Source organism: Amphiura filiformis, chromosome 15 (assembly GCF_039555335.1).
Source record: "Amphiura filiformis chromosome 15, Afil_fr2py, whole genome shotgun sequence".
Classification (NCBI taxonomy): Eukaryota; Metazoa; Echinodermata; class Ophiuroidea; order Amphilepidida; family Amphiuridae; genus Amphiura; species Amphiura filiformis.
The window spans coordinates 58280677-58352765 of NC_092642.1; the positions used below are offsets into that span (position 1 = coordinate 58280677).

The 72089-nt window shown below is 36.8% G+C and overlaps 4 protein-coding genes across 6 annotated transcripts in view; 1 reads left to right on the forward strand and 3 right to left on the reverse strand.

The window, feature by feature from the left end:
• Positions 1-669: 669 nt before the first annotated feature.
• LOC140171885 (uncharacterized) lies at positions 670-26223 on the reverse strand. 3 transcript variants are annotated; one of them, XM_072195228.1, is made up of 19 exons: positions 25977-26223; positions 22818-22882; positions 22005-22022; positions 20542-20679; positions 19758-20069; positions 19233-19538; positions 17988-18137; positions 17018-17170; positions 15678-15781; positions 7527-7749; positions 6983-7109; positions 6579-6728; positions 5522-5729; positions 5151-5199; positions 4322-4461; positions 3035-3136; positions 2122-2250; positions 1573-1650; positions 670-965 (listed from the first exon to the last, which is right to left on the reverse strand). In XM_072195228.1, the coding sequence occupies exons 2-19, from the start codon at positions 22870-22872 to the stop codon at positions 915-917; spliced, it is 2493 nt and encodes an 830-aa protein (XP_072051329.1). In that variant the 5' UTR covers positions 22873-22882; positions 25977-26223; the 3' UTR covers positions 670-914. The 3 variants fall into 3 exon arrangements, with proteins under 3 accessions (XP_072051329.1, XP_072051328.1, XP_072051330.1); XM_072195227.1 differs by having other exon boundaries at positions 4322-4464; positions 25977-26222; XM_072195229.1 differs by lacking the exon at positions 3035-3136 and having other exon boundaries at positions 4322-4464; positions 25977-26222.
• Positions 26224-29948: 3725 nt separating this feature from the next.
• Positions 29949-38966, forward strand: LOC140171887 (myeloid-derived growth factor-like). Its single transcript, XM_072195230.1, has 5 exons — positions 29949-30172; positions 32131-32181; positions 33048-33186; positions 34028-34088; positions 35036-38966. The coding sequence occupies exons 3-5, from the start codon at positions 33076-33078 to the stop codon at positions 35140-35142; spliced, it is 279 nt and encodes a 92-aa protein (XP_072051331.1). The 5' UTR covers positions 29949-30172; positions 32131-32181; positions 33048-33075; the 3' UTR covers positions 35143-38966.
• Positions 38967-56239: 17273 nt separating this feature from the next.
• On the reverse strand, positions 56240-60991 carry LOC140171888 (uncharacterized). Its single transcript, XM_072195231.1, has 2 exons — positions 60714-60991; positions 56240-59183 (listed from the first exon to the last, which is right to left on the reverse strand). Exons 1-2 carry the CDS (start codon positions 60915-60917, stop codon positions 57480-57482), a joined length of 1908 nt encoding a protein of 635 aa, XP_072051332.1. The 5' UTR covers positions 60918-60991; the 3' UTR covers positions 56240-57479.
• Positions 60992-71424: 10433 nt separating this feature from the next.
• The window catches only part of LOC140171889 (uncharacterized), a 5103-nt gene continuing 4438 nt past the window's right edge, over positions 71425-72089 (reverse strand). Inside the window, exon 3 of the mRNA XM_072195232.1 lies at positions 71425-72089. This exon is cut by the window's right edge and continues 1089 nt beyond it. Coding sequence (XP_072051333.1) covers positions 71475-72089 — 615 coding nt within the window. The 3' untranslated portion in view covers positions 71425-71474.

The following is a 72089-nucleotide window of genomic DNA, read 5'->3' on the forward strand; positions in this document are numbered from 1 at the left end:
GCTACACCTTAGCAAACCCCCTAGTGGATACACCATATCAGAGCTACTTCGCTGTTACTCCATCCATTGTCTGTCTAGAAGCCAACTCCGGTTTCATTAGTTGATATTAAGGGTCGACGCGGTATTGTTGGTCGAAGCAGCCAAAAAAACAAATTTTCATAATCTAAATCAATATATTATTGAAGAATAACACTTTGAAGATTTGTAAAAGTTCATTCTATAATTCATATACTTTGAAAACTTGCTTGATTTATTGTTGTTAACGAGTTATGCACGTTTTACAAAAGTGTTGTTGTTTTAGCCCTTTTTACAACATAACTCAAGAACAACAGGCCCTACAAAAGTATATCTGTGATATTTGAATTCTTTCTACACACTCGCTATGAAATGATCAATGCCAAAACTCACTACCATTCGCAAGATGCTGTGATCTAGCAAATCGCAATAGTTTAAAATAGTTGCTAACCTTAATGAATACAATTATATACAATGGTAGGAAATGGTAAAGGTATACACTTATCGTGATAATTGTTTGTTTGCGTTCTGTATTTGACATGACTTCTGCACAATAAGTAGGGCTATAGAAACAAATTAGTGACCAATATAAAGTTGACATTAATTCTGGTTAATTATAGTTATTAGTTCGTAAATACAAGCATCAAAGCATCTTGCTCATATAGTTGGATTTCCATTCCGCTTTTCCGTGTCATGTTTCTTGCTTACTGGAATGAGCGTCAAGCCTGTGGGAATGGGGACATGTTCCCCCATTTTTTGCAAAATGACAAATGTCTTGTTGTTTTCAGCCACTTTTTGACAATACAGGCCAAATGACTCCCCACACTTTTCAAGACAGATTGACACCAATGTTCATTGCAGATAGTTTACCATCCCGCTATCCGCATCACGTGCGTTTCTCATTGCAGTTGGTTTTCCATGCCACTTTCTGTGTCGGAAGTCTGTTCCTCCTGAAATAATATGGTGACAAAAAGAAAATAAGGTGAGAATATTTTTCGAACAAATAGAAGATGTGAGAAAATCTGAGAAAATCACAATTGTCACCACATGATCACTGAATGAAACCATGACCAAAACTAAAATGCGTCGCCCTATTATCACTGAATAAAACTGACCACAATTGAAAGGTGTCGACGGTCCCAGGCCATAATCACTGCAACTGCTCGATATTTATTTACGTAGTCCGTGCATTCTACTCCCAGGAGCTATACTTTTCTTATTTTAGTGGAAAAGGTTTTCCTTTTTTCGAATATAAAATCACTCCACGAAAACCACTATAAACCATCAAACAAGACTCATGTACAGAATACAGGTTTGAGATATGGATCTCCACTCTTTCAAGGAGTTGAACGAAGGACAACCCGTTTTGGAGTGGAAAACGCTCTCAAATGAAAGAAAGTACATTTTCTTTAGGCAATATTCACTCTTTTGAGAATATTATACAGACTACTTCTTTCAATCCCTTTAGAGTGAACATTTTCCACTCAAAAAGGGGTTGTCTTCTCCATTTTACTCTTTTTTTCCACTCCTTCCACTCAGTATACATATAATAATTACCATTTCGGTTTGTAGTGTCTCATCATCTGTTATTCTTGGTATATTGACGTACGACCCTCCTCCATCTTGATCAGACTCCTGGAACACAATAATGTATCATGAGATAAGAGGCTAGAGGTACTTATGAACTCCAGAAATATTTTCCTTTAAATAAACATAAAGCATCTTTGAAACATAAAATTGCAGAGAAGCAGAGAAATAAGTATACTTTAACAACTGACATCAGTTCATTCGGCGTCCCGCGCGCATTTGTTTTTATCAATATCGTTTCAGCCATTTCCTTTTGTTACGTTTTCAAGTTGTTTTTTAGGATTTCCCGTTTTTTTTTAACTTTCCACTTCACAACAAGGTATAGCCGAGAAGTACAACGCAATATTGAAATTCCCACATAGCGGGTAGCCTCAAAGAAAAACCAAACAAATAAACATTTTTAGTTTAGTTTTGGCAGGTAGCATCTTTATTCTTCATCATGAAGAAACAACACAACATATTTATTTTTCAAAATAAACATTTTATCTAGAAGTCACTGAAGTAACCTGTTTTGCTTACTTCGTCGGCCATATAGGCTGGCAAATCATCCACATTGTTATCACTGTAGTACACCTGGGTTTGAGTATTGTCCACGTGATCCACATCGGTGTCTTCTATTGGTTGGTTCTCTACATCATAAGTTGTGACCTGCAATAAAACATTTTAAATACAATTTGCATGAGCTTCCTTATGATAAATAATTATTGTTTCCATAAAACCGGGAACATAGCAAACTGTCAAGATAAGACAAAAATGTAAATTTTCATGACCATATTTGGAATCAGCATGAAAAATGCATTAAAATGAGTACAATCAAGCCTAGTATTGGTTCAGTGGTTCTTGAGATAGCTCTTGATATTTTGAGAAAATATCTCAAAACTTGGGACTTCTTATGTTGAAGCCTATGGCTAGCATGCAGAGCAATGTGGGGATAATGCATATGTATGCATACACAGTGCCGTACCGACTGAAATGTCCAAGAGGGTAAAATTGCAAATTCGTCCCGCAAACCCGCTCCACAAATTACAATTATCCGGGCAAGTGCGTGCGAAACGCGCTAACGTGTGGAATATGAATGAATGCTTGAAAACTCACTATATTAAATATGTTTGGCTGAAATATGCGAAAAGGAAGAACCACACCCAAATAATGGCGAATCATGTTCCGCTATTTCGTGCTGGGGACAACTTCCCTGTCCCGGTCGCTACATTGAAAAAAGAAATTTCTTCTGATAAGTTAAAAGTTGGGCACTGAGACACCGTCAATCAAAAATGCAATATTCGTTGACAAATATTGTAGCCATCCTAGTACAATAATTATGGCATTGCGCGTTTAGATATTCGTATCATTTTAAAATTATTGTCATCAGAAGCAAAACAAAATTGAACAAAATAATGAGATATTACTCCAACTTGTGCTCTCTAAAACTTACCAATTCGGGTGCTTGATTCTCATTTAGTATATTATGATTTCCATTGGGTGTAACTTGAGTGTTCACATAGATTGCATCAAATTCTGCTTCCGCTTCCTCTTCCTATAAAAGATGACAAGTAGCAGTAAGCGGCGTAGCCAGGATTAAAGTGTGAGGGGGGGGGGGGCAAATTTCCGTCCCCATTTGTCAATTTATGTTTAATTTTTAGTTATTTTAATGACAGTTTACTCTTGTCGTCCCCATTTTATCCCTTAAATTTCGGGTAGGGGGTAATTTGCCTCCCCTGCTCCCCCTGGCTACGGCCCTGATAACAGTTCAGTTGAGTTTCACTAGTAAAAAATTTTAAAAGGGAGTGTCAAAAAGCGACCTTCGCCGAAAAACTAGTGGTGGTCAATATGGGAAGTTATAATAGGGGTACTACCGTAAAAACTCGATAATAAGCAGACATGTATGTGCTTACTATCGAGCGCTTTTAAAACATGAAGTGCCCTATCCACAAAAGTGTAAGTAAACCATCGATACACATATACGAAAGTGCAAGTAAACCTGCAAATTTGTGTTTCAACCCCATTAGCTCAGTAAGTGTCGGACTTTGGTACAATTTCATGTTTTCAAAGGCGCTCGATAGTAAGCACATATGCTAACTATCGAGTTTTACAGTATTTGGCGAGCTCAGGGAAAGGGGTTAACTACAGGTACAGGTTGGAACATTAAAGCCATATTATAACATTTTCAAACAAAATAGATTAGCATTTCTTTGACATAAAATGTTAGCTTTTACTGTCAGATATATCCCCTTTTATTTTTGAGCCGAACAACTATACGGCAAAGCAAAGAAAATTGGAATTTACTACCAGCGCACATGTCGTCAATACGTACCACTCCTTCGGTCATGTTGTGGTACGACCCTTTGTTGTGTATATCATCGTCTCGCACGCCGTGTACGTATGTGTGTTATGAACATCGTGTATGCGTTCGACTAATAATTCCATCGTAATAATAAAGCGCCGGTTCCGGCGTTTTATTCAAAATCTCGGATTTTGACAAAACTACAGCACCTAGAGTCTTGATTTTTGCAGGGTATATTGGTTTAATAAAGTACAATTTAATCGTGTAAAAAAAAGAATTTTAAAAATTCAGTGAGGGCGTCTTCCATAGCAAATGTTATAATATGGCTTTAAGTGCTCCATCCATCCCGACCAGATCCAGTGGTGTGTGAGGAAGATTCACTGGTCAGTGTCGTATACCAAACACTCACGTGAATGCTCGCTTGAAGGAGACACTTACTTTTCCGGTAATAATTTTATCCGATGTGGGCGTTCTATTCCCCAAGTTAAAACACACAAGGATCAAAGCACCCATAGTACCCATAAGTAGCACCACCGCGATTGTAGCTGCTATCGTACCTTGAAGAACCGGACCTCTGTCTGCTAAAACATGACAAAATATATATGAAAAACATTTTGTTAATAAATTCAGTACTGTGTTGGAGGAGGTGGGAACATTAAACAATCCTGGCAGATGTAAGCGCAGCTCCAGACATTTTTAAGTGGCTATGAAGTATGGGTTATATTAGAACTTGAAGGCATCACGAGTCACATGCAGTGACCAATTTTAGAGCACTGTGTTTAAAGGCTGCGCATTAATTATGAGCCCCCCGGGTAATTTCGTGCCAAAAATCGCTTGCCCCTCTCAAAAAAAAAAAAAAAATCTTTTCCTCCCTCCTTTGCACATGGCAAATTTTCTCAATTTGCAAACTTTAAATGGTCTAGATATAATAATACGAGCGTAGTGAGCAGGAAATTTGCATATTTGAATATTTCTAGAAGCTTCTATAGTATTTTCCTAAGCCTTTTAGAGTGTGTTATGTAAAAGGTGCCCAGTAAATGTGTGCCAAAAATTACTTGCCCCCTCCTCCGCTTGCCAAAAAAATCATTTTACCCTTGTGCAGGGCTCATAATTATTGCACAGCCTCTTTTAAAATTTAACGTAAAATCCCTCTGAAAATAAACGCATGCACCCGTGGTGTCAAAAATAAATGGATTGATGTGGAAGATGGAAAGTTTTTTTTCAGTAATATCTTTGAAAGTCTATATACCAGTAGGCCTATACTTACTATCTTTTGTTCTGACTGGTTCCATGTATGAACTTGATGCATATTCAACCTAAGAACCAAGAAAACAACAAAATAAAATGTTCATTATTATACCACTTGAAATATTTAGTAAGATTGCTTTTAATCAATACATAGATTTCTCCTAACCATTTAAAATAGTAAAGAAACTATTTTTAAATATAGATATGAAAAGTTTTCTTGTTTCTATATTGTTAAAAGACTACAATATAATCATGACTATAAAGAACTATTACAATTTTCTTTAATTTAAAATGCTGGGATATTTTAACAATTTTAAATACAGAAATGTAGATATTAACTGAAATACTCAAGTGAATCTTAATTACGTTTGTGTCAATATATAGGCTTACCATATTATCGTCCACTAGTGCATAAACTCTGACGAATGCAGAGTATAACACTCCGCTTCGTAAAGGCCCGTTCTCTGCGTTTCGTTTTCTGGCTACTTCCGTTTCTCGGCGTCTTCGTCTGGTGCCATTTGTTAGTGGTGAGTCACTGCATTCTGTCAATGATCCGTCGCCAATTACAACAGTAGAAGTATTTGCTGTCATCTCTTCACTGAAGGAAAACAATTAAGGTACATAGTAAAACGACTTTTGGAACGGCTCCATTTCGAGCCTTTTGTGCTGCTACATGTGCAAGTAAGAAAGGAGCAATACAACTAAATTCGATCAAAGCGAAGCTTTTCATAGCAACAGTTCTCGAGTAGACCAGCAGTCTGCCATGAGCAGTTTTTTTTTTACCAGGGGCACTCCCAAAAAATTATGTGCCCGTCCGGTATCCGGGGTCCGGTAACATTGACCCCATTTTCAACTCCCTTCTCAGTCACCAAATAACTCCACACACAAACAGACACCATTTTGAAGAATTTTGAACAAATTTCTGATAATTTTTTATAGTGTCACGGAAAGACCCTCTTTTTGTTTTTAAATTCTCCCTCTCACGAACCCACTCCTTTATGGGCCTTTGCACTCATGACCAGTCACCGAAAGACCCCTAGTTTCGAAATGGTGTCCACACATTCCTCACTTCCAAAGACCCCTAGTTTCGAAATGGTGTCCACACATTCCTCACTTACAAAGTGGTGTTCCCCACCCCATATTTTCAATAGGACCATACCATACAATACTACAGTTGTGTGAAGGAGTCGGAGCATATATAGGCCCTACCCGAATACGTTGAAACCTCGCTTCGATAGTTGATACCCGCATTACCTTCAATATTTCCAATTCTAAAATCTTTAGCACATTACGGGGCCGGTCACCTAAAAAATGCACAACACAGGCCTACTTTATCGACATGTGACATATTTACGAAATTAATGTAATTGATTTGAACGTTATACTTTCTCTAGAGATCCATTTTACTCTACAAATACAATAACTGACATATATGAAGGCCATTTACCTCGAGAATGTTAAAGCTACATATGGATGTCCTGGTTGAGCTCCAGACGTCGCATAATCAGTGATGTTCTCTGGTGGGAAATCTTCGTTAGGTTTGGTACCAGAAAGATCCTGTAACTTATCCAGAGGAATTACTACCACTTCATAGCACCTGAAGCCAATTGCGTGATCAAAAAAGGTTTAGCCTTAATATTTTAATAAAGTAATAAGCTAATTCATGTATAAGTATAATATTGAAAATGTGCCTTATAAGTGTGACGAAGTAGGCCTACTTGCTAACCAGCCCCAAATTGCTTTCCCCACTTGTGCGTTTGTAAATATCTCCCCCCTCCTTTTAATTAATGCATACCCCTAACTTGCAAGTTGCAACTCCGTTTTTAAAAACAAAGACATAATTTTGCTTACGTTATTGGTCCGCTTCTACTCGATACTTTATTGAGGGTCATTGGTATGGTTGTCTTGGTGACACGGCTGGCAGATTGAGAACTCTGTGCTGCCTTTTCAGGCGCGGTAATAACGTCCTCTTCGGGAGCTTTGAAATAGGTGGTTAAAACATTTAGTAAGTAAAAGTATAGGTAAAGTAAAAAAAAAGTATAAACAACTGAGGGAAACCAAAGTAGTGAAGATGGAAGAAGCAGACAAAGACAGCTTTAGCCCGGAGTTTTAGACGGGTAAAGGGTGGGGGAGGGGAAAGGACAGATATAAATCAGATAGAACCGAGAGATATATCCAGAAAGGCAGACTAAAGTGAACGCCTATCAACATAATTGTTTTCATGTAACAATGAAACTTGAAAATAGACCTTTTACCATACTTTCGAAATGAGGAGCCATCATCAGGGACACGTCTTTTGAGAACAAATTTTTAATGGTTGAAGAGTGTTTCATATGGTAACTAAGAACATATAGAGTTTTCTATATAGGTAAAGAAAGAAATGATAATTACAAACCTCCCGGTTGTGTTGTGCAATACACACTGTCACATATACATTGTTCACCCTCGCCATTGTCAGTAGTGGCTGTAAGCTTAAAGTCATATCTGGAGTAGGACTTCAATGTTTCCTTAGTAAAGCGATATTCAAATGTAAACGCATCCACTTCAATCGATCCTTCTCCATCTATAGCCCCATAGACATCATCGGTTTCGGTTAAGCCGCGGACAGTATAGTATACCTAAAAAGCATCAATTTTGAAAACAATTCTATTTATCATGACTCGTGATGAGCACTACCCAACAATAAACCAAATGTGATGTTGCTAAAATACTGTCTAACAATGCCTATAATTATAGTAATAGACTCTATTTCATGCCCCATTGTGTCCAAAGTTCCATAAACCGATAAATAATAGGGGTGACACAATAATTACACTTAAAAGTGTACTCCCGGCCGCGTAATTTCTTTCAGCAACCATAAGGGGCTGCTATACGATTACACATAGTAGGCCTACATGTAAGTATATGAGGCTAGATATAGCACGAGTTTATTACACAGCCGTGCCGCGGCTGTGTCTTGTATCGTACGAAAACTTTCTGTCGACCTTTACATTTGCTCTAGCACTCACATGCTTGCACCGATTTTGACCCAACTTGGTCACAACCATCATTGACCATGCCCCTACATGTCACATGAAATTCGTGGGGTCAAAGGTCACGTAGGGGTCACAGGGGTCAAAAACATGATTTCAATTCAAAATGCTACTTCTCCCACAAATTTCGCAGGACAGTAACGCCACTTGCACACATGCATTGTTATTACCAAGTGTCTATAATTCATACACAGATTTGAGGTCAAAGGTCATTAAGGGGACATTTCCGGTATAAAACCAAATTCCTTCAAAAAATTTTATAAGCTAAGAAAAACATAGGAGAGTGATGGTATGTTCACACGTGAATTGTGTTTACCCAATGTATATGTGGTATTTTTTTTATTTGGGGTCAAAATTATTAAGGGGTCACTTCCGGTATAAAACAAAATACCTTCAAAAAATTTTATCAGCCAAGAAAAACATAGCACATAGCACATAGCACACTGACGGTATATTCACACATGAATTGATGTTACCTATTGTACACGTGGTATTTTTTTCGGGTGGGTCAAAGGTCATTAAGGGGTCACTTTCGATGTCTGACCGAATACCTTCAAAATGCTTCTTTTCTCAAATTACGCGGCGCAGTGATATTGTGCCCGGTGCATATTGGCTATAGCCAGTGTCTATGTCTGACCGAATACCTTCAAAATACTTCTTCAAAGGTTCTTTCGATAGTATCGATCAATACCTATGTATAATTGGCCTTTCGTTTTGTTGCTAGCTTTTTTCATTAAAGTACTCGTTTATGTTGCATCAGGTAAATAATTCGTATAAATTGTAACAATTTTAGCTCAATGTCTTCTTTTTAAAAGAACTATTTTACGGGTTACACAATTGGACTCGGAAGGTTACGGTGATTAACTCCTTTCCCGGGACTCCTTATCACCGCCTCTTCACTGTGCTCTTCACAGCTAAAATATATAAATCATGCATGTGAACGTTGATTCACTTTCCCACGCCTGAATGACATGACATCAATTAAGGATATGACCATTGGATGAACCCTTACACTACATAATGCACACGTTGCACAAAGCACAACCGCTAGCAGTTATGTTTACAATGTTTTCAATTGTGCGGATTTTCGGCAACACACAAGGCATTTTATGTACCATGTTTATAGTTTTGTATGATGAAAAGCGTGTCATTTATAGGATATAATACGTGCCCTCGGGGATGTGTACTTGAATCCCTCAAGATGATTTTGCTACACAGTTTAAACCTAATGGGTAATTGGGAAGGGGTGATCAGATTGTTTAAACTCATCTTTCCATTTTTTTGCGTAAAACATCTTCATGCCAATAACTAACGAGGGTCATCCTCAAGTGTTTACCATGTAAAAGGTCATTCTGGGGCGATTTACACCGTGGATATTGCAGTTTTGTCCACGGCAAATTCACCGTGACCTTTTCAGCCATAAACACGCTTAGTGAAGATTAAACCGAAATATGCAGTACAATCTAATGAACAGGGGAACATTTTGTAGGGGTCAGATCAAAGGTCATGCAGAGGTCAAATTTTAGAAATGCATTATCTGGACATCTGTAAGGGGTACGGGACTCAAACTTGGTGACAACAAGCCTCATGACCAAGGGACCATTTTGGAACATTTTGCAAGGGTCAGATACCTCCACAACACCAACACGCCCCAGCTAGGTTTGTGGTCTGTGACCACCATTTGCCACTATTTTCAACTCAAAATGCTACTTCTCCCACAAATTTCGTAGGACAGTAAACGCCACTTGCACACATGCATTGTTATTACCCAGTGTCTATAAATCATACACATATTTGAGGTCAAATGTCATTAAGGGGTCACTTCCGGTATAAAACTAAATTCCTTCAAAAAAATGTATTAGCTAAGAAAAACATAGGAGAGTGACGGTATGTGCACACATGAATTATGTTAACCTAATGTATATGTGGTATTTTTTGTTTGAATTCAAAGGTTATTAAGGGGTCACTTCCGGTATACAACGAAATACTTCTCCCACAAATTATGTAGGACGGTGATGCAACTTGCGCACATGCATTGCTATTACACAGTGTCTATGAATCATACACAGATTTGAGGTCAAAGGTCATTAAGGGGTCACTTCCGGTATTAACTTCACAACAATTTATTAGCTAAGAAAAACATAGCACAGTGACAGTATATTCACACATGAATTGATGTTACCCAGTTTACACGTAGTATTTTTTTTATTTTGGGTCAAAGGTCATTAAGGGGTCACTTCCGGTCCAAGACAAAAACATTCAAAATGTCCCTTCTGTCGCAAATAATATGGCAGAGTGATACTATGTGCACACGTACATTGACATAAGCCAATGCATATGGGGTTTCCGTAGATTTTGGGGTTAAAGGTCATTAAGGGGTCAGAACACGGCTGTGTTCGTGGTCTTAGACCACAGCTAAGTCTAGTTATTATTATTTCATCTTTCTTACTTAATAAAATAAAAAGAAATTGCTGGAATTAAATTCTACAACGGTTTACCTGGGGTTCGAACCCACAATATATGGATCCATAGTCTAACGCCTACACGACTTTGCTATGAGTCGTTGTGCCAGAAAGGTGTTTGTTTATCATACTTGATACGGAATAAAGTGCATACACACAAGTATAAGTACTTATAAATACGTTTATAACCCTAACCCCTAACCCTAACCTATAACCCCTAAACCTAATCCCTAACCATAATCTTAACACTAAGACCCTAACCCTGACAATAATGAACCTTGCCTCGGACTTTGCGGTTAGTGATATATTGCGGCCCATTATGATTATTGTTGCAGAAAGAAACTAGAGCGGTTCTCGGCTTTCGCGGTTCTCGGCATTCGCGGTTCTCGGTAGTGTGGGTTGGTCCGTATGTGACGTTTCTGTTCAGAACCTTGTGTGACCCCCCCCCAGAAAAAAATCATCCGCCACCACTGGTTATAACAAGGGCCTTGTAAATGCAACTGGTGAGACAGAGCCTCCCATGACGTTTGTATTTTCAGTCTGATTTCAGTTCCCTAACAGGTACAAAGTTTACGCATTATCATTAGGCCTACCAAGTATTGTATGTCCTATAATCTCTTATGTATGACATGGATCTTTACCATGATTGTGCAAGCCAAAAAATATTTTTCAATACCCCAAACATGCGTTAAAAAAGACCATGTTTTACACATGCAACCTCAAGTTTAGACATATAATTTAATTTGGCCTAAACCCTCATGCACGGGAAAAATCATGCCGCCACCATTGGTTATGACAAGGGCCTTTTAGGGTGCACACCAGTAAATAACCCCCACTGACTTTCTGTACAGACAGGGGCCGGGAAAAGAACTCAGTTCTTCAAAACTTCCCCTTTCTGCAAGCAGAAGGTCAGATGACGACATCCATTGTAAAAATTAAAATATATATATTTCAGGATTTTTTTTCCAGAAATATTGTAAAAAGTTCAACCTATAACCCATACAGCTAACGCCACCTCACAAACAGCTTGGTGTTTCTGAAATGTAACACATTTTGAAAGTCGTCATAAAAAGTCGGATCGTGCTAAATTTACACAGACAATCTAATTTACAGGCCTAAATGAGGATTAAATATGAATCAGGTCCTAATAGTTGCCTTTTAAGCCTTTTCTAATGTATTACATTAAGTCATATTGCACATTTCCTCGTTTCAAATACTGTTTTTTTTTTTTTCCAGGGTGTAGCTAGACTTCTCCGTACTCCACTTGCCAATTGTGCTTCTGGCTATTGCATTTAAGCTTAAAACTCTGATTATTATTTGTGCACAATTGATAGATTTTCACATCTAATCTTTTCAGTCACCGTACTCCCTCTGTTTGTTAGCTTCCCAAGTGGACTACTGACTTTGGATTGCGGATAACATTTTTAACACGGGATTCTATGGAGAGTTAGGCCAATTTCTGGCCTAACTAAAATTGGTCATGATGTAATGCATCTTTAAATGAATCTGGCTTGTGATTGGTCCCCAGATATCGTTATTGATTGAACAAATTCATCAGGATCGGTAGAGTAAACTAGTAAACCAGAGTTCGTAGTATCTGATCCAAGAAAATGCACTTACTGTGTACGTTTCAACAACCACTGTTGTCTTTGTCAACACTTGATGAGGAGTGACTGCAATGTACTGACAACCAACGCTAGAGGGATATGTAAAATCAGGCGGTTTTTGGCGATTTTAGCCATTAAGCCCCCCCACCGCATAAATCTGAAAGCCCCTCTGAGCCCCCCCTCCTGGAGACGCCATTGCAAAATCAATGGAGAGAAACTATACTACCTTGTTTCTTAATAAAATGTAACGGGGTACATCAGGCAACTATGAGAGCCAAAAAGGCCTCAAATTGAGCAAAGAAAGACATTAATTTTCACGTGCATTTCAACCAAGACGCTTCATTAGTGGTGTTCGCCCTTAATGTCATATTATCATGACCGTTTTATTTTGTTTTATGTTAAGGGCTGGGGTATGAACGTTTGGACAGTATTTATTGTGGGACATTAGAGCACATCAGACATATCGAATTGCATTCTGAATACTAAGAATGTCCTGATATCAAATAATTTTGATTTTTTGAAATTCGCAATGTAATACACATTTTATGACAAATCATTAAAAATAATAATTATCATCAGACACATGTCACATTTTTATGTATGATTTTGCATTATTTAATTTCAAATTATATAATTTTTTAAACGTACTAACGTAGTTCTTTATTTTTGTTTCTGTGAATATCATCCGAAAAGTAGGCCTCCTGCACATTATGATTTTGCCTTGCTTTATTTAACTCTTTACTGGGGTGCATGCTCTCTGCTGGTTTTTTTCATGTTCCTCTTATCATTATTGACAAGATAGCACCTGCTGTACGCTGTTTATTTATTTCGCCCTAAATTATTTCTTTACTTGTGTTTTAGATTTTGAAGTTTATATCATGATAGCATACGTTATGTTTTTATACCAACCGCGTTTTCTTTTTGAAAACAGTTCTCGTTTCAAATCCTGGTCCGCAATGTCAACATTCAGTTCGTTCATAAAATATGGCTATTTATTTATGTCGCGTGTTAAGTAGTTCTTTATTTTTTGCTCGAAGTGTATAAATATCATCAGACACATGTCACATTTTTATGTATGATTGTTCATTATCTAATCTTAAAATATATAATTCTTTAAACTTATTTCTTTTTTTCTGTTTCAGTGAATATCATCCGAAAAGTAGGCCTCTGCACATTATGATTTTCCTTGTTTTATTTAAACTCTTTATTGAGGTACATGCTCCTCTTATCGTTATTGACAAGTCAGCACATGCTGTACGCTGTTTATTTATTTCGCCCTCATTTTCTTTACTTTTGTGTTTAGATCTTTAGTTCTTTATTTTTGTTTCTGTGAATATCATCCGAAAAGTAGGCCTTCTGCACATTATGATTTTTCCTTGCTTTATTTAACTCTTTACTGGGGTGCATGCTGTCTGCTGGTTTTTTTCATGTTCCTCTTATCATTATTGACAAGATAGCACCTGCTGTACGCTGTTTATTTATTTCGCCCTAAATTATTTCTTTACTTGTGTTTTTAGATTTTGAAGTTTATAATCATGATAGCACACGCTATGTTTTTATACCAACCGCGTTTTCTTTTTGAAAACAGTTCTTGTTTCAAATCCTGGTCCGCAATGTCAATGATTCAGTTCGTTCATAAAATATGGCTATTTATTTATGTCACGTGTTAAGTAGTTCTTTATTTTTTGCTCGAAGTGTATAAATATCATCAGACACATGTCACATTTTTATGTATGATTGTTCATTATCTAATCTTAAAATATATAATTCTTTAAACTTATTTCTTTTTTCTGTTTCAGTGAATATCATCCGAAAAGTAGGCCTCTGCACATTATGATTTTCCTTGTTTTATTTAAACTCTTTATTGAGGTACATGCTCCTCTTATCGTTATTGACAAGTCAGCACATGCTGTACGCTGTTTATTTATTTCGGCCTCATTTTCTTTACTTTTGTTTTTAGATCTTTAGTTCTTTATTTTTGTTTCTGTGAATATCATCCGAAAAGTAGGCCTTCTGCACATTATGATTTTTCCTTGCTTTATTTAACTCTTTACTGGGGTGCATGCTCTCTGCTGGTTTTTTTCATGTTCTTCTTATCATTATTGACAAGATAGCACCTGCTGTACGCTGTTTATTTATTTCGCCCTAAATTATTTCTTTACTTGTGTTTTAGATTTTGAAGTTTATATCATGATAGCACACGCTATGTTTTTATACCAACCGCATTGTCTGTTTCAGTTTTTATAACTGTATATATTGCAGGGTTGCCAAACCCGCGATGTAATAGGCCTATAGGTCAATAGGATGAGTTTTGAAGATTTTCCTCGCGACAATTTCCTGTCCTATAGACACCAATTGATGGTTAAGAAAAATATTGCATGACTTCTCAACACTGGCTTACGCGACTTCTGGTAGTTTTTTATCTCATAGAAACCAACGGTTGATAAAAAAATATTGGGCGACCTTTCAATGATTTGACCCGCGGTTTGCCCTCATTTGTTTGGCAACCGTGGTCTGTGTTAAGTGAATATATTTCGGTAAGAAAACAATTATCATAGACCATGTAGACAGAACGGACAATGGTCATAGGCGCTCTCCTCCATTTTGAGAAATATACTTTTACACACACACTACATTTATAATTAAAATGATCAGCCTTAAAGTTTTACCTTTTAGTGGGTTAAGCCAAACCTAAGTGGATGAAATGTAAATCAACACTTCTGGCACTGATTGGTTTCCGTAGTTGTTATATGGAATACGAGCTGTCTGTAGCTACAAAATTGCCTGCAAATCGGCTTTTGCCGGGCCTCTCTTTTTCGGCGTTTTTCTCATTAAATTAGGGTCCCGTTCAAATAAAAACTAAACTGGTGTCTAGATGTAATCACAGTTAATAACACACCAGGAAAATTATAGAATATACAACAACCTAGTTACACCTGTAGACCGCGAACAAACATGCACCTGGCCAGACCTGGCCGTATCACTTAGTGTTCTCCCTACGGATACCCTTAAGGGTCACACAATTAAGCCTCGGGCCCAGGTCGAATTGACAGATCGTACGGGGGGGATTGGGCTGGTCAATAAATGTAATGTCATTGGACTTTGTTGGCCCAGTATGCTATACTATAATGTTTGCTGTGCATGTAGACCTAACTACACATCCCTTTAAACCAGTTAAATGCGCTACACATTATGTCTACAAGTCTCAAGAACTTTGCACTATAAAAGAGGCTATGCAAGTTTGGCACGTGGTGGTTAGAGATTTTCAAGTCAAAAGTGGGGGATAATGGCCACCTTTCACTGTAAACGTATAAGTTAGTCAAAAAAGATCTAATTCGACTAATTTTCGACTAATTAAAATTATTCAAGGAAATTAATGCTGAAATTATGTATTCATAATGCTAAAAGAACAGTAATATCATTTATTTGCATCATTTCAACATACCGTATAGTGTGATAAGATGCCATTAGGTGACAGAGGTTCCTCCCATTGTATGATACAGTATTGTTCGTCGTCCTCAGCTGAGACAGCTGTCGGCGAGCTTGGAGCTGCAAATATGTTATTAATGATATAAATCTAACAAATTGATCAACAGATTATTTAGTACGTTTTGCCCAAGTGTTTTTTTTTTTTTCGCCCGTTTTTCGTATTTCTACTATCAATAGAAATGACGGCAAAGACATATGCAAGGGGCAGCCTATTTATTTATTTAATAATCACACAAAGGTACGAGGCAACCTACTTTGTTGCTAACTTTCCGCAGCTGCATCAGCAGATGCCGAGATCTGCTTGTTTTCTGTTGACAAGGGGAAGCCTTAAGTAAACGGCTCTTTTCAGAGCCAACAAACCTTTAAGTTTAGCAGATAGGCGAGACCTGCTTGTTTTCTGTTCACAAGTGGAAGCCTTCAGTGAACCTTTCTTTTCAGAGCCACCAAACCTTTAACTTTAGCAGATGGGCGACGCCTGCTTGTTTTCAGTTGACAAGGGGCGGTCTTCAGTGTCAGTGAATGGCTCTTTTCAGAGCCATCAAACCTTCAAATTTAGCAGATAGACGAGATCTGCTGTTCTCTGTTGGCAAGGGGCAGTCTCCAGTGAACGGCTCTTTTCAGAGCCATGAGTAGGCACGGGATGGCCTACATGTCTCATTCTTAGGTACTTTGTCCTGTAGAAGACAGACTCCTGACGAACGATTGACAGTTCTAAACTTGTCCGACGGCGAATCCGCTAAAAAAACCCAGCTAATTGTAATGAACTCCTGTCGTAAAAGCCTATTCCATAACCTATAAGATATGTGGTATCTGCTTCAATTGACACATTGGGCAGGTCTCCCAACTCTGGCAATGTGTGATTTGCACATAGGCGCCCTATCAATGTGACACTTTTACTTGGTCCCAACCCTTTGAAGGTGTCAATTTAATACCTTTCAAAATGGATCCTGAGACGAGACCTCAATGGTATAAATTTAAAATGACACCGTAAAGGTGTTTATCATGATAATAATAAGGTATCATGGTGTTTTGGGTGTTTTTTTTTTTTTTTGGGGTGGGGGGGTGTTTTTGGACGAGGCAGGTAACTAGCTTCTGTATATGAATTTTAAAAAGTTATAGTTTTCTGATTACCATATTTTCAACTTATCGGGTATTTTTGCAGGCCAGTACAAATTGAGAGGGGGGGGGTCCTGGACAATGTGGTCGATTGTGTAGGCCTATTATGTAGGCCTACATTATCATCCTTGATCTCCTTCCCCTGGACATTTTGAATAATTTCAATGTATTCCTACTTACGATATGGCAATGTAGTGAAAGAGAACTCTTCATTTGATCCGGGTCCAGCATATTGTCCTGTAATATCAACATTAACTGCGTATATTTCAACATCGTACGTAGTATCGGGTACCAGACTATCAATTGTGATATATGGATGGCTGCCGTCTTCCGCTGCAGATTAAGATTAAACCATTAGAAATTATTAATGTACTTTTTTTTTATAATCAGCTAGTTTAAGGGCTGGGGTATGAACGTTTGGACAGTATTTATTTTGGGACATTAGAGCACATCAGACATATCGAATTGCATTCTGAATACGAAGAATGTCATTCTGATATCAAATAATTTAGATTTTTGAAATTCGCAATTTAATACACATTTTATGGCAAATCATTAAAAATTGATATTTTTGATATTTAACAGTACTTGAAGTAAACTTTATAAATCTGATGATTTATACTTAAAGTGTATGTAGGTGGGATGAAAAGCCGACGATCAATTGAACATTTTGACCTTTCGTATTGAAGATATGGATTTTTTTCCCAAAATACCCAAATAAATTAGGTCTTTTTGGGAAAAATGCATATCTTCAATATGAAAGGTCAAAATTTTCAATTGACCGTCGGCTTTTCCTCCCTGCTACATACACTTTAAGAATATATCATTAGATTTATATAATTTACTTCGAGGACTGTTATATATCAAAAATTTGAAAAATATCAAATTTTTATAATTTGTCATAAAATTTGTATTATATTGTGATTTTCAGAAAATGAAAATTATTTGATATCAGAAAGACATGCTTCGTATTCAGAATGCAATTCGATAGGTCTGAGGTGCTCTCATGTCCCACAAAAAATACTGTCGAAACGCAATAAACGCTCATTTTAGATCCCTTAATATGTACTAGTTTTAACGACAAGCCTTAAAAGTGGAAGTAAATGTGAGTAAAATGGGTTTGGGTAGGTGGTTTTCATGGTTTACTTACTACTGTACACAGTTAATGGTGTTTTACTCGACTGAAGTGTCACACGGTAGAAGCTGATAGGCCCATTTCGCACAAAAGGTTCGTACCACTTTATTTCAGCTGAAGTCTGGGCTATTGAGTCTGTGGAAACTCCAAATGGACTCTCAGGATCTAGATAAATATAATAGAAATATAAGTGAATGATAAAAAATTACTTTAATCGTGAGATCAATTTACATTAGGCCTACGTTATAGATCCCTCAGACAATTTCACCAACGTGTTACTTGAAATGTAATATTCAACCATAGTATGGTTGGCAAATGCTGCATAACACCTGTCACCAACTGTCAACATTTGACAACTACTGCCGCAGGTGTAGGTCACTTCCTGGAAAGCTGGACTGAACAACGTCAACTGATGTGACTGACTCCACATCTGGTTCACATACGAGAACTTATAGGGGGTTAATAATATTGATTCAAAACCAGTCCACCTGGCACTTTAGTAACGCCATACCTGGCTGTATGACAATGTGGTAAACTTGTCATGATTAGTAGAATTTCAAGTCAGCTGTAACGTAATGAAAGATAATGAAGTGCATTTGTGTGTAAAACTACTTCGAAAATAAACAATAGGAATATTTGTTTTTAAAGTCCTGTCCTTGATAGGCATAGGCCTATCTAATATTTTACTAGGATAAAAAAAATGGACATGCCTATTCTCTATGACACGACGGGATAGTAAAATCAGAATTTCATGTCGTTTATTCTTATTTTGTCAGCCAATGACAAGCCTTGTCCTTGATTGTGTCCGTTTGTCTGCAATGCGCGTGCGTCGTGCTGCTTAAATGTAGCTACAGTCGGCATGGCAGCATTATTAGTAATATCTTAAAACTATTTTATTTCACATGTTAGCGCCGTGAAAACTCCCCTTATTATAAAATAATCGAAACTTGTTTACTTCTTTAGTTGTGCGATCACATTTGCGTATTACACTGCCTACAACTCGCTACATGCTCGCTAGACGTGTCGTAGACTACACCAAGGAACCAATGAGATTGAGCGCTTAATAAGCTAAACCACACCCCGCATAATAGCCTTTTCAAGATATGGCGGACACAATAGGATGGCGCTTCACGAAGTGGGTAAAGTCGTTTGAATTTGCCGGGTTTTTACCCAGATTGAAGACTGTCCTCCTTTTGTGTACGCCATACTTCGAAAAGAAAGGCTAATTGACTAAGAATGTGTTCTAGATGTTAGACTTACAAGATACGCCAGTTTTAATAGCTATCAATTCCACCACATTGCTGGATCCGATTTCATTTTCGCACGTCAACCTGACATCATAATCGGTATACGCTGATAAATCACCAATCAGATATCTCGTCTGTATATCAATTGGGATATCGTTAGCTGCGATTATCCAATCCTGTGGCTCACTCGAGAGTTTATATTGTACGGTACATGTGGTACTTGCAGAGTTGCCGCTGTTGGATAAGATTATCCATTCTGCGAACAGCGTGGACGAACTAGTGGATTTGACACTCTCGATCACGCTCGGAGGAACAGGAACTGAAATGGTAAATTCAGAAAAAATTTGAAATATACTTCTGATACTTTCACAATAATAATTGATCCAGGCGCCACCGTGACACAGAAAGAACTGCATGGGTGTGTTCAAGCATTTGCTTTTGAGAAATACGAATTAAAAATGTTAATTTTCTGTGTCTGTTTGCTAGTTTGTTTGTTTGTTTTTTGGATGTCTTTTCTACATTGAATCTATAAACTTACCAATGACATTGATAACCGTTTCATTATACCGCGTAACCAATCCTTCTCCCGGAATTGTTGTTCCAACAGTACACCGGTATGTCCCGCTGTATTGTTCCATTGATATCCCAGTCAAGCTGACTCGGTACTTGCCTACATCCATTGAATCATCTACGTGTAGATTGCCGTAAGTAGTTACAAGACTGGGAAGGGTGAATTGGACGCGGTAGTTGCTGACATCCTGAACTGGTATATTGGTCCGGCATACTAGGGTCAGCGTGTGACCTTCGTAGACATTTTTATTAAGAGAACTCACAGATACAGTAAAATCACCTGAAGTAGATTGCAACATACAAAAACAACGTTTAGGCACTACGATATGCTAAGTTGCGGCTTATATTAAAAGATATACGGTACTTTTCCATTGACATTTATTAAATCTATATTGTAAATATTCCTCAAGAAGCGGTCATATTTTTGTTTCCAAATTCTGATTTTGAAACAAATGCATTATGTATTGTGTATCTCACTCTGAAAGGCAAGGCCTTATAAAGTGCTGTATTTTTGGACGAAATCTGATCCTTTCAAAAAAAAATCGGAAATGGCTAAATCAGCTTTACCCCTCACGCATCAAACTTGTAGCGACTTAAAACGATTCGATTCGACTTTTGCAACTGTCGTTCCAGTCGTTTTCAGGAAGCAAACCTGGAATTCCAGATACTAATTTTCTTTTACTGAAAAAATTAATGTAGGCCTACTCCTCTATAATAAAGGATGTGCCCCTTTTTTCTGGAACAGCCCTTACGTTTATCACACGCTGCTCCATCAAATGCGGGTTGGCAGGAACAGGTCCCATCGTCACTGTCACACACTGTATCTGATGGGGCGCTGACACAAGTGCATGCTTCACTACATCCAATGCCGTAGAGACCATCAGGACAAACTGCAGCGGACAAGAGACATGAAAGGAAGATTAATTTGAGCACCTGTTAGATCAAATCGGACCGGGATTCAAGACCAACCATTTCAAGTTAATTTCAACAATAACTTACGTATGGGCTGATGGAACCTGCAAATTAAAAGGACATTTTCTGATGACATATACATAATAAAAAATAGCAGGACTCAAATGCTAAAATCAAGATGTGAAAGAACGCGGAAGCTTTCATTTTCCAGATATAGCCTATGATTTTGTATGGCAAATATGTTGCGCACAAAAAGTAAAGTACCGGGTATAGTAAGTAAGTTTACACTTATGGGATGTAAAGCATGCGCGTATATTTTTTTTGGGGGGGGGGGGTAAAAGCAAGGGGCGGCCAAATTGAAGGGGCGGCGGAAGAAGAAGGGGCAGCAAAAAAGGGACGGAAAAAAAAACGAAGGGGCGGCAAAAAGAATTAGTAAATAAAAAGGGCGGACAAATTTGATAAAGCATAACATTTTTGAAAAATGGTACTATACATCAAAATGTGCTGCTTTTAGGGCGCTAGCGCCTGAAACCTTTTTTTTTTTTTTTTTTTTGCTCTTCACTTTTTCAAACGGTCAACCTTCGGACAATTTTCTTCAGCCCCCCGGGGTTGGGGCGGCCACGGTACGCCACTGGATAGGCTGATACCATGTCATGGTTCACTGTCAACAAAAACAGTAAGTCCAGTTGCAAAGATTTATAACCTAATCTAACTTTATTCAACTACCTGGATGATTGAGAATATTCATAGATATATTTCATGGTTCAGCAAAAATATTTACCCAATTGTTGTTTAAATTGTGTAAAATTGAATCTTGTCAACCAGAAAAACTCACTTTGGTTAGATGGAATCACCGACGTTGCGGCCAAAATCGATTGACCTCGGATGACCCTAGATCATCCACCCAGCTGAAGGCCAAAGGTTTTGGCCGCAACGTCGGTGATTCCAAAGTGAGTTTTTCTGGTTGACAAGATTCAATTTTACACAATTTGAACATTTCCCAGATGAATGAAAGTATACATAGGGCAATTGTTGTTTAACTTTACAATTGCGGCCACTTTTACAAGCGTATAGATACTTTTTGTGTGCAGTATATACTCACATAAATGGATGAAGATAGTGTGGTGCATGGTGCATGATCAGATGATATTGCTATGAACGTGAAACTCTTCCAATAATGACACGAAAATGATTCCCTTTTGAATCATTGAACGTGCAATGTTAATAATCTGACATGCATGTTGATTGTTGATCAGAATGGTATTAATTTTTAAAATGTGATAATTGAAAAGTTGAAACTTACCAGTTTGTGTGACGCAACCTTGAAAGGATGAAAGAAAGAAAGGAGCAATAAAAGTAAATTATAGGCCTAATAATACAATAAACTGTACATTCAATACTCTCGGATTTTCATATACACCCAAGTTTAATATAACTATAGCAATGCGCACATTCATTCGAACCTTGGATATATATTTCACTATTTTTATCCATTTTGTACGATCTTTTTAAATAGACTGATTTCATTCAATGTTTGTTGTCTTTTAACATGTTTAGAGTGACTAAGAAAACAATATTTGCCATGATAAAATCATTGACATGCACATGTATTTAATTTTACAGAAGAATGGGAAAGAGAATCATTATATACCTGTATCATGATAAAACGGTAAAAACAGTAAAAACTATTTTGTATTGTTGTGTATTCATTCTTTTGATTTCACGAAGGAACTCTTGATAAACTTTATGCTTTCATTGATTTACATGTACAGCGCTCTTCCGTAGTAAAAGTGGCACAATTGTGATTTTAACCTTTCGTTGTTAACTAAACATATCTCGTGATTAAAGCAAGCACATTGATCAGAATAACCGGTATTTGAGAGCTAAGACTATGCCCTTAACATTGTTATAAGCATCATGTCACAACGGTATTTTCTAATTGCCAAAGAGTGCGCTTTTCATTTGCACAATTTGCACAAAGACAGGCTGTATATTACTATTAAATATTATTTCATCGTGCATTTTTGGTTTAAATATTGTATATACTAGGGTTTTAAGCTTATTTCTGATGTATTTTGATGTATTTTGAATTTTGAAATACTTATGCACGTCCTACCTTTCATTAGGAAAGTGGTGAAGGCAAAGATGACAGCGCCATTAAGTAGCTTCATGTTTACAAACCTGTTGAAAAAATCCATACAAAGAATGAACATGGTCATGGTTCTTTTGAAAATGTTTGTGTGCAAGAAATTTGACAAAAATGCATTTTCACTCTTAGGAAAATAAAAGTGCTACAAATTAGACTTCGGCCGTCATCCAGCATGTCCAGGAGGCACCTTCAAAGGTTCTTCAAGAACCAAAAGTTCCGACTCCAAAGGGTTCTTTAAAATCCCTGTTAGTTCTTACAGCCCCAGAGGGGGCTCTGCGTGCTCGGCATAATTCTAGGCTTCAGCACAAAAAGTTCAAAGTTTTGAAATATTTTCTTAAAATACCAAGGCCTATCTTAAGAACCCCTGAACCAATAGGCTTGAACTTTGAAATAATTTTAATGTATATTTCAAACTGATTCCAAATATGGTCATGAAAATTTACACTTTTGGAATTAAGTGAATTTTTAAAAAGTATTTGAAACTTGCCGATGTCGTCTGCAGTCAACAGCACGCACGACACGAATACACGAGTAGGCCTAATTCCTTTACACTTTGGGAATATTCATGTATTGTTCGCATCTTCTCGATATGAACTTGTGAAACCATAGACCCAAGAAAACCACTTTAAATTTATTATCATCTTAAGGGCTGGGGTATGAACGTTTGGACAGTATTTATTGTGGGACATTAGAGCACATCAGACATATCGAATTGCATTCTGAATATGAAGAATGTCATTCTGATATCAAATCATTTTGATTTATTGAAATTCGCAATTTAATTCACATTTTATGGCAAATCATTAAAATTGATATTTTTGATATTTAACAGTACTTGAAGTAAACTTTATAAATCTGATGATTTATACTTAAAGTGTATGTAGGTGGGATGAAAAGCCGACGATCAATTGAAAATTTTGACCTTTCGTATTGAAGATATGGATTTTTTTCCCAAAACACCAACAAAAATTAGGTCTTTTTGGGAAAAAATCCATATCTTCAATATGAAAGGTCAAAATTTTCAATTGACCGTCGGCTTTTTCCTCCTGCTACATACACTTTAAGAATATGTCATTAGATTTATATAATTTACTTCGAGGACTGTTATATATCAAAAATTTGAAAAATATCAAATTTTTATAATTTGTCATAAAATTTGTATTATATTGTGATTTTCAAAAAACGAAAATTATTTGATATCAGAAAAACATGCTTCGTATTCAGAATGCAATTCGATAGGTCTGAGGTGCTCTCATGTCCCACAAAAAATACTGTCGAAACGCAATAAACGCTCATTTTAGATCCCTTAAAGCCTGGTTTTCATTTATACTCAAAATGATTTTTTTGTATGTGATTGTACTATGCCTTTCATGCAATTTTAGCCACCTTCTATTATGCTGAGTCAATAAAGGCACGTTTATTTAAGCCTTTAAGTTTTATTGTTTATTGAACCAATGTTAGTATTTGTTCTGTAATAGCAATAGATTTACGAATATTATGCTTGGGCTGCATGGCAATATAAATGTTAATTGGACATGATGTAGGGGGAATGACAGGGGTAGTAGATTCTGCATGAATAATAATAATTATAGTGGCCTAAAAGTGACATATTTAGCGTGATAAAATGAAATGTTACTGTATTTTTTTTAATGGACCCATTTAGCAGAGAATATTACATTATAAGTATAATCAAACTTTTTTAAATACGGTTAGAATATTTGAAAGTGACAGGGGCGGATCCAGGAATTTTCAATAGAGGGGGCGCCGAGCCACCACCGCCGCTGCTGCGGCTCGGCGCCCACACAAAGTCAGGCGCCGCTCTGCAAAAATACACAGAGTCAGGCGCCGATCTGCAAAAAATAGAGGGGGCGCGCGCCGGGTGCGCCCCCTCTAAATCCGCCACTGAGTGATTGTATATATGCCTACGTATACATACATAGTTTGTGTTTATTAGGCCTACTGTTTTTAAACAACTTTAAACTTTTAAAAATATTACATGAAAGATAGCCACGACATATATGGCACGATTTAGGGCGAGGTTGAAAAGGCGAGGAAATCGTTATGTCTATTTAATGTGAAAGAAAAACATATAATTCAACAGCATACCACCTTTACGCAATGACCCCTTTTATTATTATTATTTTGAGATTGCAAAAATGCAATTGCTAATCATGAAATTCGATTTAATACGGAATGCAAGCTTGATATTATGCGCAAAAATATCAAAAGTGTCCCAACTCGTTTTCTGGACGATAGTTTATATATTTATATTGAGCATAGCGTTTGAGCCGCGGCCTAGTATACATGTAAAAGAAACGGTAAAGTTTATCTGTCAGCCTGATACTGATTTCCCTGCATCATTTGTGCATATATAACTTTGTTGTCATCACTTTTATTTATTTTTTCTAAAAAGCGAAATGGCAATTATAAATTTTTATTGTTGCAGTCTGGACACTCACTTTTATACATTCGGTCCTCGTACTTTTTTTTTTTTTTTTTATGATTAGGCCTATACAAATTCATAAAACATAGGACTAATATGTCACAATCTCAACATAAACTAGACTCGCTGAGTCTCATGGACGCCGTTCCTATGTCCATCAGACTCGTATTTCCCATTTTGGATGTCAATAGGAAATACACACTTAACGATTTGCGCCGGTTAGAAACTTGAAAAAAAATCTTTAAAATTTCATCAATGTATATAAAAGTGGTACCAACCGTATTGTGCTTGCTAATTTAAGACTCGGTTGAAACAAAATTAAGGATCGAAAGCATTTTAGTGTCCAAAAAGCAAAATTATCGTCAAAGTTCTGCCGAAATCGGCACCCTTGCGAAGGGTTCAGAATTCGAATCGGGAACGAAAATATCCGATCTTTGCGATCAAAAACACAAAATTACAACTTTAAACATACTATTGGCAAAAGACATTATTACCAAACAATACAGAATAGAAAATTTGACATCATTTTCTCAAAATATTGCAAAAATTCGCTCACTAGACATCGAAAAAGTACGCAATCCAATTCCCGTTCAAACGCGTGGGAAACTGAAAGTGCGATAATCGTGACTAACATAAACCGGGATTTAAACGTCCTGCCTACTTACTTCATGTGAAGCCGAGACCAGGCTAAGCAGTGACTCCGGACTGATGTGAGGACTCGGAAGTTCAAAACAACCAGTTGCTGAAAAGTTGCACGGATGTCCACCAACAATGTATCGCAGAAGCTTGTAAAGTCGTGACCAAAAACGACAATATTATAGTACTATTCTATCAATTTAAAAAGATTCACATTCTACATAAACCACCGGATATGTAAGTGTAGCTAGTATTACGGTCTTCAATGGTCGAATAGTCACAATCATGGACGGTCACATTCTTTTATCATGTATAATATTATTGTATACTTAGTTATGCTCCATTGCGCATTTTAAAAAGCTCCCTGCTTGACCTATAATTATTATGATGACCATGGATATCCTTGGGTCGGGATAATGTGACGTAGTTTAGATGACGTAATGTTTCCAGAAGGTGTTCTCCAAAACAAAAACCATGAGAATCCGCACAACTTTTTCCAGGGCTTGATTCCAGAGGAGCGTAAGTTGAAGACCCATTCAGTGATCCCAGCGCAAGTGCAAAAAAAAAAAAAAAAAAAAAAAAATTGTTTATAAGTTGCTTTAATAAGTGAAGGATAAGTCATTCAAATTTATCATTTGGTATTTTTGAAATGAAAAATTTGGCAAAAAACAAAGAAAACAGCAGTATTGATGAAGTTGAATTAGCCCCATTCAAATACATGTAGCTATTAAATTTATTTATATATACTGTCAGTATATAAATTACAGAATCATTTAAAACGTCTTATTTGTCTGTATTTTGTCTTGAATACACGGCTTTCGCCTGAACCACTATACCGGGTAGTCTAGCAGGCTATGTTTAGCATATCTATGACAATGACGGGTACTCAACTTGAATCCGAATTTTGATAATTTTTACGATCGTTCGGATCAGCAAATCACTGATGGGCCTTTAAGGGGACTCGATCTTTTGTGCGTAATTATAGAGGGCCAGGGATTCACTCTATCATTTAAAAATTATTTGAAGAAGTTAAAGAGCCCTAAGAATAAAAAACTGTAGTGTAATTCACGCCAGACACAATTTCTTTATATGACAAAATTAATTTTTGTAATCGATCAAAAAACAAACGTTTTATATCAATTTTAAATTTAGCCTGAATCGGTAAATATGGTACGTACCTCTCGCCCTTTTTTAGGTCAAGGCTGTTTTTACCATTATGCAGCGAACCATTGTTGAAGCTATTTATCATACATGTACAAAACATTCTAGAGAAAGAATGAGGCCATATACTGTTTAAATATCTTTTGTTGATTTCGAATGATAATGTCAAGTCGTAAATTTTAAGGTCACATTCCTAAAACCAAAACAAAACATTGCGACGCAGATATTTCCCGACTTACGCAATTTCATCATCACATCAGTGTCTTTATTATTTGTTTGAAACCTTTCCCAAACGTTCGTGCTCTTTATGCATAAAACGGCTAATCTATCTTTACAAAACGCGTCTTTTTTTAGTAAACAAAAGGCTAAAGATGGCATTATGAGATTTATCATTTATCATTACACTCCTCCACTCAACTGCCACCGTGGACGAGCGCAAAGCGCCTACGCGCAATCAAAGGAACTTCGGAATCGCTGGTTCGAATCCCAACGAAGCCTGTGGAACCTTTTTTTCCTTCAAAATTCATGATTGCATTCCGAAATGAGTCACTTGTCGGTAAATCATGTATCGTATCCTTAATAACAGAAAAAGCCATGCAGAAAAGAATGAGCCAACCCAAGCGCAGCCTAACAATCCACATGCACAAGACTATGAACCAATGAAACTTGGCGTAGCTCGTGAGTCTATGGGGGCAGGGCTGGGGTATGATGGGGGCAGCCCCTTTTGCCAATTTGAACAACTTCACCAAAAATATTTGAAATTTGGGCGAAAATCTGGCCTTTTTATGATTTTTTGAAAATTAATAATTTTTTGACCATTTTTGGTGCAAATTTCTCAAAGAATAAAAATAAAATATCGTTTCCTAGATACTTTTATCTAGTTTTTAAAAATTAATAAAAAAAAAAAAATTGGCCCAAGAATTTTTTGTTTATACGTTTAACTAAAAAGGAGTGGGCCAAAAACCCGTTTGAGGGGATGTTGGGCCAAAAATGAGCCGTTTGGCCCAAATTTTACCTCACAGATGAATTTATCAAGTCTTTGCCATTCTAAATAATGTATACTTTTACTATATACTTTAGACCAACAATTTAACAGTTATGTTAAGGGATCTGGAATGAGCGTTTTGAGCGTTTCGACAGTATATTTTGTGGGACATGAGAGCACATCAGACATATCGAATTGCATTCTGAATACGAAGAATGTCTTTCTGATATCAAATAATTTTCATTTTTTGAAATTAACGATATAATACAAATTTTATGACAAATGATTAAAATTTGATATTTTTCACATTTTTGATATAACAGTCCTCGAAGTAAATTTTATAAATCTAATGATATTCTTAAAGTGTATGTAGCTGGGAGGAAAAGCCGACGATCAATTGAACATTTTGACCTTTCATATTGAAAATATGGATTTTTTCCCCAAAAGACCTATTTTTTTGGTGTTTGGGGGAAAAAATCCATATTTTCAATACGAAAGATCAACCTTCTCAATTGATCGTCGGCTTTTCATCCCACCTACACACACTTTAAGTAACCTATAAATCATCAGATTTATAAAGTTTACTTCGAGTACTGTTAAATATCAAAAATATCAATTTTTAATCATTTGCCATAAAATGTGTCATCCTAATTCCTAAACCCATGATTGTAATAGTTTAATGTTTGAGGTTTGCATTTGACATTCGTTGTTAACGTTATTCAATGCAATTGTAGAGCTAATTATGTTGAAAAAGAAACAAAATCCGTAAAATCTTATGATAAGCCCGTTATATTTTGTTTAAAATACAAAATTAATGGACTCATAAAAAACGCCACATAAACCGAGATCTTTGTATTACTTAAACCAGTTTATACCCAACACCCAACTGGGCCACTAGCAACAAAATAAACAAATTATAAACAAGTATAACAAAATAAACAAATACATTTTGTGACATAGGCATATAGATATAGGCCTAGAACATTAATACATTAATAAATTTTTTACTTTGGGCCTTATACAAAATGACAAACAAATCCCTATATGAACAATTCACAATTTATACTTTATTATTGGATATGACTAATGCGCATACATGTACATTAATATTTATAAGTCACCTTGAACAACTTATAGTTCTTATGATCTATTTCAACAATCATGCTATAAGTGGTAGTCTTGTACTAGGCCTACCATGTTTAGGTTTATCATATCTTTTCAGTATTAACTAAAAAAATCAATAAATAACACCTGTTCATACCCTTCTCTATTCTTGTCTCCTTTCAATGCAGAAATAAATAACTCTGTTGGGAAACAACAATCCTGACGAATTGATTACGATACTAATTCTCAGTGAATAGAATAATTCTGCATTACCGCCCACCCCACCCGGGACCCCACCCCAAATATGTTACGGTATAGGCTACCACTGCCTAACAATACCACTGATAACCTAAGCTTTATTTTTTATTTGAAACCAATCCTCTTGGTTTAAAGAAGACAGTCACTTCTGACTTTTCCAATCGTGACATTTCAGCACATCACATCAAAAGAACTATCAAAGTTCCCATCGAGCGCCCATTCCTTTTTTAAAGGAATTTTTATTACCAAAATACACAATGTTATTGTCAGGGTTGCCATACTCGTAAATTGGTAACTGAATTGGGCGACTTCGAACTGTTATCCCGGGACAGAGAAATATAGTATTTATAAAAAAATATTAGGATAAGATCGATAAAACACAGTATAAGCAAAAAATATACCTAAAATACCCTTTAAAATCAATTTCGCGTTGGCGATTTTTGTGTGTGTTAATTTGTGATTGTGAGCCTTTGCAAGATCAGATCAACGCACGCGATAGGGCCTGACATGTTTTGGAAACACTGTTGAACTTGGTCGACGTGTACAAAATCCAGCAAAATGGTATCGTATGCTGCAAAGCGGATTTCACGATTATTTGTGGCAATGATTAAAGCTGGGGTTATTTATTTGCTACTAACAAGTAGCTTATGTACACTTATTGCAGCAGAATCAATCTTTGAAGAATCTTTCGATGTCAAACCCGGTGGAAAGGTCACAACAGTGGAACGAAGAATAGTAAGCCTGTCGAATTCGACAACCATGGCAATAATCATGATGCGTGTGTACTAAAAATACAGATTTACATTTACTATCTTACATTATCTTGCTGTATTTCAGCTAGAGCGCCATAGGTAGAAACCCCGTTTTTTCTGAGAAGTCTAATGCATTCTCAATCTTGGATAATTGTGTAATGCAGTTGACAAACTTGTGAGTCTTGATTGTAAATTCGGCCCGGGGGTGCCACTCATATACCATTGCATGTTGTCATCACTGACCAGACACTTTTATTTTTCACCCAAAACACTGACATGCCCAAGGGCTGAAAGGTAACCCTTACCACTGACCTGCTATGAAAAAAGGATACCCAAATCACTGACCACAGCCATGGTGCAAACAAAGGTACCCATATCACTGACCTTACATGTCCCAATGACCCTTTTCACTGACGAAGGTAGAAAGCAATATTTACCTAGTGTATTTCCAATCCCTTTACATACAATTTCTGTTATAATATGAAATAGCCTGGAATATCATCCTTAACACAAAATTGTGGTCATACACAACAAACAAGCTGCAATCATTTCATTGGTATCCAATTAGTACAAGTACATGGACTGGTGTGTTTTTGAATGGTACACAACCCGCGGCACACAATCGGAAGTAGAAACCCGGGAGTAGAAAGCAAGAAACATCAGCAAAAGCGATGAAAAACGTGATTGCATTTTCTTAATAAGCGTAGCTATTTACCTTTAATTTCAGTGCTGAATCCGGGCGAATCCATGATCCGCGCTAAGCTCTGAAATCTGAAATATAAAGCACTTTTTTCCCCGTTTAACTTCGTTTTTGCGCGGGTGACAAACAGCGATGGCAAATGTCACTTCACGATTTCCAAAAGGCATGGTTCCTGTCATATCTGGTTCAGCAGTCAAGCGTATGTCGTAATCCATTCCGATTACACAGTATCTGTACCTTGTACAAAATTAAGTAGTCTCTCGCCCGTCTCTACGCAGCCCGCTTCGGCAGCATGCACAAACATCACCGAGTTTTAATCATGGTACAAGACCGGGCACAAGACTAATATATTACACTTACAGGCCCGGGAGTAAGAAGTTGTTTACAATCAGGAGCCAAAACAGCGGCTGACGTCAAATGCTGGACTTTGATTTTTCATGAACCCAAAAGCGCCGACATATCTATTGTAAAAAGGTACCCTTTTTTCCAGAAAACACCAAAATTGAGACCCTTTTCGCATCCAGCGGGACGTGGCCTATGCTTAAAAAGATACCCTTTTACCGCGAAATTTTGGTCGGTGATGACTTCATTGACGGTTCAACTGGCACCCCCGGGAAATTCGGTGAGAGCAAAAATATTAAAAAATATGGGGTCATTGCATGATTGGGTGAGAGAATGACCTTTTTATTAAATGGAATCTTTGGGTGAGAACCGAAAAAGCGCCACAGAAACCTCGAAAATCGAATTTCTAGTTCTAAATGGCTTCAAATTTCTTTGTAAGGGTCTTTGACTTTGGGTGAACAGCCCTACATACGCGTCACCTCCAAAGTGGGAGTGCCCCCCCCCCCCCTGGGCGTGATGGCAATTGCCCCTGCTGAGTTCCTCCGGGACTTTAAACAGACAGACAGACAGATGGTGAAAACTAAAATTTGTATCTATTTTTTGTGCAAATGAACATGTTAAACAATCTATTGGTAGAGTTTAAACCTATACACACAACTAAAATTGTTCACTTACGTGAGCTTTCGACACGACGACTCTGTGTCTTTTTCAAACTGATGGTGATTGAGTTATTGATCTGGGATGTCACATGACGAGCTGACGATGTCATGTGACAGAACAGGTTCATAGGTAGCTGTTAAACAATCGATGTGCATGCTTTATGCAGAGAAGAAGTAAGTACATTGAACATACATCATCTAGGAGATATTAAAGTTGTTTTTCTCTCTTTCTCTCCTCAGCGTAATGTAGTGTGCAGCTTTACCTATGCAGTGCAAGGAGGGACAGATGAGGTATATTTGTTGTTTTTTTGTTTAAAATTCATTTGTTTCTGTATGATTTTCAGTAGATTTAGTGATAAAATTCTGATTTTTACACGTTTGTAATGTACCATAGGCCTACTTAAATTAACAAACATACCCTACAAGAGGGATAACGCAAGCTCAAAAGGGGTCCAATGAGAATTTTAAGGGGTCCGAAGTTCTGAACTTTGAAAATGATCAAATGCAGATTTAGAGTTCACAAAATAACTTGCCTACACAATATGTCGGTTCAAAACTTCTTTATTGTATTAACAATATGGTTTTCAGTCCCGTATTTAACAGGTTATTTTCATGATTTTGGAATGCTCTATTGGCTAGATTTCTTATTTTTTCTGTGTCATAATTGGTTCCTTTTTGGTATTGACAATGACAAAATTTTATTATGAGCAGAGCAACTTGGCAAAGGATTTACATAATTTATGCTTCTGTGCATCGTAAAATCCTGCTCCTGTTGGTCAATTTCCACTTGTAATTTAAGGGGTCCAAACCGTCCAAAAACAAAGACTTCTTACAGGGGGGAACACCAGCACGGGGGTGGGGGGTGGGGAGGGGGTAGCTGCTCCCTTTGCCCCCTAGCTATGCTACGTACTGCCTTGGCAATAAGTAATTAGTTCGAGGCTAAATCTAAAACCAGTAGGCCTGTATAGCTTTGTATGTAGGCCTACAGTATGAAGACCTGGAATGTTTAGACTTGTTCCAAGTCTTCAGGCATCATAGTATATGGAATGTATTCTATCACCATCATTGTAACCATGTATCAAGCTTGCATGCCAATTTTAATTGTTATGAATACAAGAATTGTAATTATTACTCAGTCATGTTGTATATTGATGTAGGAATGGCAGTTCAGCTTGAAAAGTTCTGATGACCACACTTTCACTTGTGCGTGTACAGACCAGGCGGGAGTCATACCTGTTTTTTCTACAATTTGAATTGGCCTTGACAGGAGCTCAGTTAGAAGATGTAGAATTATATGTGAGTAAAATAGGTTCCATGCAGGACCACAAAAAAATAGCAAATTCCACAAAAAAATGGCAAATTGCACAGAGCAAAATAGCTGATTTTGCATGAGATTGCGGGAAAAGTAGTCAATTGCATGGAAAACAAATATGACTGTGATGCCTTGTGGTCATAAAAATATGTTGTACTTAGTTACGGCTTACCCGTAAAAAAATTGCTATACATCATGCGAGGCACAGCTTTCTTGGTCTCAGTAGAAACAAGTAGTTGTGGTGTCGTATCCAATAAATAGTGGGTAAAAAATATCAAGTATTGCTGTGCATTCAGTATAAACATACGCTATGAACCCTACTCCTCCAGGGTCTTGTCTCCTTGTAGGGGGAAAACTTTACACTATGGATCAAAATATTTTCAAGTTATTAACAAGTGGTAGAGACATGTAGATGTACATATTGCCCTTCTAAAATATGGGAACCTGGACGCTTCACTGTGTGTTAGCTTGGCTAGAAAGGCCTACAATCAAGCGGCTGGTGAAAACAACATGATGAACAGGGTTATAGCTAGGCAAATTTTAGTGCCGGGTGAAATTTATATGAAATGGTAAAAAAATTGAAATTTTGATAAGAATTGCTCATTTTTATACTGATTGTTCATTGATTTTGAAACATTTGAGACTGGAGTGCCGGGTATTTGGGCTCAAAATTAAATTGAGTGCCGGGTGGAAATTAAAAGTGCCGGGCGGGTCCGCCCACTGCCGCCCAGCGTAGCTACAACCCTGATGATGAAACCAGACCATCCTCCTTTAAAATAACTAAGTAAATATTTTCATATTTTTGCATTTTTTAAATTTTTATAGGGTCCTGGAGGTGCCACATTACAATCAGAAGAATATGTTGTAGATAAAGAGAAACATGCAGGTAAGTTATCATTCACACCACCCAAATAAGGCCAATTTGGACTAAAAAATACCTTTTTAGCCAAAAATAGTAAAAAGCCTTATTTTTGGCTTTATTTGGTCAATAGTTAAAACAAAAGGCCAATACCCTAAAAAAGTAAAAAACTATTCCTAGAATTTTCTCAAATTCAGAGATGCCAACCCTCCCTAATTCTCAGGGAGGCTCCGTGAAAAGTAATGAATTTTGCGTACATTCCTACAATCTTACTTACAAACAAATGTGATTCAGGCAGGTTTTGTACGCATTACCTCCCTGATTTCTGTGTGAAACGTACCTGATTTGCTGAACTGCAAATTGGAACTTTTTACCCAAACTTGTGTTTATATTTAGACTCCTTGACAAAAAGCAGTCTTTGAGTTTGAAGGGGTGTAATACTCACGGAGGGTTCACCTTCAGTTGCCCATCCCAAATGCTCACCTTATAAAATCTGCCAGACTCTTAACAGCTATAGTGTTATACACCTGACAGCTTGCCGTAACATTTTAAGGAGTGTGATTTATTGCAATTGCATGCCTGGTATTTTAAAAACTCGAAGCCTGGCACAGTCTCTTTTGAGGTAGAAAATATTGTGTTATGATCAGACCACCCTCCCATAATGATCAGTACACCCTGCTAATTGTATACTGCGCCAAAAAAGTAACTGTTGGAAAAATAATTTTAAAACTAAATAAATCTAATACAGGAACTTACTTTTTGCAACTTGGAAACGTTGCCTCTGGAACCACCAGACTTCATCAGGCAACTGACCTGCCTAACATACCAGACCAAAGGCTCAGTTGACTGATGAAGTCTGGTCTGGTGGTTCCAGACGTAAAGTTGCAAAAAGTAAGTTCTGGTATTAGATTTATGTCCAAAATTCTGCATATGAAAACTCATCTCAAGGTCCATTTTTCTACTTCTTCTTACAGTTACTCATGCAGAAGGCATATTTAAGTCACAACTATCCAGGATTGTATTGCTAGGGAAACAGCATAAGAAGAGAAAACATCATCAGAAACATAAGAAAGAGCTCTAACATTGTAGGTTTGATATTCCTGGGACAAATATACTAACAGGATGAGAAACTTACACTGAGTCTGGTAAAATCACTGTATCAGTGGCAGCCAAATATGTCACTGACTGGAGTCAAATTCAGTGTTGGGTATAATTAGTATTTATAATTAGATATTTATACTTTTATTCAAATTAAACTATAATAGAACTTAAAAAGATAATATCATTTTTAGCTCTCCGAATGTATTGTGGGAAATATTCTCATCATTATTTTGGCACTTTTTTTCTAATCTACCTGATCAAGATCCAGTGATATTAAAAAATATACCATGTGAAAATCTGTGTTACGTTAAAGAAAATTTTGTTCTTCAATGAATGTTTCCACAAGGGCTAATTGGTTCTAAGTAACAAGACTCCTGATACAAATTCAAAAATAGTAATACAAGATAGCAGAGGTTTCTGAATCCTTTAGTATATTAGTCTCAACTTTTTTGTAGAATTTTAGTTTTATATTTTGTAATGCTAGGGGAGCTAAGAGCAGGTTAAGTAGGGGCTAAAGTCAAAACTGCCAACACTTGTGTCTCTTACATCATAAAATGAGTAACATGTGATGCGATCAAGCAAAATAAGTCGGAACTTGGAAATATTGAATTTTCAGTTTCTTATAGGATAGTAAAAAGCATTTACAAAGCTGCATTTTGCAGAAAACCCCATTGAAATTGAACAACCAGTTCCAAAGATATGAGCAATTAAAGAGTTTCCAAAACAAGAGGAAACAAAAGGAAATATTTCCTTTGTTTGGTTATATCTCAAAATCAATATTTCCGAGTTCTGACTGATTTTGCTTGATCACATCACACATTATTACAGGTAGAAGGAAGAATTTTAACTCAATCATATTTAGCAACTGCAGAGCAGGCCAGGGGTAGCGCTAGGTTTTCAAACAAATTTCAAATTTTGTGAAATTATGGATCCAATACAATAGAAATAAAGGGTTCAAATGACCCTTTAGCAACCTCTACATTGTAATTTTGTGCGCCAAAGGCTAAAAGAATGCGCCCATGACCCCATGGCTCAAGTTAGCGCTACCCCTGGAACAGGCGATTACAAGCTTGAGTCAGGCACCGCAATCCATAGCTGAGGAGGCAGTAGCATCTGGTTATAAATCGTTGTTGGTATCCCCAACAGCTTCAGATAGCTTGTCCTTTGTTACCCTGATCTCCTTTTGCCATGTGATGGAACGTAAACACCATATGTGACTGTACAGCATGAATGAGCCGTAAATTCCCTAAATTGTATTCTGAGTTACAGTGTAAAATGTGTATGAAGGTCATATTCATCGGTAACTTAAGCTGGTAGCGACATCTTTCTCATTTTGATAGTCAAACACCAATCAATAATCCTATTGTTGAAGTGGATAATAAGCTTCTACCTTAAATGGCTATAGAATATTTAATAGCGCTGGTCTTTGTTTGTTTTGGTTAAATCCTGTTCAAGTGGTGGGTTATCAGGCAAAGTATTTTGTTTAAGTTTGTATAACCAACAATTAACAATGAGAGAACTTTCTTAAACCTCGTTGACTTGGGAATGATTTGAAATGACCGCTAATTAGGACTGTTAGATATTTATTGCCAGCAATGTGGAAAAAGAGTCACACATAGAAACGAAAGAAGCTACCATTTTGTTGAAGGAGCAAAGTTTAACAAACCATAACCTTGCTTCTGGATATCGTTTGAAGTCAAATGATATACCATTTTAAAGCTTATGATGTATAATTTCTAAACACGAAATAAAACAAAATTGACCGGGGAGGAATTTACGGCTCATTCGCCGTGTCGGTTCACATATCTTCTACAGGGCTCCTCTACTGGCATCCTCAGGATGTGTCCTTACTAGGATGATTGGAGGGAGGCTGGGTGTCAGTTACAGTCAAGGCAATTGATGTTGAGCATAATCCTGTACCATGTGGTAAATACATTTATCTTACATAAAACAAGGACTTTTACACAGGTGGTGTTGAAAAGCGTAATTTTGGTTACGATGGAGATTAATGGACTTCTCTAAAAGAGCATTAACTAGGATGTAAAGAATTTTTTGATTCAAATCTAATACTGATATCATCCAATTTCAACAGGCGAATGACCCTGTCATGTGATAGCTAGACATATGTGATGCGATCAAGCAAAATCAGTCGGAACTTGGAAATATTGATTTTGAGATATAGCCAAACAAAGGCAATATTTCCTTTTGTTTCCTATTGTTTTGGAAGCGCTTTAATTGCTCATATCTTTGGAACTGGTTGTTCAATTTCAATGGGGGTTTCTGCAAAATCCAGCTTTGTAAATCTTTTTTACTATCCTATAAGAAACTGAAAATTTATTATTGCCGAGTTCCGACTGATTTTGCTTGATCGCATCACATATGGCTGGTCAAGTGAGACATTTTTCTCAGCCTGGTACCATGTATAAGATTAAAAAAGGGAGAAAAATCTTGAGTAATTTTTTGCTCAACATTCCACATATCCCCAGATGGTTTGCTAGCATGATGCCTCCCCTGAGATAAACGAAACTAATTCCTGGTGTATTTTAAGTAAGAAGTATACATGAAGCTGGTATCTTGTGAGTTCTAAGAGTAAGGAGCATGCTTAAGAGAAGTTGGAACTATTTGTGAAGGATTTATGCATGTAGATTGCAGAATGTAAATGACTGTTTTGTTAATATCAAGGTCACAAGTGGGATTCCACCTGCTACCTGCCAGTAGGCAACTCGGCTGCCGGAGCACAACTTACTAGCATCCAATTTGCTTTTGAACCAGGGGTATTTCAGCTTCTAGGTGGAAAGAAACTCTTTTATTTTCAATTCATGATAATGTCGCATTATATTTTCAAATTTTTTGCAGTGTTGTTTTCATTACAAACGAGTATCTGAAGATATACCATCTTTTACAACTGGATTTGATATAATGAACCTTCAATACCATTTTAACAACAATCCAGATGAACTTGTTCAAAGAAAAGAGTATCTGAAGAGTTACTTGCTTGACCTAACCTCATGGCCACTACTGCCTTTCTTAAAATGCTCCTGATTGGTTAATTACATAATATGCTCATCTGAGTAACCAATCAAAATATAGCTTTTATCTCTCTGTAATTTTAATCTTCTCACTAATTCTTACCATATCTGTGATTGGCTCAATATGTGATATAGGCCTTTTTGTAACCAACCAAATTAGTTCATAGAGGTGGATAATTCAGCCAGTAGTGCCCATGTGGTTAAATAATGAAATCATGTACATGTAAAAAAAGTAGCAAGAAATATTTCATGTGATGAAACTTGTATAGATTGTATAATTTTGAAGGATTTTTGTCAACATTTTGTAATTAGTTAAACATATAAATGTGGCTCCAAATGGTTTATGGAGATAAATATTGTAACTTTTATTTGAAATTAATTGTTAAACATTCTTGCAAGTGTAACTATACTAAGTTTGTACGTTTCAAATGTACAATGTACATGTATATCACCATTTTCTATTTGACTTAACTTAATTTGATGTATACCGTATTGTTTGTAATAAACGCTCCCCCCTCTAATAAACGCCCCCTCCAATTTTCCTGTGAAAAATGGACAAAAATGCAAACATTTCCATGCCATATCGTGTAGGTAAGCTTAAAATTTGGATCAGTCATGTCAGTCACGATCGTAAAATTGAACGGACAAACCCTATTATGACTCAACTCCCATCCATTTCATTGCCTAATTATGGTAGAATTTCACTAATTCCATGCACTTACAGGTGTAATTTTGTTGTATTTCCCACGAAAATATCATTTTCCGTGTGCGCCGCCATCATACGTATAATGTAATTCCCTCCTTTTAATAGGAGCACCTTGGAAATAGAACACAATTTTAAGTTTTTTCACAGACAATTCACTTCCAATAAACGCCCCTTTTGGAAAAATGCAACGCCCAGGCGTTTATTACAAATAATACTGGTACTAATATTTTTTTGGCCTGATTGAGAGATTTATGTTGAATCTGCTAATTTTGTATAAGTGACCAGTCACTATTTATGCCAAATTAAAAAAAAATCGATGAAAAATTCCTCATTACCCTTATTTTATGAAATTCTGCATTTAAAATGTCACGTTCCCCCCTTTCCTGCCAATATTTTTTTGCTCACAAGCAAAATTCACATTCCCCCTTAAATCTCCATCCCACCAGTGTAAATAATAACCACTCCCTAACTTGAAAATAAAATAGCTTTTATTAATTAAAGATGGTAAAATTGATGGGAAAAAAAGTTAATATTTTGGGTTTTTTTCATGGGTAGAACATTGGTATGATCAATATAACTTACAATGTACTGTTATTCTTTTTAATATATGTGATGTGATCAAGCAAAATCAGTCGGAAGTCGGATATAATATTTTCAGATATGTGACCCCTCGGCACAACTGAGCCCGGATGTCGCCAGTGCCACTATAGCTCTTGATCAGAGCCCTCGCAGTACCTTAGAAGATCCAGTGATCCCCAAGTAAAATAAACCCAAGCAAGTGACTGGTATTTTTAAAGAAAATGTATATGATCCCTGCCTGGTTTAGACCATTCTGTAAAAAATTAATACCACTCCCAGCAGTACATGTACATGGTACAGAGTTTGCCGAAGGCAAGCTTCACTATTGGCAAGCTACATAAGTCACCAACAAGTATATGGCCACTATGCAGTAAAGACTATGATCACTGTCTCCCTAAGATATTGGTCTACAAACCCACCAACCGCGAAAGCCCACTCACCGAGCCGCCAGCCTTTACTATTAGTGTCAGAGGGCATATGGCATGGTTTTTCATTTTTTCTTTCAATTGGATGGAAAATAGGTTGGCTTTGGAGCAAAGCTATGCCACTATTGAGATATGCTCCATCAAACTTAACAATAAACAATAGGAAACAAGGGTTTTATTGACTGTTTTATTGATTTTTCACTACTTAAATGTCAAGTACTATAGACATGATATACATCATTTTAAAGCTAATTTCAAGCAGAATATTTTGGTTGAATATCTCAAAAATGATGATTGGCGACTTCAGGGCTCAGTTGTGCCGAGGGGTCACATATAGCCAAACATAGAAAATAATTTTGTTGCATATAGTTGGGAAACACTTCCAACTGTTCATATCCTTGGAACTAAATGTTCAATTTCAATAGGGTTTTCTGCAAATGTAGCTTTACCAATTCTTAATACTAATTGAAAATTGAATATCCCTTATTTCAGACTGATCTTGCTTGATCACACCACATAATTATGTCATGGTGTTGTCTTGTGTTTATTCAGTAGATTAAAAAATGTATGAAATACATTCTATATTGTTTATTTATTTGAAATTTACATTCCACTTTATAATCAGTTGTTAATGAATGGTGGCTGTGATAAACTTGACCATATGTGCCTCAGGGCCAAATGTAATAAAAAAAAATATACATTGTAATTTGTAACATTGATCTATGGCATGGTTGTTATTTGTCTCAGTGTATACCCTGTTGTTTATATTAAACGCCCTTGCGGCGTTGCATTTTTCAAAACGGACGTTTTTTGGAATTATCAGTGAAAATACCTTAAAAATCAGCTGGGAACTTAAGAAGAATCACCTACTTCCGGGTTCAAATTCATCAGCAGTTGATAGCATACCAATTATGTCATCCACACCCTTATCAGCAGTAGATAGCATACCAGGTATGTCATCCACATCCTCATCAGCTTTAGATAGCATACCAAGTATGTCATCCACACCCTTATCAGCAGTAGATAGCATACCAAGTATGTCATCCACACCCTCATCAGCAGTAAATAACATACCAAGTATGTCATCCACAACCTCATCAGCAGTAGATAGCATACCAAGTATGTCATCCACACCCTCATCAGCAGTAGATAGCATACCAGGTATGTCATCCATACCATCATCAGTAGTAGATCGCATACCGAATGTCATCCACACCCTCATTAGCAGTAGATAGCTTACCAAGTATGTCATCCACACCCTCATCAGCAGTAGATAGCATACCAAGTATGTCATCTACACCCTAATCAGTAGCAGGGCTGTCAACTCTCACGCATTGGCTGTGAGTCTCACGCATTGGGGCACTTTCTCACGGTCACACGCCAAGGTAGTATAATCTCACGCCTAGGTAGTAAATCTCACGCAAAATGAGTAAAATCTCACGCATCGTCATGAATAATTTGTTACCCCTACCCCCCCGCTTTTCACTGTCTCGAGCGCCGTGGCTCAAATAATCATGGTACAAAATGAACATTGGAGTCGGCAAATCCCGGTACGCCTCTGTCTCACGCCAAGCAATTCCAAAAAGTTGACAGCCCTGATCAGTAGTAGATAGCATTCCAAGTTTGTCATCCACACCCTCATCAGCAGCAGATAGCATATCAAGTATTTATACCCGCATGCGAAGCATGAACGGGTATATTGCCATTCTATGGTTTCTTCTCCTCTTCTCCTCCATCAAACACAACATTCTGTCAAGGCTAGCGCTAAAACTACAAGGGCCACAGGGCCCATATGTGGTACACTTATGGGCCCTACCCATCAGATTTATCCTTTGCCCATCTTGGCCCCAGAGGTCAAAGGTCACGGGCCCCAGGGGCCCAAATGTAAAAATACAAAGCATGCCGTTTCTCATCAAATGAAGCAGCCTCATGGCCCTGAGTTGGTACACTGATAGCCCCAGGGGTACTCTATATATACAAGTATACATGAGCCCCATATGTCATATATTATGGGCCCAAGGGCCCCAAATGTTAAAAAAAGGGGCAACAGATTGACAAGGCTAGTGCTAAAACTATAAGGGCCCCAGGGCCCATATGTGATACACTTATGGGCCCTACCCCGTAGATTTATCCTTTGCACATCTTGGTCCAGAGGTCAAAGGTCACGGGCCCCAGGGGCCCAAATGTAAAAATACAAAGCATGCTGTTTCTCATCAAATGAAGCAGCCTCAGGGCCCTGAGTTGGTACACTGATAGCTCCAGGGGTACTCTATATATACAAGTATACATGAGTCCCATATGTCATATATTATGGGCCCCAGGGCCCCAAATGTTAAAATAAGGGGCAACAGATTAACAAGGCCAGCTATAAAACTACAAGGGCACTAGGGCTCATATGTGGCACATGTATGGGCCCTAAGTTGTAATGTGTCTTCTGCCCATTTTGGCCCCAGATGTTTAAGACTAGGGGCCCCAGAGGCCCAAATGTTAAAACAAAGGGCCGGTCGTTTCTCAGCAAATAAAGTAGCTACAGGGTTTAGATTTGGTACACTAATAGGTCTTCAGCATTATATTGTTATACGTATATATGAACCCCATGTGTCACATAATATGGGCCCCAGGGCCCCAAACTCTAAAACATAGGGCCGGCCGTTACTCCGTAAAGAAAGCAGCTACAATGTCCAGCTTGAGTCTGCTGATAGCACTTGAGAATTATATTTCAACATATGCACATGAGCCCCATAAGTCAAATATTATGGGCCCGGGGCCCCAAATGTTAAAGCAAAGGCCCGGCCGTTTTCATGAAATAAACCTGCTTCAGAGCTCATAGTTTGTACACAGACTGCACCTGAGAATTATATTGTTTTATGTACATATCGTTATGAACACGGCAGAGTGCCGAATACGCAAAATTGCTGTTCTGTGTAAACGGCGTTTGAAAATCTTGGTACTATTCCATTGGTCCTTCTAAAAATTTAGAACATTCGTGAGCACTCATTTGAAATGTATATTATAGAAGTGAATGTACACGAATTATTGGCAATACTTGCATGTTCTGAAATAATCGATATATCCCTCAAAACGCGTTTTAACAGCTATTCGGCTTTATGCTGTATCCAAAATGTCTCTACCACTGCGCAGAGAGAGGTCGAATACGCATTCAACTACGTGTAAACCATAGCACGCATTCTTGATTCGGGGCTTTTGTGTAGAAATTACTGGTTGTCCTAAGATTATGTAGACTTAACTTGCTATATAAGTTATACATAGTCATCCCTGTAATATTTAGCAAAAACTCGAGGATTTTAAAGCAAAAATAACAATATTGGCCTATATTTTGCGTATGATTTTCCGGGATTTTCCAATTTCACCGGCGCGCACTCACATTATTAAACCACAGCAATATCTTGTGGGGAATATTTGTACTTATTTTGGTATCACTGGATAGAAGATATCTACAGCTATACGTTGGTATCAAATATATTAGTATAGGACATGTAATATAGAAAATTCGCTGTTTCCCGCTATACAATACTATAGATCAACATGATTTGTACAGCTAAGTATACGATTCGTCTCTCTGCCGAATTCATTTATCGCACTTACGCGCGATTCGTCCAAATCAAAATTTCAATAACTACGTCGGTGAGCAAGATTTACCATTAATTTTTGGTGGAAATAAAAGATAACCTGAAACATAATCATAAGCAAACAAAAACTCAATTTGGTCAAAATTCTCGATTCGTCACTCTGCCGGATTCATAACGATATGAGCCCCATATGTCACATAGTATGGGCCCAGGGCCCCAAACGCTAAAACATAGGGCCAGCCGTTACTCAGTAAATAAAGCAGCTACAGTGCCCAGCTTGAGTCTACTGATAGCACTTGAGAATTATACTTCAACATGTGTACAGCCTCATAAGTCAAATATTATGGGCCAGGGCCCCAAATGTTAAAAAAAGGGCCGTCCGTTTATCATCAAATAAAGCAGCTTCAGTGCTCGGAGTTTGTACACATATTGCACCTGCGAATTATATTGTTAATAACACCCACCCCACCCCATTCACAGACAATAGCGTAATTATAATAATATAGATGACAGAAACGTTAAGGCTGTACCAGTTAAATTACATACCCATTGGCTGTTCTATTTAATTTACATACTCCCTCTGAAATGGTCACAAAATAGGCTGTTCTATTTAATTTACATACTCCCTCTGAAATGACTGTTCCATATAATTTACATACTCCCTCTGGAATAGCTTTCCCCTAATCAAATTGCATATTGTGAATTTCAATAGCGTATTAGGCCTATAATAATTATAGATGATGATAATTGGAAATACCATGTGTGAAGCGTTAAGGCTGTTCCATTCAATTTACATACCTTTGGCTGTTCCATTTAATTTACATACTCCCTCTGAAATGATCCCAAAATAGCTGTTCTATTTAATTTACATAGGCCTACTCCCTCTGAAATGGCTGTTCGATTTAATTTACATACTCCCTCTGGAATAGCTTTCTCCTAATCAAATTGCATATTGTGAATTTCAATCTATCAAATTGCATAGCTTCACTGTGAATTAGAGAGACTGACAATAAGTCCTCAGCAAATAAGGACTGTAAGTTTGTGTAAACCGATAACATGCGGGTATAGCCGTATTTGTGTACAAATATATAGCCTTCTAGTTCGGATTTACAATTGCGAGGCGACACGAATTATGCTTACATTAAACTATAGATTCTCAATCTATGGCAAACCTATTCAAAACTTGTAATGTAATTAAGTTTTGGGCAAATAGAAGGTTGCCTTCCTATGCCGTGTGTCCTTGCAGTACTTACTTCGTATTTGTTGCTTGGTTTTTTTCGGGGGTGGGGGTCAAAGACGGCGAAAATGGTGGTGGTGGTGGTGGAGCAAGGGGCTTCGCGGTGGTCAGGACCCTCCCCCAATGTTTTAGGTGGGGGTCCGACTCCCTCTCTACATCTTCCTTTTTAGCACCAAAACACCAAGATTTGGGCCCACATGCTTGTGCGCACTGGCTCATAAAATAACAAGGAGAAGCTAGCAGAAATGTACCATGCTCAGTGTGCACCATGTGTATCCCTAGTTTGATAGCATGTAAGCTACGTCATTTTAAAGCAAAGGTGAACACTGATGGCGCTATTTATCTTAAATCGTGTCTTCATCTTTACAAGGGGTAGAAACTGGTATAAAGGCAACAAAGCATCAGAAAAAGTAACAAATAACAAGAAAATTGTCAAAGAACTTTGTATTATGAAATGTAAGGAATAATTTATATTATTTGGCTAAATTAAATTTAAATAGCCTGTATGTAAATATCGCTCTCACCTTGCACACTAATATACAATTTATAGAATAAAAATTACCACAAAAAGCAGAACAAGATGAATAAGTTGATAAATCAATGAAAATCTATGTTAAACATAGCTGGTAAATATGTATATTAGTTTGACAGCTGTTGGTATTATCCGGGTCTAGAATTGAACATTAATAAATGAAAAATAAATGATCATATCAAACAATCGTCTCGGAACACTGCTAACGTTAAAACTGTGCAAATATGAGTTGAATCATACAGAGAGAGAGAGAGAGAGTTTCGCTCTGCAATAATTTCAAAAGTAAACCGTATGAACTGATCAAACATAATTATATTTCAAATTGCATTAAATCAAATAACGTTGTTTGCATACTAAGGCAAAAACCAATTAAAGCCATATTATAACATTTGCTGAGGAAGACGCCCTCACTGAATTTTTAAAATTCCTTTTTTTACACGATTAAATTATACTTTATTAAACCAATATACCCTGCAAAAATCAAGACTCTAAGTGCTGTAGTTTTGTCAAAATCCGTGATTTTGAATTAAAGGCTGATTCAGCGCTTTATTATTACGATGGAATTATTAGTCGAACGCATACACGATGTTCATAACACACAGTACGTCACGGCGTGCGGGACGGTGATATACACAACAAAGGGTCGTACCACAACATGACTGAAGCAGTGGTACGTATTGGCGATACGTGCGCTGGTAGTAAATTCCAATTTTCTTTGCTTTGCCGTAATTGTTCGGCTCAAAAATAAAAGGGGATATATCTTACAGTAAAAGCTAACATTTTATGGCAAAGAAATGCTAATCTATTTTGTTTGAAAATGTTATAATATTGCTTTAAGGTACATTCGTGGTCGTATTACTCGTATAATAAAAATGATCATCATTATCGTGTATGAGTTTGGCAGAGTGTAGTCTGTGTTACAGACTGGGAAACACTGATTATACCCGCGATCGAGCTACCAACACGTGTAGGAGTATAGCATGGTAAAAGTTTAGCTGCTCTCGCCCTCGTTTCGAGCCCTCGGTGCGGACCAAATCAATATTATTTTAGAAATTCACTTCAAATTATTGGTATGCTAAAATTGGAAGAAATGAATGGATCGTTCCTGTAACCAACCAAGTGATATGGATGATCCACTCTGCAAATATTATTCCATTTTATCTGTTGCTTTTGGCAACATTCGTAATGTCTTTTAATGTGATCTTCTGCCCTGTAATTCAAAAGAATCTACCAGCAACATGAATTAACAAAGAAACGAATCGCTATTCAGTATTCTGCCCGTCTATGTCAAAGTAGCTCGGGAGGAGGTCCGCACCAAAAGAGCGCTCTAGAGGGGCATACTGCTGGTCGTTTGAAACTTTGTGTGAAGTAATTGAGCACCGTTTTGAATATGGGTCTTCTGTTGTCTGCATACGTCTTTTATTTGTGTAATGACCAGTTTTGTTGTTGGCATGTTGTAGAACAGAACCAGACATTATTATATCCAGAACACTGCAAAAAAGGAGACAATAAAAACGATAAATTAACTTTGAGTATGTTAGGCAAAAACAAAGGCTAATCTATCAAGGCAGCAGGCATAGGCATTATGTGTAAGCCATTCTAGAGCGTAGCTCTGCGCGTTGAGTACGCCAGTAACTGTTGTCGCTATAATCGAAGGTCCAAACCTGAAAAACGTTTTTGATTCCCATTGCACCACGCGTACAAACTAAGTATACTGCGCCAAGAAAGTATCCTTACACTTGGAAAAATAATCACAATTTCAAAACTGAACCATATTGGGGTAAATTTGTAATAGATGCACTATCTAATCCTGCACATTATGACACCACATTGAATCCAATGTGACCTCGAGAAGTAAAGTTACAAGCAATTGAATAGACGAAGGTCCAGTTTTAAAAGTGACAAATTGGCCTATACAAGGCGCAAAAAGATTCCAACAAGTGCAACAAAGAGACTACACAGTTTCTTCAATAAAGCCTTATTTAAAGCAGTATTTATTTCAGTTTTTACTTCTCTGTACTTTTCATAACTTGCATTTTATTTGTCAGCTCTTTTGTTTCAGTTTTCTTTTGTTCCTTTTGTTTTAAATTAAAGGCACACACAAATTAGCCATTTACCACTCTCAAACCAGATGTCTAGTCCATGGAGTTTTGAATAGACCAGTGTGTCACTTTTAAAACTGGACCTTCGTCTAATCAAATGCTTGTAACTTTGCTTGTTGAAGTCACATTGGATTCAATAGGGTGTCAAAATGTGCCGAAATAGATGGCGCATCTATTAAAAAAACAAAGTTACCCCGATATGGTTCAGTTGTGAAATTGTGATTATTTTTCCAAGTGTAAGGATACTTTCTTGGCGCATATACATCTCATTTATTCTCTTGCTTTATTGCATATGACACAATTTGCTTGGCCATCCTAGCAACCTGTCATTGTAGTTTGGATAGTGTCATATAAAAGGGAATGTGATCACCTATAATGATGATACCAAACTTAATGGATTACCGTAATACGGTCAAGTTGTTAATACCATGTTGAGCCAATGCAAAAAATCATATTATGCAAAGCATTGAACATTCGGTAAAACTGGGTGAAAATGTAGTAAAATATATGTGTTGAAAGAATTGAGGCTTTTGATAAGAGTTTTTCTCTCACCGCACCTGCACTCTGGAACTCACTTCCATCTGAACTCCGTACTGCTGTTTCTCTGCCAAGTTTCAAGAGAGGTCTCAAAACCTTCGTGTTCCCACAATAATCTGGTGGCTTTGTTTCAGTTTGCTGTTTTATTTTGCTTTTCAAAATATTTTGTGTTCCATCTTCGCGCCGTGGTCTTTATGCCTTGTATGTAATGTAATGTAATGAGGCAATCGCAGCTGAGTGTATTGAATTTCCAGTTAGTGTCATTGAAAACAAAACCTGAGTTTTACCTGACAACAAATCGAATCTTCTTGTAATGGCAACGTCATATGGGTACTGAGCATGCGCAGATCGTAAAACGTGTATGAATGGAAACGCTGCGGTAGGCCTATCTCATATCGTTAGAGTGATATGCTTAGCCTGAGTCGCTCGGCCTATCTCGAACAAAATCGCCATGCGTAGCTGTTGAAGAACGAGTGGATTCGCCGTACTATCACGGCAATTTTTGACACGAAGATATAGGGATGATGACGCTGTGCACCGTAAAAGCTAGCATTCTAATCTATTTGTTATGGAAATGTTACAATTATTGCTTTAATAATCACACATTAATTGTTTCCTCTTTTTTCAAGTCGATCTTTAATTACATTTTACACTGGAGAATGAGGGGTAATTTTCAATTTAATTCGAAGTAATTCAATGCCTTAATTGCTTAGACAATATATTCAAGGTTATCTGTCATAATTTGCGTTGTCGGATAGTTGGTAAAATTATGCACCCATTATGATCGTATTGACTTAATTTTTTACAAAACTGACATGTACTCGACGCAAGGAGAGAGCAAAGATTTATTTCCTCCTCTTTGACTTTTATAAACGCTCTCAAAATTCCGAAAAGGTTCGGAAAAGTGCAAAAATATGAAGTAGATGAGTTTAATATTTCAAGGATTTTACATTTATATTATATAGGGCACGGAGGCAGTATATAAAACATAAATCTCATAATGCTGTGTTTAGCCTTTTGTTTGCTTAAAGATAATACGTCTTGTAAAGATGGAATGGCCGTTCTCCTATGGGCACATCAGTAAAAGTGACGTCAACGTCGGAACGTTGTATAATGCTGGTAGGATATGCAAGTTTTTTTGACGTCAATTGGTTAGTACCAGTGGCGTAGCCAGTGGGTGCAGGGGGGCCGGTGCCCCCCCCGCTCGTCATGGCCGTCGGTACATGTAAGGCCGTCGGTAGACGGAAGGTGTTGTTGAAAAAAAAATCGTCCATAATAGACTAATTTTCACCCAGGGTGACAGGAAGAAGGGGAGAATTGTAAAGAAAATGATGAAAAATTATGAATTAAACGCCTATTATCATTTGTTTTTTTTTGCTCTTCACTTTTTCAAACCATGCAAAAAATTTTGGGGTCAACAAATCACAACTTCCGTCGGTAAAAAATATTTCCGTCGGTACATTTACAAGTTGTTAACTTTGTTAACCACGATAATATAGATTGTTTTGATGTATTTAAAGAGGATATCCAAAGAAAGGTACTATTATTAATAAACCTTTAATCATGTTAATGGGTATTTGCGTGTGTGGTATGTATGTGTCTCTGTGGGGATGTGGATGTGCAAAATTAAATAGGTATGTTACCTGCACAAGCTGTATCCAAAATGAGTGTTCTTTCTACTCCCTAGAGAACGGCCAAATTCCATTATTTAGATGACATGGAAACTCCTAAATTACAATCTTTGTCATTTCAAGGGGATCAAGATAATACCGTAAAACCCCGTCTACAAGCATATAGTGTGCTTCTGATGAAAGCTACATTAATCCAGTCGCCATTATGGAGCTCGAGCAAATAAATTACGGATCCAAGCATATACAAACAAGTATTATTTTAAGACCGATCTATTGTATTGGTATATTAACGCTTGCTTCGAATTAATTAAGCTTTTATAAAAAACACTATATATGCTTGTAGACGGGGTTTTACGGTATTACATTTTGAAATTAACATCAATAAACCAAATAAGCAGACATCATTTTGATAGTATGGGACTATTATAAAGTAAGAGACTTTGAAATGAGAATTGTATTAATGGATTTTTACAAACTTGGTTGTAACAGAGTGGCGAGTGTTAATGTTTATATCGTCGATTACATAAATTGAAGAGATCAACTGAGCAATAATTGGCCAAAAGAAAACATTACTATAAACGCAATTTAAGTTGAAGCTTGGACTACCAGCTACCTTCGAATATATTTATAAGTATACGCATGGGCACGACATACCAAGATCAGCAAGTATGGCCAATCCTCATGTCAAAGAAAAGGATAGGAACTCTGCAGATAAATATCATCAAATTCAAGTATTAATTCAATAGCAAATTTATTACACACGGGGGGGGGGGTCCGAATTTGTAATATATTATGAAAAGAACATTTTGAAAGTATTTGCCGACGGAAAAAATATTTATCGACGGAAGCGTTTGCAATAATGTCACAAAGAACAAAATATTTTGTGCAGTATGATTTGCATTCAAAAGTACAGAAAGACCACCGCTGTGTCGAAGCCCACTTCCAGATGTCCTGTCTGCAAGCTGCTATGGTCTAACAACACGCATCAAACACTCCCACTTTTATCATGCACTTTTCATGCTTTACAGTGGCAAGGGGAACGGGACAAGACGGTGTTCCTCTAATTTTGTTGCACAGTCTGTTGTCGTTTACTGCCTTTGCATTCAAATGTACAGGAAGACCACCCGCTGTGTGGAAGGTCACTTCCAGACGCCCTGTCTACAAGCTGTTATGGCACCGCGGAGGTGGTCACGTGCGTATTTATAAATACGTATTTATAATTATAGTTGAAGCATACTGACTATTGTCAAATTACTAACCCAGCCAACACACTGCGTTAGTCACGACGTTCGCCGACGTTGTACTTGTATACGTTGTAAATTTGTGAACTCGTATTCGACGTTGATTTTCGGACGTGATATGACGTTGTCATGACGTTGTTTCGACGTCAAGTTGTGGACGTATTATTCAAACGTCCTTTTTAAGTCCGGTCGAACGTTGCCACAACTTACGAATAATACGTCACAACTTGCCGTCATAACAACGTCAAAATGACGTTATATTGATGGGTCATTCTTGTAAGGTGCCCAATTGCAGTCCCGCCACTTTCAGGAGTCATAACTAAAATACGAAAAATTATTTCGAATTTTTATTTTGCAGTTGTTTAGTATTGATGTTCCTTTTATATCTTAAAACATCAAAATATTAAAAGAAGTTCATATTTTCGAGAAAACTGCTTATACAAGGTGTCACAACCCCCAAAACCCCATGTCCCGATTGGGGTCATCAAAACTTTTGATGCTGATATCTTTTAGTGGATAACTTCAGCATCGTAAAAAACACCTGGAATGACAAGTTATTTATTGTATATTGTAGAAAAAGTTAGTGTAACACATCTTTCATAGCCAGGAGTAAAAATAATTTCACCCTATATGTCTGAAATTTCCTGTCCATATGTCTGCGTCATCTACCGTCACGAAAATTTAGAATTTAGAAGAATTTTTTAAGGTCATATATTTGACCCAGAGAGCACAAGTCAATATGCAGTAAATTCATTTAGACGTTTTCCCCTCATGTTGGCGCAATAAATTCATCAAAACTATAACCATTTCTTCACTCATACGGGTAGGTACCTTTATTAGTCATCATCTCCGAACGCTTATGATACCTAAAATGTTCGCATTATTTATTTTACTTTTGTCAAAATTACAACAGTTGTACGTTTATTTCTATTCACCTGCTTTATTGACCATGTGTATGTTATAGTTGTACCACTAGGGTCGTAAGTTTACCATCACGTCATATCCGTCACAATTTTGTGACGGATATGACGTTCGGAGATGATTTTACTATGAGAGAATCATTTCCGTCACGTGACGGAGATGATACAGCAGAATTTCCATTCATTTACATTATCTCCGTCACTCTACAGATAATGCCCTGCTTTGACCTTAAAACTGGTCAAATGGAAATGTAATGATAATGTTGCATAATCTTCGTTATACTCCCTTCCTCTGTAGGTAAAAAACAAATGTTCAATGTGCGACACATTTTTCGTATCAGTTGAACATCGTTGCAAAGGTGACGGAGATGACGACGGTGACGGAGATGACGTTAGCTGCAGAAAAGGCAAAAATAATACATGAAGCTGCTAATAAAGATTGAGCCAAATAATTTTGTACTACAGTGGAGACATATCTCTTTCTTAATGTGTAAATAAATTAACAGAAAAATCATTTTGAAATGTCTATTTTCCAAACCTTCAAATGTGCACCTTACCGAAGAATGACCCATCAACGTCCGAAAATCAACGTTGCAAATCTGGCCCTACTGGAATAACGTTGTCACAAGTTCACGAATACGAGTTCACAATTATACGTATTTACAATGTATGAATCTAAGTACAACGTAGATTACTTTTATACGATGTTGTAATAAACGTGACGTAAAATTGTTGGCTGGTAGAAGATCAGGGGCAGCATCAATTATGCATCAGATAAGTCAGAAAATTCACTTGCTCCTATAATAATGTATAATTATCTTTTTTTTTCATTACTTGTTATCAGCTATTATGCTCAGTGATAGAACCATCAATAAAACGCGTGTTCGTTACTTTGTTCAAGGGCACGATGCTTAATTAATTTGTTCGTATATCAGGGAACTACCTGTGCATTAATCTACAGCGATCTTCATTAACAAAGTCAGAGAGTGATAACATTCATTTATTGCGTCAATAATAATGCACTGATTGATATCAGTTTATACATCAGAGAGGGATAACAATCATTTATTGCGTCAGTAATACATGTAATGCACTGATTGATATCAGCTTAATTATCAATATTATGCACATTTAATAAAGATTGCAGCGCCGTTGAATTCATTAAGGGTACTTTCTCTTTTTGGTTGAAATTTTTGGCGGGAAATAATCCCGCCAAAATATTAAAGTAATATTTTTCCACAACTAAATATCATAGTCATGAAATTAATGATGCATCTGGTAGCTTAGATCATAACGTTCATATACTTAGTTGCAATTATCCCAGATAATTCTTGATTTGTTTTTACAGAGTGTTGAATTGTCGAGGTTTTTGGTAAAAAAAGGTGCACTCGGTGTATTTTAAAACTTGAGGCATAAGTCTTCTCAAATTAACCCCAAATTATAATGTATTATATACGCGTGTAGCAAACCCCTCTGGGAATAATGGACGTTGTTTGCAGAGCCTAAATTTGATTCGATTTTATTTCACAATATTTCTAGGGTGAAAATTTTGACCTGACGTGTTTTTCGGATTTCCCATTTGGATTTTATAAATAAATCAATTTTAAATAAATAATGAGTACGCTTACCCTTCTGCAACACTTCCTGATACCATTGGGCATCTGCTGATAGCCAACGTTTTAGCTGAACACAGTCCCTTCCTATCATTTTTGAACAAAATATGGTTCAAAAGTACGTACACTACGCGTATATACTGGCACAGCGAGGTAATGAAGAGAACTATTTACGGTGGGGTATCTATTGTAAGCTATTAGGGTATAGTATATCTTCCCGCAAGTGACAATATGTGTCAAGCAGGTGCATACATAAGGGCGGTATATTCAAATGGTATTGTCTGGATCATTGAGTATCGATTGCGCACGTATACTCGGATGTGTGTCGTCACTCCCCAGGATTTGACATGAGTTACAAATGACGACGTGAATGACCCAGCGTTTTCATTTTATTATTACAAAATGAATCGTCGTTTATCACGAGTCTAAGAGTCATACCAGTTCAGTTCATCAAAATTAATTTGTATTAAATGAGAAACAAACAGACAAGTAGAGTCATATGTCTTTCTATTGACTGTATTCCTACCAAAAGCTGATTTTCAATACACTTGAAACGTGTTGATATGTATATCTTTGAAAATCACCGAATGTTAACCACAGTCACTGTGGCACAGTAGGCATCTTTAGCATTCATAGTGCCTTGGCAGTGGTTCGAACCCTGGTGTAAATTTTAGTATTTTCTATTCTTTTTACTAATGCGCTGTGCCGTTTTTTAAACACGCCCCTGAATGACAATGATGGGCAAGTACCCTTAAAGTAGTGGCAGAAAAGGTTATTTTATAGTTATATCGATAAATATAAAACGCGACGGCTTTAATTTTTGGAAAAAATAGAAAATGCAATGTGTCGTGATCATTAAACTCATCGATATCAACGGGGCAGGATGCGTAAAATAATCATATGCTCTTATACAGTAAGCCAAAAATTTAAGGTACCAGTTGCGTTCAACCCTGTATATCCTAAATAAAGACAAATATGTCAAAATTAAATCAAGCAGCCAATACCTGGTACTCTTTAGCTCTGATTTAAGACCTTACTTGTTGAAATTGGTTGAGAATTAAGGGATCTGGAATGAGCGTTTTGAGCGTTTCGACAGTATTTTTTGTGGGACATGAGAGCACATCAGACAAACCGAATTTCATTCTGAATACGAAGAATGTCTTTCTGATATCAAATAATTTTCATTTTTTGACATTCACGATATAATACAAATTTTATGACAAATTATTACAATTTTATATTTGTTCACATTTTTGATATATAACAGTCCTTGAAGTAAATTTTATAAATCTAATGACATTCTTAAAGTGTATGTAGCTGGGAGGAAAAGCCGACGATCAATTGAAAATTTTGACCTTTCATATTGAAGATATGGATTTTTTTGGTGTTTTGGGAAAAAATCCATATCTTCAATACGAAAGGTCAAAATGTTCAATTGATCGTCGGCTTTTCATCCCACCTACATACACTTTAAGTATAAATCATCAGATTTATAAAGTTTACTACTGTTAAACATCAAAAATATCAATTTTTAATCATTTGCCATAAAAATGTGTATTACATTGCGAATTTCAAAAAATCAAAATTATTTGATATCAGAAGGACATTCGATATGTCAGATGTGCTCTAATGTCCCACAATAAATACTGTCCAAACGTTCATACCCCACCCCTTAAAGAAACAGTGATCTAAAACCTAATAAAGAAACGAAATCAAAAGTTGTACTTTTGTGTTTGTTCTAATCAATGAAAGCAAAGCGCTAGTTTTAAGGTTTGACAGTGACACTATTTTAAAATGTTGCGATTTGGTAGTTCACAGCATCTTGCGAATGGTAGTCAGCTTTGGCAAAAATCGCATTGCTCATTTCATAGCGAGTGTGTAGAAGAATTCAAATATCACAGATATACTTTTGTAGGTCCTGTGGTTCTTGAGTTATGTTGTAGGAGGGCTGAAACACCTGCAACACTTACATAAACGTACATAACTCATTAACAACGATAAATCAAGCAAGGTTTGAAAGTATATGGTTTGTAGAATGAAGTTTTGCAAAACTTCAAAGTGTTATTTTTCAATAATATATTGATTTACATAATGAAAATCGATATTTTTTGGCTGCTTCGACCAACAGTACCTTGTCTACACTTAACGTGCTAATCAATGGAAACACTGCGCCAGTTCTCTTGTTCACGAACGCTTTGTGTACAAATCAATAGGGCATGCGATGGAGCAAACTCATGAACTGCAACTTTTAAATTGGCATCGTCCTTGGGTTTTTGGATAGTCATGTCTTTATTTCTTGAACAAGTTCAACCAATGAGATCTTAAATTCAAGCTAAAAAATGTAGCTATTGGCTGCCGGTTCCAATTATGGCATATCTGTCTTTGTTTCGGATATACAGGGGATGAACATAACTGGTACCTTAATTTCTTGGCTTACTGTGTAGATGCCGCATGGCGTGTAGTTCATCCGAGTACTTAATGGACGTCGTTTGAATAACAGCATTATAGATCATGATTATGGGGAAAAGTGTTTAGAGCAGTGTTTTTCTTACATAATGTATATCCGACAGCAGATATAAAGATGTATGTCCTTGAATGTGCATCAACAAGAACATATTTAGAGAATCCCTGCTATAACGTCATTTTGTAAATCAACTCAAAACGAGTAATGCCATTATGTATAATAAAGATTGATTCATGTATGTAAAGATAGTGAAAGTCTTTGTTCTTTTAGATGTTTGCAGTTCTATTGACGAGTCACGTAATTCATCACGTATTTATTTTTACTCATTATGTTACGGTAAAATATCCTCTATTCTATAGGAAAGCCTTATTTACATGAACAAATAAAGAATAAAAGAATTCAAATAAAAAAAAAAGTCTTATTTTTTATTATTATTTATATAGGCTGCACGGAAAGCCAGGACAAACCCAATAGTGAAAACACTAAATTAAAGGAATGCCCACTACATCAAAAACAACACATACAAAAACAAAAGGTGCCAATGCAAGAAAAAAAAGGACAAGGACAGGTGGAATGGAGAAATATATAAAAGAAGACCAAACGAAATGAATAAAAAGAGCGTACCGGGCACAGTAATATACGATAATATGGACACTTTAGGCGAAAAAAAGAAAGTCTGTCTGAGACACATTTGCTAAAAAAGCTAAGTGCTATTTTTTTTTTTCGGCTTTGGTGTTATTGAGGTTAAGACAGTTGTCACGCATCGACATTATGATTCGGTTTGAAATAAAATATGCTTGTCAACTGCGTAAAGATGGGATTGCACCTTCTGACTATGTCACCAATTGGATGAGTGTAGATCGTAAACCACTAATGCTGAAAATAAGATACACCATGTCAGCGCCGCATTTAAGCTTAGCTAAAGGTTAATTTCAAAATTGGCGAATAGTATAATTGGCAATGATTGCGTACATGTTTAAAACTGGACTTTGACAAAAGTTGAGGGCGTAATTTTAGTAAAATCTCACAGTGCCCTCTTATTTCGATTATTGTCTTAAAGGGAGTCTCCCGCAAGCATTTCATTATGCCTTATATGTTAGAAAAATAATTATCAAGCACGAATCATCACGTAGATAATAATAATAAATTTTGGATTTATAAAGCGCCTTTCTCCAGATCTCAGAGGACTCAAAGCGCTGTAATTTCGCTGCAATGGTGAATCATCACAATCAGATCGCATCAACTAGGTTGCTGCCGAATGGCGCACACCTATGCATTTAGATTGTAACATCCACCAATTATCTGTGCAGCTCCCCAAATTCCATTGGGTGAAGGAAGTTTTTGATAACCAGACAACTAATCACCGATTTTTACGATACAGGAGGAAACCGGAGATTCCGGAGAAAACTTGCGAGAGCGAGCATGGAATCGGGATAAACCAAGTGCACATGAGTCCTTGGGCCGCGCCGCGGCTTGAACCCGGGACCTCAGTGGTGCAAAGCGAGGGAATTACCGCTGCGCTAACTCGCCCTCCACTTTACCCGTATCAGAAAATGTGTCCATATTAAAAATACAGAGTGCCGAATTCCGATTTGTATTTTGAATTAGCAAACATGGCATCTCTGGAAAACAGCCATAGGGCAGCATATCAATTATTATTCCAATTCAAACTGACGAACTCATAACGACATGATAATCATGATAATAGGTATTACGGAATGTACCATTCAATCATTCTGGACATTCCTCGCAGCATATTCACTGGACGAATGTTTCGCCGATATCGAAATGGCGCAACCCTATTTACCTCGTGTCGAAAATCGCGCATTCTTAGATTTCCTACACTTTTAAATTCTTGAAGTGATGGAACCTTCACTAATGTACTATTTGAACTAAATTCTGAGGTGCAAGCTAATAGATCTGATCTTAAATACATCAGAAACCATTTGGTATTGTTAAAATATTCTTGAACCCAGAAACGTGGGGCTGTTGCCATGGTAAATTTCTGTTTTGTGTCTTTCTGTGCTGATTCTAAACATCTTGCATTTGTACCGTCTTTAACGTGTGTTTCATGATCTACAAGAGATTCCGGGAATAGTCCATACCAATTCCAGTATTGCGTAATGATAGTTGCATATTTGTTGTCTACATTTAGTAGAGGCTCCATTGCCTGCAGTAATGTTCGTGTTCCAACGTAGTCAGCGACGTTAGAAGTAAAAATCCGGTCAAATGATTTGGACATGTTTACATGATTTGTTTGTATTTTGTCTGATAACTTTAAGCAATCACAATTGATCAAAGTGATTCTGATTCTATCTAATAAAAAGAACTGAATAGTTTCATTTATACAGCTAGCAATGTATCGATAAAACGGATCAATTAAATGTTTTGATGTAGATGTCTGGAAATCTTTTGTTTGTAGAACATCCCATGCCCCAAAAGGCCACAAATCAGTTGGTATACAATACACAAATGTAAAATCGCTGGGTGTTTGACAATCCCCACGCAATGCTTCGCCAATATGCCATGGACTCTTCCCAATTTTTCGACCTGTTAATGTAGGGTTGTCATAAGTTAATGTTCTTCGATCAAAACCTGTGGGAACAAAAACACCATTTTGAATCCAATCATCAACAGACTTTTGATAAATCTTTGGTATTTGCTGCTTATATACACGAATACCTTCAGCAGATATGATATCTTCTGTGAACATTTTCTTCCGTTGCTGCCTCAAATTGATAGATTCCGGGTTCGCTCTTTCACAATTCATATCCATCCAATTCTGCCAAACTTCAAGGAGAATACGTAGATCTGATTCACTGACTCGTACAACACCACCAGTGGCAGACTCAAGACTTTCGCTACTTATGCTAGTGAGTACTTTCAAACTAGCTATGATTAGGTTATATTGACTTTCAGTTAGATGAAGACTGTACCAAAGTGTTGTTAAAGTCAACGCTATATTATCCATAGATGCGTAAACTGTCATCAGATAAAGGAATAGCACATTTCGAGCTAGTACAAATGGATCTAGATCATTCAATGTTATATCAAGTTTACCGGTAAATTTATCTGGCAGTGATACTACAGTGTATAAGACATTCCGAATGTTGCCACAACCAACTGATAAAATGGAATAATTTTTGAGGAGTGGTTCCATATCACTTGGTTGATCACAGGAACCGTCCCATTCATTTCCATCCAGGTTGAGCATATCAATTGGTAGTGAATTCCCAAAATAGTAGGGCATATCTAGTGGTCTGCTGGAACTAATGAAAGTTTGAAACTTTGTGTGGAGTAATTGAGCACCGTTTTTAATATGGGTCTTCTGTTGTCTGCATACGTCTTTGTGTAATGACCAGTTTTGTTGTTGGCATGTTGTAGAACAGAACCAGGCATCATTACATCCAGAACACTGCAACAAAGAGATAATAAATCATATATGTTATGTTCAAAGATTATACTTGCCAATACATTGTCATTTAATCACTTCAAACACGCGCGCGATCACCTCTACGCAAACACCCAAACAGAATTACAAATATTTACAGGCCCACCCCCACACACCTCCAACCCAAACGTCTCCAATAACACACCGCTCACACACACCCCCACACCCTACACGCCCCTACATACAGCTTCACACTTATGACGTACGAGAGAGAGGCAAGCACACCTGAGTGTTTTTTTTTTCATTTTACAATATCTAACGCACTATCAAGTCGACCTTTAACTACATTTTACACCGGAGAATGAGAGCTAATTTTCAATTTTATTCAGTAATTCAATCCCTTGCGTTGACAATATATTCAAGGTCACTGCCTTAATTTTGTGCGGTCGGTTATAAAATTGATAAATTATGTACCCGAGAGTTTTGATATGGTTATGATTGACTTAATATTTTCCAAAGCTGACATACTCGATTTAAGGAAAGAATAACCTATCATATATTTCCTCCTTTTTGACTTTTATACTCTCAAATTCTCAACATGCTTCTGAAAAGTGCAGAAATGAGTTTAATGTCTCAAGGTAGTTATTTCATATGAGTGTCATGCATTTGTTTTTGCTCCGGTTCATTTATTATTTAAATTTTCTTGAGCAATGGGCCTGATCTCGGTTGTAATTTAAAACCTGATAAAGCTTATAAGGTACTGAGTACAGCCCGGCCCCGTCAGGGAATGGTGAAAACGTAATCTCCTAGCAGTTCCTCTGGTCAGTATTTGTAACTCTATTCCTTATCCAATTGTTGGTCTGCCAGCGAGTAGCATACCTTTAATTGCATTTTGATCATAGAAACCCAATCTTACCGAGTCTACAAATGTAAACATGTTTCCACATTCAAGCAAACTAGATACGATGCCTTACTTCATATGTCAATAATATGACACACACAAAAACAACTGCTAAATAAATATGATATGATCTAAAGCTTCATACATTGTATGAGCTGCTGTACACATCGTTTCATATATCGTGTTATAATTCAATCTGATTACGCAAAACTACGCATTTTCTTCCTTAAAATCAATTTATGTAAGATTTTGAAGAGTAAAAATATCGATTGGAAGTAAACCAGCTGCAAATCATTTACTGCACTGTACACAATGTCTGCTATTCATCACGGAAATATTCACATTGTGTTTGTCAAAACTAAAATCTCTCCCACAACATTACTTACCAATATGAATCCCAATCCCAATACACTAGTACCTGACATCTCTGATAGTTGTAATTACTGTATCTTTTCTATAGTATTATTGTTATCAACTATTAGTGTAATTGTTCACTCATACGCATTTTCATAATTATCATCATTATCAAAAGGCAGGAAAGGATACTATATAAGATGGATTTTAAAACGGCAGGAAACAACCATCTTGTTTGGTATACTGTAAAGTCGGTATAGGAACAGATAAGATGTCATAACAGCCCACTATACACTAACCTCTTTGAGTACTCCAGTTGTCGTACACCCAACGTTACCACATGTTTTTGGTCGCCATACTTCACATTCAGGCTTATGTATGTATTTATCATCATCATCACATTTCGGGCAGCAATATTTAGCTATATTGCACATCTTACACGGTACGATAGTTTCTGACAAGCTTTTCTCACATCTCCAGCAATGTCTGTGTGGTACATCCATGCTTTATACCTCATTTGACAGTGTATATTAAGCAATTCCGCAGGTTAGCACGTGTTATTTCATATTTTCATATATATTTCATATGTATGATAGGCCCGGATCCTAAATGTAGAAGTAAAAATGAGAGATTATTATTTACAAACATATGGGAATATAAATAGGTATACATGAGATATGAAGATTATATGATGCGAATAAGATTACGATCAATATTGTCAGGCAATTTTCATTCACAATTTTTATGCACTATGTGTTTTTCGTGTTTTAGTTCTATTACAGTTAACAATAAAAAAAAAATACAACTTAGGGCTTTATCATGTTCACGTCTCTTACAGAGGCCATATACATGATTTAAAGCCATAATGTACGATCTTATAATATGAAATTGGTTAATTTTTTTCAAACCTGATTTTTTTCCATATTTGTAATGTTTACACATGTCCCAACTTGCACCTAAATGGAATCGGCCAAATGTGTTGTCTTTGTAGGTCAACAGAGCAATGTTCAACATATTATCATAATTCAAAAATTATGATAATATGTCCTGCGTGTCAAATGTCCAAAATAACCAGCGGGATTTCTTTCCCATTACCTTGTTATTTCAGCTTTAAATTGACAGCAACTGACAGCAACCCTTCCCATCAGTTATTACTAATATTATTTTAACATTTTGAATAAAGAAGAACAAAATCAAAATTTGACGGAAATCGTACATTAAGGATTTAATGAGATGTTATTTTCTACATGGAGCATGGTAACAAGAATTCTAAGAATCGTTTTTTCACACATGAAGTCTAGTAAAATCTTTAACTGCAAATCGACCCCAATATGACAAAATGGCATATATTTTATTTCCTTCACTAACACATTACTTCCTTTTGATATTGCTTTATTCGACCTTTTTGATGACCACCACATGGTAAAAGGATGTATAACTTGTAGTCCCATAGCAAAATAACTTTATACAAACGGACAGATAAACAACCAGATAGACACATAGACCATGTAGACGATTGCAACACTTGATAAATGACGATATAATACCGACTCGTACATGTCATATCAGTGAAAATTATATAGCAATCTAAAAAAGTCTCATAGAATTGCGAACAAACACATGCTGTATAGGTAGGTAAAATCGGACAATAAATTCATATGTTGCATTATATAATGCCGGCAGGGCTATTAAAATATGTGACGTGTCATGTCAAAAGCAGACACTTTTGGGCAGGTTTTCAATTTTGATATTTTGACATATCTTATAGAGATATTTTGCTCCACAACGCCGTTTTCCCCAACGAAATCGGACATTCCTAAGCGAAGATATAGAGTTCGTAAGTTATGGTATTATAAAATTGCAAATTGAGATATCGGCCTTTAAAAATATTATTGACAATGTTGAGAGTAGGAATTACCTTGGAAAATGTCTCAAAAATAGAAGATGCCAGTTATATTCCGGTCTAAAACTATCCGACAATATTTTTAACATTAATAACATCACAAATTTGAAACAAACCCAAATTGTGAAAAAATCACCCCGGGCAGATTTTTGGCTATTTCTCCATTTACGATCCTGCCCAAAAGTGTCTGCTTTTGACATGACACGTCACATATAATATGTTTTTTAATATTATTTCTCGTATCGTCGTGATTCAATTAACTGCACTGGTTTCGAGATGTTTAATATATTCGGCAAAAATGAATCATAATTAGCGAGCATTGTGTATAAACATGCCAAGGAAAGATGGAATAGCGAATCTATCGAGGGCTTACTGCCTGAATTGGTTATGTTCATTTTAAGGGTATTAAGATTTAATTCACCATTTTAACATGAATTTGAACAAGGCCACTGTGCCAGAGTTGTCTGTGTTATGTTTAAAATTAACATCTATAGAATTGGAAAATTTGTAGAGTTTTGGTTTTTCAGAAATAATCAATTGTTTGAATTTAAAACATCGATTTTAAACATAGCTATTACTGAGTTTAAGACCTCGATAGGACGTGTTTGCGTGGATGGGTGGGGGTGGGTGTGTGTGTGTGGGGTGGGTGGGGGTGTGTTTGTGTGGGGGTGTCGGTGGTGTGGGTATGTGGGATAAGGCTGTGTGTAAATGGGTGTGTATTGGGGTGAGTGTGTTGGGGGTGAGTGTGTGTCCCATGTATGGTGGTATAGATAAAATCAAAACCTAACGCCATATTATTTCGTGTTCTTTCATACAAGTATTAATTTCTTATGTCACGAATCTGTTTTTCAATATCCCAGACAGAGCAAACACCATTAACTATATGATTTAATTGAATAACTATACAGGTACTATTTCGCAAAACTAACAATGTAAATATGTATTGTTAATTATTGCTAGACAGCTTTAACATAACAAGAAACAAGCCATTATTTAATACAAAATGTATTCACATGAAAATGTCTCAAAATGAAAGTCTCAGTAAATCAGAGATTTTTTACGTATCGCCGGCAAGAATCTAAGTAAAAAGTAAAAATAAAAAGCACGTTTTATATCTAATTAATATTTTCACTATCACAACCCATAACTCAGACAACAAGGATGTTGATGATACTCACGGAAAAGCTTGCGTGCCGATGCTAGCACAGTCTTTGATGGTCTCCGATTGATAACACATTCGACGAAGCGCACAACAACAGAATACTGGTATATGTAAGACAACGTCTGTCTGTCGTGTGTGTGTTAAATAAATTAAATTAAATCACTACTGGTTATATATGGCATGCTTATTGTCAAATAAGCGGCAAGATTGGAGCTTCGGTGGGTTTGTGACGTAATGGACGAGTTTTCTGTTTGGATGAGTGCAAGTCCTTTCCTCTCAGCGAGACAAGTGGCAAATTCAAATGCTATTGAAGTGACATTAACAATATGAAATAAGGGATTGGTTTGTAAAATCGTAGTACTGCATGGGAAAGTAAATTTTACTTATTCTATAGTCTCAGATTTTACCACGTAATATTGGAAAACATGGGCCTCGTTTAAGATCACAGGATTACTTATATTCCACTGAATGAGTAACCCTAAAAGAAAAAATAAAACAAACAAGCAAACAAACCGCCTTTTTTATGATTCTGTTTCAAATCAATGTAAATCGATGTAGTATAATATAATCGTATATTATATAAATGTAGATGTATATTGATCCACGAAAGACTTAAAACCCACCTCGACATGAACACAATAAATTTATGTCGCTGTGTAAATATGTTGGTGTGCCAACAAGTGACATAAGTGTTAGTAATATACCTTGTTAATGGGTATTCGCGTGTGTAGTAGTATGTATGAGTCTCTGCCATAGGGATGTGGATGTGCAAAATTAAATATGTATTTTACCTGCAGAAGCTGTCCAAATGATTGCTCTTCATACTGAATATACGAGGGTCATTAAAAAAGTTCTACCTCCATCATCTCTTTTATCTTACATGCCAGGATATTGATATTACCCATGATCATAATCTTAAATCTAGGCTACAAAATAAAACTTATTAGATGAAAAAGTGAATTTCAGTTGTTTAGATATGTATATAAGCAAATACAGATTTGGTACGTCGTAAACGGTTAAAACTGAAGCCAAAAGTTTATAAGCATCATATTGTAGCTTTGGATAATCTCCATAAGAATGATTTAAGATGCGGTTGTCCGACTGCTATTTGAGATCCCTGACATATATTGTGACTTCAAAATATAATAAAATAAAAAACGTTTTATATGAGAAGAAAACATCGAAGGGTTTAACAGACGCACAAAAATGTTAGTAAAATTTGCCAGATTTCGACTAGACCACGTTTAAGGGTAATTCGTATAATTACGTTCTTAAATTAAACAATGGATGCATCTTGACGTGGAAATAAGATGAACAGTTAGTTAATAACCTTGTATATACTTACAAAATACAAAAACTGTACATACGTCTTATTTGATTGTAATTTTTGAACCAATTAATATGACTTGAACCAACAAGTGCTCACCCTATGGAAGTCAACACCCTATGGAAAAGGGTCAATATGAAGTCCATTCTGAACCGATTTTTTTGTTGTGCAAAAGACACGATACCCAATAAAAGTGTACTATTTGCAAGCATAAAATATTGATTAAATTATGTGAAAATAACTTTAATCATTTTCAGATACAAATCTGTAATGATTTCCACATTAGAGGCGGGGATCCTTTTTAATCAAAATTAACCTTTCTTTTTAGACCGTTTCCGACGTACCAAATCTGTATTCACTTTAACCAACACAATCTTAACAGCCAAAATTACATTCTAACCCTAACCGCCTAAGGGCTTTTTGGCGACGGGAAGGGAAAGAAGGAAAGAATAAAGAGAGAAAAGAAGAAAAGAAGTTGTTTGCTATGGGTGGGATTCGAACCCGAGACCCCTCGCATGCCAAGCACTCGGTCGGCGACACTTTGCCACGGGTCTTGGGCTTCGCTGGCCAGCGAAACCGTGCCTATATATCACTTAGGGCGATTGCGTCATCACACCACGTGGGATGCATGCACGAACAGCGCATATATCAAGTAGTATTTTGTAGTATTCAGGAGGGTTAGGGTTAATCAAATAACTTTTATTTTGCAGCCAATAATTTAAGATTATAATCAGGGGTAATTTTAATTTCCTGGCACGTAAGGTGAAAGAGATGTGACCTTGGAGGTAGAACTTTTTAAATGACCCTCGTATATCCCCACAGAAGTGCCTTTGCCAGATTACATTATTCCGATGAAATTCCTAAATTACAGTCCTTGCCATTTCACGGAGATTAAGATAATATTACATTTTAAAATTAACATCCATAAACTAAATAAGCATGAATCATTTTGAAAATGTAAAAAGTAAGAGACTATGAATTCAGAATGAAAACCACCGCAAATGTGACTTGCTACTTACAAGTATATTATGCACAGAGCTATATCTTCATCAACTTCTTTATCGTCGTCGTCGAATGCAGTTTCTCTCAATGTTAAGCCAGGATAGGGAACCTACATTTCTACCAATTATTGCCTTTTGATCAAACTTCTACACACTATCATCTATATTTGTGACCATTCCCTAAGACAGCTACTTATCGTATACTTATAGCACATGGGATGTCTGGTTAGCTTGTCAACCTTTATTAGTTAAGGGAAAAAACTCACTTTGGTGACCACTCTCTGGCTAGTAAGGTTTGACGATTGATTCGACTTCTATGGACCATTTAGAAACAAAATAGCCTCCATGTCCCTCGCGAAAATCCCGGCATTTTTCGCTAGAGGCCAAAATCCAAAATGGCCGCCGCCAACATTTTGAAAATGTAAGTTTTGAACCAGAGAACCTATAATCATGCACAAAGACACTTTTTCGGATATGTCGAGTACAAGGATTCCGATTCTGACATTAGTTTGACATTACGGCATCATTTTCACCCAGAAATCCAAGATGGTGGCCGGCACCATCTTGAAAAATTTAGTTTTGAACCAGAGGACCTAAAATCGTGTACAAAGACCCTTTTTTGTATTAGTCGACCACAAGGATTTTGAATCTGACATTATCTTGACATTACGACCTCATTTTTACCCAGAAATCCAAGATGGCGGCCGCGGACGCCATCTTGAAAAAAATAAGTTTTGAACCACAGTACCAAAAATCGTGTACAAAGACACTTTTTCGGGTAAGTCGACCCCAAGAAATCCGAATCTGACATTAATTTGACGTTATAACAACATTTTTACCCAGAAATCCAAGATGGCCCCCATTTGGCAGAGCGTAAGTGTGATTTTTGAATGAGAGCAGAAGCATAAGTGTGTCATTTCCGCCTTATCTGGGGTTCATGTCCCTTATATGGGGTTTAAACTGCCTTAACTTGGGGTTACATCCCTTATTTAGGGATAAGGCACCTTGTCTAGGGTTTAGATGCCTTATCTGGGGTTTAGACTGCCAGGTCTGGGGTTTACTTCTCTTATTTTAGGCTTATGTCCCTTATTTAAGGATAAGGCACCTTATCTAGGGTTTAGATGCCTTATCTGGGGTTTACGCTCCTTATCTGATGGAAGGCGCCTTATCTTGGGGTTAGACTGCCTTATCTGGGCTTACGTCCCTTAGTTGGGGTTAAGGCGCCTTATATGGGGGTTAGATGCCTTATCTAGGGTTTAGACTGTCTTATCCTAGATTTACGTCCCTCATCTGAAGTTAAGGCGCCTTATCTGGGGTTAAGATGCCTTATCTGGGGTTTACATTCCTTATCTGGGGTTAAGGCGCCTTATCTGGGGATTAGACTGCCAGGTCTGGGGTTTACTTCTCTTATCTTAGGATTATGTTCCTTATTTAGGGTTAAGACGCTATATTTGGGGTTGGGACTGCTTTATCTGAGGTGTATGTCCCTTATCTGGGGTTACTTCGCCTTATCTGGGGTTTAGACTGCCATATTTGAGTTTACGTCTCTTATCTGGAGTTAAGGCGCCTTATCTTGGGTTCAGATGCCTTATCTGAGGTTTACGACCCTTATCTGGGGTTAACGACCCTTATTTAGAGTTAAGGCGCCTTATGTGGGGTTTAGATGCCTTATCTGGGGTTTATGTCTCTATTTAGGGTTAAGGCGCCTTATTTGGGATTTGGACTGCTTTATCGGGGGTCTACGTCCCTTATCTGGGGTTACGGCGCACTATCTGGGGTTTCGATGCTTTATCTCAGTTTAGACTGCAATATGCTAAGGTTAAGGCATCTTAGACACAGGTAAGGAACGTAAACCCAGGATAAGGCCGTCTTAACCACAGACAAGGCGCCTTATTCTTAAATAAGGAATATAAACCCAAGTTATGGCAGTTTAAACCGCATATAAGGGACATGAACCCCAGATAAGGCGGAAATTACACACTTATGCTTCTGTTCTCATTCAAAAATCACATTTACGCTTTACCAAATGGGCGCCATCTTGGATTTCTGGGCAAAAATTATGTTATAACGTCAAATTAATGTCAGATTCGGATTTCTTGGGGTCGACTTACCCGAAAAAGTGTCTTTGTACACGATTTTTGGTACTGTGGTTCAAAACTTATTTTTTTCAAGATGGCGTCCGCGGCCGCCATCTTGGATTTCTGGGTAAAAATGAGGTCGTAATGTCAAAATAATGTCAGATTCAAAATCCCTGTGGTCGACTAATGCAAAAAAGTGTCTTTGTACACGATTTTAGGTCCTCTGGTTCAAAACTAAATTTTTCAAGATGGTGCCGGCCACCATCTTGGATTTCTGGGTGAAAATGATGCCGTAATGTCAAACTAATGTCAGAATCGGAATCCTTGTACTCGACATATCCGAAAAAGTGTCTTTGTGCATGATTATATGTTCTCTGGTTCAAAACTTACATTTTCAAAATGGTGGCGGCGGCCATTTTGGATTTTGGCCTCTAGCGAAAAATGCCGGGATTTTCGCGAGGGACATGGAGGCTATTTTGTTTCTAAATGGTCCATAGAAGTCGAATCAATCGTCAAACCTTACTAGCCAGAGAGTGGTCACCAAAGTGAGTTTTTTCCCTTAACTATATTAATGGCGCGCGGCAAGTAGTGGATAAATACCTCAGAATTCATCGAAACTTGCTCTTCAACGTTCATAATTATAATGGATTGTCGCAGGCCAAGTGCTTATGTTAATTTCGTCGATTTCATAAATTGAAGAGATCAATTGACGAAAAGAAACCATTAATATAATGCAATTTCAGTTAAAGCTTTTACTAGTGTCAAATTACTAAAGGATCTGGGGCGCCATCAATTATGCATCAAATAAGTCGGGAAATTCACTTGCTCTTGGAATCACGTATAATGACATAATTCTTTTTTCATTACTATCATGCTCCATGATAAAACCATGAATAAAACGCATGTTAAATACTTTGTTCAAGGACATGATGCTTTAATTGATTGCTTGATCAGGGAACTTCCTGTGCATTAATCTACAGCCATCTTCATCAACAAAGACAGAGAGTGACTGATAACAATCATCTATTGCGTCTATAATAGCGCGCTGAATAGTAGTGATTGATAGAATCTTATACTTTAATTATTATCAACAACATGTCTATTCGCATAATTTATCACGTATTTATTATTACTCATTATTTAAACTGCAAATACCTCTATTGATTACAGGAAAGCATTGTTACAGGAACAAATATACGAATTACAAAATAACCCAAAATATTGAATAACAGAACATTACATATTGTAGAATTCAACACGCTGTGTATAATTATTCATTCCTTATAATGCGACCAACATTTTTAAAGGGGCTCTGAGATGTTTGAAAAAGAAATCAATTGAGAAAACATTGCCTTATTTGAATAGATTTTTACCCAATAGCAGTAATTAACAATAACTTGTAATATTGAAACTGAGTGACACATAGCAGCGCCGTATTAAGTTTTGCTAAAAGCTAATTACAAATTTGCTGATTAGTATGGACAATCATTGCGTACATAACTTGCCTTTGACCAAAATTGAGAGAGTAATACTTGCAAAATCTCAAAATGTCCCTTTAATTAATTTGATTATTGCTTTAATATGCAAACCTGAGAATATAACTATTATGCAAACAAGATTATTTGATTTACTGAGACTTGGAAGAATGATTATAATGTTTACCGTTTGGTTATGAAATATGAACTCATATTTTGATTTTAGTACAGTGGAGTTAGAGTTTGACTTGGTACCAATATAGGGATGCACGTGATATATTTCAACCAGATTTTGTATGCAGACTGAAGTAGGAGCGATATAGCTGTGCTGAAATTTCTCAACTAAAACATATTTTATTTCCTCAAAAATAACGCATTCAACACGCCATGCAGTGTTTACTCCAGGTGCGGAAATCGCTGAAATCGATTTCTGGCTAGCCTATAATTATGTCACCATATACGGGTTGCTTAAACCATGCCATCCTTTAAAACCATGACAAGGTATGCTTTCTAGTGGTCAAAGGCTAGACAATTGATCAATATGTCGCGTGCAAACACGGCCCAAAAGATGCTGATTTGAGAAGATGTATTTTTTAGTTTTCCCGTCCCGATTTCACCCGAAAATATGTCAAAATGATGTGTTATCCTAATTGGGATTTTTTTTATTGGATTAAGAATATATACTTTTTAATTCTGTAAATCTACTTTATTCAACGAATTCACGGAGCGTTTAAGGGGAGAGACAATAGAAATTTTTACCAAAGGACCATTGTTTATACCATGATATTGTTGTATCTCAATACTATTACAACTTCAGCGGTGTAACTTACTTAAAAAGTGGTTCTTTTAATTAAAAATACAATGAATAAAATCAGCGCTTTTTGTACTGACCAGACTATAGTAATATTTATTCGTCGCAGGAGGTTACTTTTTTTTCCTAGTCCGGCAAGGCCCGTAGAGCTGGCAAAGTATTTGCTCGCGGGCAACTCAACCCAAACCTCCACGTGGTGTCGGATGGATAACGCAAACTTGGGCTCTGGGGAACAGACTTGGATGCGAGGAAGTCAAGCTAGCGGAGTATCATGCAAAGTATTTTGACCACGTTTTAGCCCTTCCTCGGCTGACTCAGCCTGGTGTGGCTCTGAAGAGACACCGTTTGGTTTTTACCACGTTGACAGAGAAATTTTTTGGATCTTATCGTACGAGCATATACAGCAGGAGATATACAACGAGCTGGGCATGAAGAAGATAGAAATAACTAAGATGCAGTGAAGCAGATAATTACGTATTGTGACTGAATGGAGATTATACAGGTGCAACTTGACAAAGGAGTGAGTACTGGCGCAAATAACCTCAGTAGTTGAAAGCGCCATACAAATCAACCAAAAACAAAAAAACAAAAACTTTTTTCTATTTTGTTCTGTGCACACTATAAAAAATGCTTTACAATGTAGAAATCACGTTATGCAATACTAGCAGCTATTAATCATGCTTCAGTGGGCAAGTACCTCTAACTTTAAATGGTATGCAAATTTGTCTTGGCCCGGGGTCACTTCCATATAGTAGCTCAGTGGAAGCATTTTCTAGGGTCTATGGTGGAGGTGACTGATGCGATACCATATGTTAGAATCCTATTCAGTGATTTCATTCGGAGAAGGTAAAAATCAACAAAATGCAGATTTTAGCATCTTTCCCGGGCACCTTTGTCAGTGTTGATGTTCAAACATATGGTTAAGCTAAAAGCCCTGTATTAAAGCCTAGCAGGTTTCACGTGCTATCCTCCCAATTCCCACCGAGATCCTGGCTGGAACGAATCGATTACATGACCACTAACAATCAGTAAAATTTAGCGAAGGTTTTTGCTTTTTTTTAGGTTTCCATATTTGAACCGGTTATTATTGCTTTCTTTGTTTTGGAGGTCATTTTTTCCCATTTCCACTAAATCTATATAACAGATTAACATTTTAATTTTCTAAAAAAAATAGTTATTTTTGTTTCAAACCATTACATACAGTACTGACTAATAATCTCTTATTTTACGCGTATCAGAAAATAATAGTATTCCATTTCAAACTGGCGAACTCATAACGACATGATAATCATGATAATAGCCATTACGGAATGTACCATTCGATCATTCTGGACATTCCTCGCAGCATATTCACTGGACGAATGTTTCGCCGATATCGAAATGGCGCAACCCTATTTACCTCGTGTCGAAAATCGCGCATTTTTAGATTTCCTACACTTTTGAATTCTTGAAGTGATGGAACTTTCACTAATGTACTATTTGGACTAAATTCTGAGGTGCAAGCTAATAGATCTGATCTTAAATACATCAGAAACCATTTGGTATTGTTAAAATATTCTTGAACCCAGAAACGTGGGGCTGTTGCCATGGTAAATTTCTGTTTTGTGTCTTTCTGTGCTGATTCCAAACATGTTGCATTTGTACCGTCTTTAACGTGTGTTTCATGATCTACAAGAGATTCCGGGAATAATCCATACCAATTCCAGTATTGCGTAATCATAGTTGCATATTTGTTGTCTACATTTAGTAGAGGCTCCATTGCCTGCAGTAATGTTCGTGTTCCAACGTAGTCAGCGACATTAGAAGTAAAAATCCGGTCAAATGATTTGGACATGTTTACATGATTTGTTTGTAGTTTGTCTGATAACTTTAAGCAATCACAATTGATCAGAGTTATTCTGATTCTATTTGATAAAAA

Coding starts and splice junctions, on each gene's coding strand:
- LOC140171885 (XM_072195227.1), bottom strand. CDS start 22,872: ATGAAGCTACTTAATGGCGCTGTCATCTTTGCCTTCACCACTTTCCTA. Junction 19,539..19,757: donor AACGGTTATCAATGTCATTG/GTAAGTTTATAG, acceptor TTACCATTTCAG/TTCCTGTTCCTCCGAGCGTG. Junction 18,138..19,232: donor TATTAAAACTGGCGTATCTT/GTAAGTCTAACA, acceptor ATATTTATCTAG/ATCCTGAGAGTCCATTTGGA.
- LOC140171887 (XM_072195230.1), top strand. CDS start 33,076: ATGACCACACTTTCACTTGTGCGTGTACAGACCAGGCGGGAGTCATAC. Junction 33,187..34,027: donor TAGAAGATGTAGAATTATAT/GTGAGTAAAATA, acceptor AAATTTTTATAG/GGTCCTGGAGGTGCCACATT. Junction 34,089..35,035: donor AGATAAAGAGAAACATGCAG/GTAAGTTATCAT, acceptor TTCTTCTTACAG/TTACTCATGCAGAAGGCATA.
- LOC140171888 (XM_072195231.1), bottom strand. CDS start 60,917: ATGGATGTACCACACAGACATTGCTGGAGATGTGAGAAAAGCTTGTCA. Junction 59,184..60,713: donor CAACTGGAGTACTCAAAGAG/GTTAGTGTATAG, acceptor TCTTTGTTGCAG/TGTTCTGGATGTAATGATGC.